Source organism: Psittacula echo, assembly GCF_963264785.1.
Source record: "Psittacula echo genome assembly, chromosome: 4".
NCBI classification, from domain to species: Eukaryota; Metazoa; Chordata; class Aves; order Psittaciformes; family Psittacidae; genus Psittacula; species Psittacula echo.
The window spans coordinates 3,415,648-3,486,963 of record NC_137738.1 but is presented as its reverse complement, the minus strand read 5'-3'; the positions used below and the strand labels follow the sequence as shown (position 1 = coordinate 3,486,963).

General features: G+C 43.8%; 2 protein-coding genes across 4 annotated transcripts; one reads left to right on the top strand and one right to left on the bottom strand.

Moving 5' to 3' along the window:
- Positions 1-25,250: 25,250 nt before the first annotated feature.
- Positions 25,251-41,730, bottom strand: SLC4A1AP (solute carrier family 4 member 1 adaptor protein). Its single transcript, XM_080616988.1, has 14 exons — positions 41,070-41,730; positions 40,139-40,322; positions 39,036-39,158; positions 38,152-38,212; positions 36,535-36,674; positions 36,239-36,399; positions 35,421-35,490; positions 32,833-33,022; positions 31,962-32,073; positions 31,149-31,389; positions 30,054-30,128; positions 28,933-29,003; positions 26,787-26,862; positions 25,251-25,589 (listed from the first exon to the last, which is right to left on the bottom strand). Exons 1-14 carry the CDS (start codon positions 41,598-41,600, stop codon positions 25,540-25,542), a joined length of 2,085 nt encoding a protein of 694 aa, XP_080473114.1. The 5' UTR covers positions 41,601-41,730; the 3' UTR covers positions 25,251-25,539.
- Positions 41,731-41,741: 11 nt separating this feature from the next.
- SUPT7L (SPT7 like, STAGA complex subunit gamma) lies at positions 41,742-55,311 on the top strand. Of its 3 annotated transcripts, none has more exons than XM_080616989.1 (5): positions 41,742-41,883; positions 42,117-42,751; positions 45,034-45,358; positions 47,003-47,240; positions 50,663-55,311. In XM_080616989.1, exons 2-5 carry the CDS (start codon positions 42,339-42,341, stop codon positions 50,923-50,925), a joined length of 1,239 nt encoding a protein of 412 aa, XP_080473115.1. In that variant the 5' UTR covers positions 41,742-41,883; positions 42,117-42,338; the 3' UTR covers positions 50,926-55,311. The 3 variants fall into 3 exon arrangements, with proteins under 3 accessions (XP_080473115.1, XP_080473117.1, XP_080473116.1); XM_080616991.1 differs by lacking the exon at positions 41,742-41,883 and adding an exon at positions 41,897-42,011; XM_080616990.1 differs by lacking the exon at positions 41,742-41,883 and having other exon boundaries at positions 42,019-42,751.
- The last annotated feature ends 16,005 nt before the right edge of the window (positions 55,312-71,316 follow it).

Here is a 71,316-nt window from a genome sequence, read left to right as displayed (position 1 = left end):
ACCTATCCTTCTGTGCTCATGGCTCTCCTGTTTGTCCACCTGGGCCTACTCCTCTTTCCCCCTGGCCTCCATGAATGCCTTTACTGTACCTAACCATGTATTTTTCCAGGCCTCCCATTTCTTCACCTCCTCTTCTGGTTTCAGGTTCCTCTAAGACCCTCAGCGAGCCAGCCCAGAGGCTTTGGCGCTGGGGTCTCGGTGCAATTTGTTTTCACTCACAAATCTTGTCACACTCATTTCCTTCCTTGGCAATCTTGTTTCAGCCTTTCGTCCCAGCAGCAATAAAGTGTTAATGTAGACAAAACTACATTGCCACTCCTGGAAATGTTTGAAGCATCTTTGCCAGATTTTCCCAAAAGGGGTAACCAGAGTGTTCCACCTTGGACGATTTCACTGCCAATGGGTAACATTTGGCAAGACGTTGGCGAAGGTCTTGCCTAAGGGAAGGCTGCTCAGCAAACCTGGCCTTGGCAGTGCAACCAAGCCAAATACATAGGGCAAACCCTCAACCATATACGGCTGGTTTGAACCTTGAAAGCCTTTGTCAAATCTTCAATGCAGAGCCTGCTCAGGCCCTGTTTTGAAGAGAGATGTTTTGTCCTCTCCTAGCTTTAAACAGTTCCCCAAAATAAACCCTCTGCTATTTACCGGCACTGTTTTCTTCTTGTGTTGAATGCTGATAAATAATCAGACCCATTATACTATATTCCTGTCTGCTCTGATAGCAAATAATTACAACAATTACTACCAAATCAGAATGCTTCTGTTTCTCCTGGTGTCATTAGCATGTCCCAAACATTTTGTTCTTGTGGTTTAAAGTGCAGTAATAACAGAGTCCAAGTGCAGCACCCGGTTGAGCAGAGCTTCCCAGCACAGCAAGCTTCCCGGCCATGATTGCCTCTGAGGTGCTGCTGATTTTCAATCAGTGTCAGATCCTCTCCTACCGCAGGGAGAGCAACTGCTTAGCCTGTGATTTACCCAATTTATTCCAGTAATAACCGGGCTGGCTGTGTAGCCATCTGTCTGCTTTACATGCTCCTCCTGTCCTCCACCACCACACAGAGCTGTGTCTCTCCTCATGAGAGCAGAGAGAGAAGGCATCGCTTTGCCCCGGCTATGAAGCAGGTCACCATGTGCTCAGACAAGGGTACAAATGTTCCCCCCCTGCTCTGCCCAGAAGCAGCAAGCGATGCTGCCCCTCTCTGCTGACCTCTGGATGCTAGGGCTGATGGCAGTCGTGGCTGCTGCAGATCTTTCCACCAGTCAGGGTAGGAAAGATCTCTTTTTAATAGGGCACAGTGTGGTATTAAGGTCTTGACTGCACGCTGGCCCAAGCACAGGAGCTACAGCCAGTTTGTGAGGAGGAAACTGAGGCAGGGAGCAGCTAAGGCAAGGAATTGACACAAAGCTAGTGGAAAGATACACATTAGCCTAAAATTAAGACATCATGGTCACATGGCTGTGTCTGTGAAGAAAAGCACTGTATTGACTGGATCATTATAAAGCCTTTAATTGAAGAGTCAAGTCCTCTCTGCCCTGTCTAACGTTATTCAAACAGACCTGCACACAACTCTGTCAAAGGAGATGTTAGCCAGGGTACAGCCCTAGATCAACAGTCATTCAGGATCAGCACTGCTTGAAACTACTGGGTAAAATCAAACATAAGTAGAGCAGAGAGCATTTGAAGCAATTAGGGTCTCGGGGAAGATTCATTCTCTGCAATGAAGCCAAGAAAAGGGGAGATAATGCATCATTTCTGTAATGCAGCGAGGACATGCAGAAGCTGGATTACTCAGAAACCCCTGAGCAGCACGTATGGTTCATATTAAACCACCTCCCCTTTCTATCTCCAGTGGTTTTTCTGGGGCTTTCTTTACTGTGGTGCTCTACAAACTGTAGCCTTGCGATTGCCTCTGGGAGATTCAAGGTAAATAGGATTTTACTTCTTGCGCACACCAAAATACTGAGTTTTCCTGCTATTTCTGAATAGGAAAACTCTGCACAGAGGAAAGATCCTCCCTTTGGAGCTGCAACTCAGAGCGGAGAAAGCAAATCCTTTCAGTCCTTAGAGAAACTCTTGGCTGCATGAAGACTTTGCCCTGCATCTCCAGAGTCCGTCTTGATGGTCTCAGTGCAAGGAACATCGTCTCTCCAAGGTGCAGGGTGTGCTTCCCTAACTCCCAAGGTTGTTAGTCCATAAACAGCGTGTTTGCTACAAGTTTCCCAATCTGTGGATGAGCTCGGTGCTGGGACAGGAAGGCTCTGACCAGTCAGGCTTGGCCACGGAACACTTCTGGCGCAGCAGTGCCAGCCAACCTCTGTCTAGCGCTGTGCATGGGTTTTACCCAGAGCCTCAGCTTCTTCTCACCTTTCCCTATCATCTCCTGCTGGTCACTAAGCCAGTCTTTTGCCTAGGAAAAGCATACAGCTTTAATAAGACAAAAGGGAAGAATGAGCTGCATCTGCAGCTCAGAGGCAGGTGGCCAAGCAGCTCCTGCAGCTGAAAGCAGGGCTGGCAGTGCCGGGAGGGAGGAAGAGGAGACACTTTTCCCGCAGGGTTTATAAACTCTTGGCTCGCAAAGCAGGAGGGCAAAGTGCATCGCCAAAACAGCACCGTGCTCGATGTCTGGGTCAGAGAAGCTCCAGCTGGGCCTGGGCAGCCCCTTCCACCTCCCCACCCCTTGAGAGCTGGCCAGCAGCCGGGGGCCAAACTGGCACTTCCCACTGATGAGAAGGTGAAGGGATCGTGGGAAATCCCAGCTCTTGCTGGCTGCTGTCAGCTCGGCAGCAGTTGCAGTGCACAAAATACTTCATCCCCCCACTCCCTGCCCTCCCCATGCCTGACATGCTCGGCCTGAGTGCTATGAAGGCAGCAATAACTGACTGCCCTGATGGAGCGGGACTGATGGATGAGCCAGCTACCCCGAGTGCCTGCTGGCTGGACATGGGGACTGACTACAGAGCAGATGATGGGAATTGCAGCTGGGTAAACTCAATGCCATGTTAACCCCGTGGGGTCATGGCCATGTGGGCATGCAAAGCACCAGCTCTGCTCTGTCCTGCCCAAAGTTGGTGCCTGGCACTGCCAGGACTGACCCTGTTGCACCGATAATGCAGTATTGATAATGCAAAGCCTTCCCTCACCTTCTCCCTGGCTCTTCTGAGGCACCGGGCACCTTGCCATAGAAGTGGTCTTTCCCCATGTGCCCATGTATGTTGTCATTTGTTACATTACAAGGGGAAAAGATGGGCCTGCCACTCTCAGGGATTTTGGGGTGTGCTGCTGGGCAGTCACTGGCATGGGCTCAGAGGGAGACAGGACTAAGGAGACTGGAAATTGCTCACAGTACAGTGCCCTACATGCAATAAAAACCCAACAGCCCATTTTGGTCAAAGGAAACAGAGCCTTTTGGGAAAGCCTGCCCTAAGAGGAGGTGCTGGTCACAGAGCATCCGGGTAATAACGCTGTGATCAGTGTCAGTGCACACAGTTAACTGCTGCAGTACTGTCAGCCCTGGAGATTTCAAAATCCCAAGTAAGGCCTCACATCTCACAGCACTGGCTTAAAAACTGTGCAGTTTGAAGTCTGATTACTTATCCTCTATTTGGGTTTTTAAAACCTTTGGATACAGCTGGGCCACATTTTCAGCTTCCCTTTGCATTGCAATTGCGAAGGCACCATAATTACTGCAGAGAAGGGAGTTACAGGGCTGTTTACTTTTTGAAGGAAGAGGAGATTCTCATACATTTACGTTTACAGGGAGGAGGCTCTGACAGTGCTAAATATTGCAAGAGCCATTGATACGATAACAGATTAACCTCAGATCAGTTCATGTGTGTGGTTACTGATCCCCTGCTTTAAATGAGTTCATTGCAAGGAGGGGACTTGCCTTTTCAAGGAACTTGGCACGTTTGCAGATGTGCTAACCAAGCCTCATTTCCACTGGAAGTGTTGGCAAGGAGGGAAGAAGTGAACTGAATCTCATTGCCCAGGAAGGCATAAAGGCAGACTAATAAATAATCAGGGGGTGAACCAGCTAATTGGCAGTAAGCTGCAGTGTGATGAAGGCCAGTAAGAATATATGATGTCAGGCATGGCTTTGCTTTGCCAAAGTGTGCTACTCCCTGCAGAAAATAGCAAAGAACTGGAAAAACAAACTACTTTCATGCTTCAGCTGGAGACTGGGGCAATAAGCTGCTCATTGTAGTAGCAAGAGAGGTTTTGGTTGGACATCCCAGTTCCTCTCTCAAGGAAGACTCTACCGTGCATTGGCTGGGCCTCTTAACCTGCTCCAGCCTCTGAGCTGCTGTGGGGCTGGAGTGAACCTATAAGGAGACCCTGAGGGTGGACCTGTTATGGTCCTGTCCTCCCTTTCTCCTCTCCCAGCTCCCCCATATCAGAGTGTAGAGTGAGCCATTGGCAGAGGCTCAGCACAATATCTTTGAAGGAAGTCAACAGATGAATTTTGATGAATATTTATGGGCCCTGGACACTGCTCTGGATTTGAATGGAGAGGAAGGGGCAGGAAGAAGTTAGAAAAAAAAAAAAGAAGGAATATTTTGGCTGGAATATTTAGATTCTGCGTGTCACTTTGGTGCTAGCTGAAGGCAATGATCGATACCCTGTGTTGGCACCTCTAAACACCACCAGCCAGGGAGATCCAGCTGTCATTCAGCTAGGGGACTCCAGCTGAACTAGTCCCTATGTCCTCTGGGCTGGCATCTCTCTACACATATCCAAGTGTTTGCTGAGAGCTTCAGAGGAAGCCTTTGGGTTTTTTTCCCCTTTAAACTCACAATGCATTCCCTTAACCACAACCATAGGAGGAGGCAGCTGCTCTTGGCAAACGGAGATACACACTAAGTGCAGTTGCTGGAAGTGTTTTGACTTGGTTTCTGAACACAACCCTAGGCACCAATGGTGTTTCTTGCTGGGCATCCTCAAAACCAAAGCCCCTCAAATTGCCAGCCTCTGGAGTGCTTCCACTTGTCCCTAGCAGAGCTGAGCTCCCCATGGGAGCTGATGGGCTCCACCCTCGAGACAGCCACCCTTGCCAGGGGAGATGGAGTCATGTCTCGTCAACACTTTGGGATGAATTGTAGAAATATAGCGATTCCTTTGCTTCCCAAAGTTCCTGACTGATCCAGTCCAACTTCACATCCCCCCTTCGCTACTTCTGCCTGGCAATCAGCACCATGCTGCTGGTGTTGGGGTGGCAGGGCTGACCCACCTCCCTCCCTCCAGCTTAAAAAAGGAAAATCAGACCCTCTAGGAAGGAAAAACATCCCCCAAAAAGAAGAAAAACAATGCATCCAGTAGCCCATGTTTGAGATGTTCTGAATTGCTTCTGAAAGCACTCCTGTGCCCGCACAGGGGCAGAGGGACCTTCCTCTAACAAAGCTGCAGGAAAGAACTCACCGACCCCCATGTTTGGGGTGCTCTGGAGGGCAGCCATGCTGAAATGGTGATGAAGTGTTTTGGGCCATGCCTTTCACTGCAGCCTGCCAGATAAATATTTACAGCTGACCACGGAGAAGAGGAGCGGGGGGGGAAGGAGAGGAGAGGCATCTGTGAATTCTTTGGAGCCTTGCTGCGTTTTAGTTCTAATTTAGTTCTTTTTGTTGCTTTTCCATCCACGCATCATTGTCTCTTCTTCTCCACTCACAGAGAGCTAAAGAAGAGGTTTTTCGAGAGAAAGAGGTTATTTATCAAACCTCAGGGAACAGATCCTGGTTTCAGTGGCTGTGGTATGAAATCTGGAGCTGTAATAAACCAAAGCTGTGGGAAGCAGACTGCAACCTTTGGTTTACTAACCAGCATAAATCTGATGTAATGTTATTGATCTCTGTGGATTTACTCTGAGTCTCGTTGCCTCCTCCCTTGTTTTCCTCACAGTTGTCCTTATCCGTGCGAAGTCAGTGCCGATGTGGCTGTAATATGCCAGTAAATCACAGCGTTACACCCTCTTCTCAATGGTGCAAATGACTCCCTCCGTCTGGCCTCTGTTCTCAGAAAGAAGCAACACTCCATGCCCGGTGGGAGAGCTGGTTATCAGCAGCCAAGAGCATCTCCCACCAACCCCAGCCCACCAAGGTGCCCTCCAAAGAGGGGGCAACCAAGAAGGACTCATTTATATGATGGCCCTCAACCCTGAGGTCTCTCTGCATCTTTATGTGTGAGTATATACGTCTTGCTTGGAAACATATGCAGGAATCTGTAGCTATAAAAGCCACTGCACCGCCCTGTAATCCAGCCGAGATGTGCCTCTCCTTTCATGGTGCACCCATGGGAGTCCTCTGAGCTGAGTCAGGCAGGGATGGAAAGCATCATTCAGATTTACTTACCCCAATGAAAAGACACCCACAGCAGACTGCTTGAAGAGGTCCAAAGCAAGAGAGCTGGTAGGAAGGAATGACTTTGGGAGGGGGATCGGAGCATTAGGCACCTGATGCTGGACTGTGCTGTCATCAGATTGTTTCTGAGGCCATCAGCATGAGCCAGGAGCATGGCAAGCTCTGGAACTCTCTGACAGACAGGCGTTAATGCACGCTGTGTGAACCCTGGCCTTGCTTGAGCTCCCAAAGCTTGGTGCAAAGATCTGTGAGCCTCTGGTGTTAACACAGTGGGACTACTCACCTCCTTCAAGGCTTTAAACTCGGGAAACAGAGGCCAAGTAATGAGCCTCTGGGGTGGACTTTCATGCTGATCCGTTCGGGAGAACAGGGGAAAGACTTTATGGTTTGTTGTAGGTCATATTTGAAGCAAGCTATCAAGATCTCCTCCTCCCCATGTGTAGTAGCTGGGGCCTGAGATTTATCCACGCTCTTATGGGTGACCTTCTAAGTAGCCAAAAAGTAGCATTTCAACAAACTTGGGCTTGGGCTGCAAAGTCATCTGGGAAGTTACTCTTTCTGTTAGTGTCGTAAAGCTGCAAAGCTCTAAATAGAAAGCGCAGAGGCAAAGGTCTCATCCCCAGGGCTTTGCAGTCTCAGCTCAAAGAGTGCGGTTATAAAGCAAGTCATGGAGTCCAGGGAGGAAATTTATAGCTGGGAAGATGGATAAATAATACGCCAAGATCAACAGTAGTGGTAATGTCCAAGTGTAGCGAGTGGAGTTGTGCTGCTATTACAGGGCTGCACTCACTTGGAGCTGAAACAAGCCAATTGCAAGAGAGCTGCTGTGGTGTCAAGGCCCTGGAGTTGGCACCACCACCGTCAACCTGAAGAGGCTACTTTAACGGGAGGGAGCGGTGCCACATGCCAGTGACTGTATTCCCAACATGATCTTACTCCTGGCTTGCGACAAAGACTCGGGTTTTACAGTCACACTCTCACGCATCACCTCCTGGTGGTGATGTGAGCTCATGGGGTGCTGACATGGCTCTGACTCTTCATTTGTAGACCATCTGGAAGCCTCTTGGGCCTCCAGATGGGATGAGAGGAGGATTGGGCTTTGTGCAGCTCTTGGAGGTTTGAAGGGGACACAAATCAAAATCTTTGCAGACTTTTTGCTGCTCCTCTCAGCTTTCCCATCCTTCTTCTGTTTAACTTTCTCCCCTTCTCTCAGCCTGGAGAGCAGTCACTGCAGTGTTTACGGCTTGCCTCCCCAAGCTGTTAAGCGTATGCTAGGTCATCTTTGCTAATGGATCACATAAAAGAGTGGTGGAAATCCATTAGTGGAGGTGTCTCAAAGAAGAAGTTGGACAAACACATGTCAGGAGCAGCGTAGGGATAGCCCACACTGTCTTGCAAACTCCCGAGGCCTTTCCCAGCCCTAATTTCTGAGCTCCTCTGATCCTGAGCAGAAAGAATGAAAGCCAGGACCTGGGAATGGCCTTAGCTGTGTCTAGTGTTATAAGCCCACCCATACTTTGACATCTGCTTTGTGCTTATGGGCATTGTACCCTTGCTGTGAGACATCCAGTCACTGCTGTGCAATGGCTTGGTGTGCTGGGGTGGCATCTGGGGAGCAAACTGTGATCAGGGAGAGCCAGAAGTGACATGCAAAATTCAGTGCTTGGACCCTGGAGACTGACACATCTCTGGGCCCTGAAAGCAAGATGGAAAAGCGTGAAATGTATTTCTTTAAGCATTTGCTCTTTATAGCTCCTCTTCAAAGGATCAGAGGGCAATCCAGGGCCTGAATCACTGTTTGCTAATGCTCTGTCAAACCACAGTGTCCTCGTGATGTCTGCTCTGTTACTACAGGAGGACTCATCCTAGAGTGATGAGGACCTGAGAAGCAGCTGGAGAGCAAGTCCTTTTGAGACGGCTAAAAGGAGCCTGGAGAATTATTATGGATGGACCCACACTAGGCAGCAGGGGATGCAGTGCTGTGCTCAGCCTTTCTGCCTATGACACAGGCCTGCATCTGTCCAAACACCAGCGCTTCCCTCTGCTTGCCAGCTTGAACCACCGAAGGGGCAGCACGGTTCGCATCCACCTCCTGCGGGGATGGAGAGCTTTCAGCATCCCTCTGTGTCAGGCTTGCCTCCCGCAGCTTGCTCTGGGTCAGATTTCAGGGCTTGGGCGCTGCGGGTGAGCACTCGCGTGTGCTTTTTAACTCGCTCTGCCGTCTCCAGGAAACTAATGTGTGTCAGGCAGATCCGTTTTGTCTTTGCGTTTTGGAGGGCAGGGGTTGGAGGATGCTGTTGATTCAGAAGGCTGCAGCTATTGCCCTACTCCTCTGTCCCCTTGGCTCTATGTGCCTGGTGCATCTCTTCCCTAGGCAGCAAGTGTGGGGAGAACGAGGAGTCTGAGCATCATTCCCTCTCTCTCCTTCCTGGCCCCCTTCACTCCCTTGGCTGGGTCCATGTTTTGACGCACTACCAGATTGATGCCTCGTCAAACCGTATCTCCATTAAAAATCACAGGGAAGAAACTGAAGATCTTATTACAGAGCAAAGGGCAATTAAGCAAGCAATAGAACAAGAGGCAATATGGCAGCAGGAAAAGTGTAGGAGATTATTTAAGACCTGGCGTGGACATCTAAGCTGGATATTGCTGATAAAATGCTAGCAAGTCAAACAGTGATACTTAAATCAGTTGTTGTCCCAGAATTAGAAACTTAATGTGGAAAAAAGCTTTTCCACCTCTCCAAGCTGTTGTTTCAAGCTCTCTTCAGGCTCAAGAAGACAACGTTGCTTTAATTAACCTCCTCTCACACTTTGAGGGAGCTTTTCCATAGACACTTCTACCTTCAGTAGGAGTTGATATTCTGGAGTTTGAATCGTTGCTTGCAGAATGGTAGGATAACAAGAGGCTGGATTATCAAGAAAATGAGTGAGAATAAGAGGCATCAACCTTCTGTCTGTTCCCCGGGATTTAACACCTTGCTTCGATCTCCACAATGCACATCACACAGCAAGTGCTGTAGCTGACCTATTTGCGGCTTAGATGGACCTCCTCGCTCCTCCTGTGATCCTGTCAGCTCATGTAAGTCAAAGAGGTTCGATCCAGGTCAGCTCTTGGTTGACATTCCTCAGAGGAAGGATAAGGATGTCACCAGACATGACAACCTCTTTTCTGGCTCAGTGGGATCAATCACCCTATCCTACTGCTACGGGGTGCTGGAGGATGATCTGTTGAAAAGAGGACCATGACCAGGAAATAGAACATGGGCCACGCATTCCTCTTACTCCAGATTTCATTCTCTTTCTTTGAGCTGTGCCCCAAATTGCTGTGCTTAGAGATCATGCTTGCTTGCTAATCTACAGCCATACTGCTGGCCCAGGGGAGCTCTATTTGGGAAGCAGGTGAGTGATGGACTGGTGAGTAACGTGCAGTTCATAAATGCTTTGCATCCCTTCAGCTGAATGGCTGTAAGAGGCACATGGACTGAGATGCACATCAGTGATCAGTGCCTTGTTGTTTTTTCTCTGTCAACAATTGTCAGTGAAACCCACAGGCAAAGCATCCAGAGCAGGCTCACACAAAGGATGATAAATAGCTGTTGCCCTCACTTAGTCTGCTAGTTCAGGGGCTGAAGTCTGCATAGTAGATCTCATGGACGTGACCCCGCTGATAGTCCCTGGGGGTGCCAAGAAAGATGTCATGCAATGAAGTTTCTTTCCTTTTCTCTCACTGTGCTTTAAAAACAAACAAACTCTAACATTCCCTACAACCACTTCCTGCCCCTACCATGGAACAATTAATTCTTCCTCTGTGACCTCAAACTCTGCTGTTTACTGGCTTTGGAGTGATCACATCTTTTACGGTGTTCTTTTACCACGAAGCCTTTGCTCACTTGTGCATCTCTGCGAGGGTGTATATTGCATATTACGTCCAGCTATGACCTCTCTTATGTCCATTGCCAGTGGCAGAGGAACAATAGAGCGTGGTGGGTTCAGCAGGATGTGTGCGTGCGTTGGTGTGCGCATACGTATGCAGTGGGGGTACCATGCTGCAGATCAAAAGGAAAATGAGTTTCTAAAATGTTTAGTTTATAATGTGTATTGTTGTTTCACTGCCGCCCAAGGTCTTCAAAGAGGCCCAGATTTATTGTCTCAGCAAAGTTCAGAGATACTTATTGTAGATTAAAAATGGAAGAAATAAGAAGAGAGCCAGGCAGTTAAATTACTGAGTAAAAATAGGAGCTCTTACATTTGTTTGCTCTGTGAATTTGGGTTTCATTGTTTTCTTTTCCCTTGCTAGTGCTGTTTCCTCCTCCCCTTTACTAAGAGCCAGGGGGTCATGTCTGTGTTTCCATGTGTGGCCACATGGAGTATGTCAGCTCTGCTATCTCTTAGGTAGAAACTGAGATTATCCAGGCATGGCTCTCAGAAAGGAAAACTCACTACAGGCAAATCTGCTTCGCTTTTATTACTGGAGGTACCCTTTCATCTCAGCCTCTGACTGTTTCCCTCCCCACAGCTCCTCTGCTTGGAGGAAAGTCATCAACTCAACATGTGACAAAGAAATGAACTCTCCTTTGTGGTCACAGATATTAAAGGGAGGAGCAGCCATTTGGATCCTGCTCAGCTGATCATGCAGTGCAGCCCAGAGAGCCTGAGCAGTGGTGTCCAGGTGATGGGCACAGAGAGGTTGATGTGTCCCTGGCAGGACAGGGTTATCCACATTCAGAACTAAGGGAAAACATAAGATCTCAAGGCACTTCTCCTCACCAGCTCTTACTGATTATCTCCTGGCTGCATCCTTGCTGGTGGCTGTGACTCGCTAGGCAAAATCTCTGGGTCAAGCATCTGGAATCAACAGAGCTTCTTTCTCCTAAAGCTCACAGTACAGGTGGAGAAGGTAACCATGAGGTGGGAGACACAAATCCAGAGAGGGAAAGTGAGGTACTGAAGGCTTTTGAACCAGGAACGGTACTGAACCACTTGTGCTTGATTTATGGCAGTAGATGCTGAATCACTGTGTCTTTGTCAGGCCTCTGAAGTTTTCTCTGGTCCTCCTAAAAGCTTTACTCCACAAGGGAAATTTCCCAGTGCAACCCTTTTTGGGGCCCATAGGCAATTTTAAAGGACTAAGGTTCAGGATCCTACATCCTGTCATTTGGGGGGAGCATTATCTTTATCCTAAATATGAGCCCTAGCTGTACGAAGCTTACAAGCAGCTATGAGTTTAAATACTTCATCCATGCTGTGACCCTGTTGCGTGACAACGCATCCCAAACTGGTCTCCTGCCAGTGCTTATCTGTCAGGGATTTCAGCTAGCCTTCTAGTAGCTTGCAGCTGAAGACGTGAAAGCTGTGCCTTTGTTGTCAGGGACCCCACTCAGCTGTGTTTGTGGTGTTGGTTAATCTTAGGGGCACTCACATCACATCCATCTTGTCACCTTTTACCTCTGCATCCTGCTGCCAGTTGCAAAGCCCAACACACATTAAAAGATTGCTGTCTCCACTGAGGTTTGTGTATAGATTTTAATATCGTAATTACAGCATGTAAACAAAATACCACTTGATTATTGGAACCATATTCACTGAAGCCAAGCTCCCATGCGAGAGATACATATGAGTTTAATTGCTGTTAAACCTCTCCAAATGTACTCTCAGTAAAGCGCTGGTATTATTTAACACACAGATCAAAGCAACTACTGAAATCTAGAGCTGATGTTGAAGGCTGATCAATGTGGCTTTGGCCAATTCACTGTACAACATCTTGTCAGCGGGACGCTTCCTGCATTTTGGCATCTGTCAGGACTGTGCCATGGCCATGGCGCCCAGCTCCAGCCACTGGTCAGACCTACCCAGTGGTTTCACTTGAGCTGTTCTCCTCATGGGAGATCAGATGAGACACAGCTCCTCTTAACAACTGGGACACCAACAGAGTCCGTGCTGGGGAGAGAGCGAGGGTGATGCTGCCCTAGTGCAGGATGCCCACCCCTCCTGGTCAGCATGCTCATGACAGCCCCACCACGTCTGCAGCTGCTCTGTCACCCACAGCGTGGCTGATGCTGACATCTCTGATGCTGACATCTGGAGAGAAAGCATGTACAAAACACTATACAAAGCAAAAACACACACAGAAGAATGAGATTAAGTTCTTTTGAGCCTCTTCCAGGCCCAGCCTCCCCCAGAGGTCTTTGCTGTGTTTTGCTTTGTATGCTGGGAGGTGAAGAACTTGGTTAGAGAAAAAAGGACATTTTACAGATTAATGAAGCCTAGATCTGGTCCAGGTGTTGCTTCCCAGGTCTCTTAAAACTCTGGTGACACCAGAAGACATTTTGCAGAGCCCAGAGGGTGGTGGGGAAAGCCTGGGGCAGTTTACAGATGAGCTTTCCAGCCTGACAACCCAGGGATGGCTTTGTCTTCAGATAACTGAGGCAGGACTACCCAACTAGGAAGCCTTGAGGCTTACGGACATCGACAGGAAGTCCTCTGTATGGCAGGGCAGCAGTGGCATGGTGGCATTGAGCTCCTGGTAAAGAAAAGGCAATGCCCCTAAGGCATAACCTACCTGTGCTGCCAGTGCTGCCCACCTCACCAGGTGGAGTTTCTGTGTCCTCACAAAACCTCTGTGTAAACCTGAGGTGCCGTTATCCTTGTTTTACAGAAAGATCCTCGGAAGCATTTAGACGCCAAACTCCAAGTTAAATCCAGGAGGACTCCCTACTTCAGTGACTGCCCGGGTCTAAGTCATTCGCTGGTAATACACTGTAAATGAAATTTTGACCTTCCGAAATATATATTCCAAATAATAATATTCCATTATAATTAATATTATATTATTATATATTATATATAATCATGTATATTATAATTATAATATATTATAATAATAATAATATTCAGAAAATAGCTGGTAGCCTATCCCTGGGTACAGGTCTGTGCTCCCACACCAGGCAGGCAAATAGCTTGTGAAGCTTGGTGGGGCTCACCTCTGCCTCCAGCCTGGTTGATGCTCTGCTGTGGTACCTGGGGGGCCTGGGAGGCTGGTGGAGGGGAAGCCATGGGGAAGGGCTGTGCTCAGAGGAGATGGGACATCAAAGTTCTGGCCACGCACAGCAGGAGATGATAGTCTATAGCCTTTTTTTCCCTCTTCACAGCAATGGGGTGCCACCCTTGTTGTTTTTGGAAGCTCCCAGTGGGAATAATTACATTGTGCATGCCTTAAATTCCCCCTTTTGCAATGACAACTGGTGCAATCTCCTTAGGAGTCTCACAAATGAAGCTCTCACATTGTTGGAAGCCATTCAATGAGTGCTGCAATGTGTTCAGAGGTGGCTGCTTCTCAGCAGGACCCCAAGTGGTTCCTAGAAACCTTTCCATAGCCTGTCATATCCCACTCAGTGGTATACATGGGATACCCTGGGCAGGGTCTTACAGCTAAATGCAAGCTTGTTGTTTCTACACTGCAGCAAATCGAGGTAGGCTGGTTGAAGGCACACACTCAGGTAAGACAGAGTGTGAAACCAGACCTGAAGGTTCAGATTTCATACGTTGTTGGGATGGGGCTCAGGAAATGCCAAACAAGAGCTGAAACCTGCGCTTGAGGTTTGATTCTGGTTCATGCTTAACATAAACATTACTCTTGCTAACCAAACATTCCCTGGAATACCACCACAGAGTAAAGGAAAGGTCTCTTCAGAGGATTTTATGACCTAGTTGCCTGTGATAGCAAAGGACTAGATACAGCCCATCAGGTCCCTTTCACGCTTGTTGTCCTGTGATTAAAGAGCAAGACTCACTGGAGCAGGCTGCTCAGGAAATCCTCTACACAGCAGCAAACTGCTTCAACAGCTGTTGTTGTGGGGAAATGATTTGTGAGACCACATGCATAGGCATTAAGATGGTCTGTTTTCAGGAAGGGGCAATGGTTCTTTTGACCTGGAAACATGGAGTCAAATGTAAGTATATCCCCCAGCAAAAGGCTGGAGGATATGGAGGAAAATGCCCTCCAGCAATGGACAGTACCACCTCCCTCCTGCCTGCACACAGCGCTGTGCTTATGATGGCCAGCGTTTGGGGCTACTCATGCTCCTGTTGACTTTGAAGACCTTCATGCCAACACCCCACCAAAGCCCCTGAGCACTGAAGGACAGTTCTTCCAGCATGGGATGCTCATGAAAGAGCCTAATAACGAAAGGGACGTAATGGAGCCCAGCTCCTGCCAACTGCAGTCGAGTGATCTGTGCAGTGTACAGTGAGAGAGGAGAGCACGGAGGATGAGGAGAAAAGAACGCCACTAGGACTTGAAAAGCAAGGTCCAGGGGAGGTAGATGATAGATAAAGGAGGCAGAGGAGGAACAATGGGATGAAAGAAAGAAGCAGCATGTTTATGTCATCTGTAACTTGTGAGGGGGGCCTTGCGGAGATATTTTATTCCTGGTGCCTGACCTTTTGCTATCTGGGGAATACAGGAATTAACTCAGATATTAACTAAATACTTTGGTCTAGCCAGAGAGCAGAGTGCACTTCTTTGGAGCAAGTGAGGCGGGAGGAGCAGAACCCCCCTTTCCCTGCTGCTGCAGCAGGAGGTGGGCTGGTCCCATTAGTACTTTTTGCCGGTTCTCTTAACCCACCAGGCTCAGGGACATCGCTGTCTGGACCCTTTGAATCTCCAGAGGCACTGCAGAGGGTGGTGGGGAGCAGAGCAGGGACCTCCCAGGCCTTGGTCAAACACCACCTTGGGGAGACTTTGCAAATGGGTCTGGATGAAGAGAAACCATCTCAGTCCTCAAGACTGGCTGGGAAGGAGCTGTGCATGGAGGGGCAGGCATGGTCCAACCACCAAGCAGTGTGGTGGGCTGCTGCCTTGAGAGGGTCAATGCTCCCACAGTGTTGGATAAGCAGAGCCGCCCTTCCAACAGCTGGGCACAGGAGAGTTCTTGTCACTGTTTTTCTTATGGCAGGGCAGTCATCTCTCCTCTCATGCAGCACTGTACTTGACAGCCTGGGGTCCTGATGGTTCTCTCACAGCATCCGAAGGTGCTCAGTCACTAATGCAGAATGCAGTACAAACCATAACCTTCCTGCATTCACAATCCCATGCATGTAGTCAAGACAGGGGGAATGCAAGGGGATAAAGACACTTTTTACTTGGACCTAAGTACAAATCACTGTGCTGATTGTGTCGTGTGATGCCCTCAGTTTATTCAGAAAAGCCTTGGCAGGCCTTAAAGTAGAACATATACGGAGATGGCCCTCTAATGCATGCAAGGCAGAAACTGGGAGAGCAAAGTGGCAGCATGATAAGCATGTAGACCTGAGGTGGTTCAGGTGCTCAGAGCCAAACCCTGCCCTGCCATGTAAGACTCTGCAGGACCTAAGGGCTGTTATTGGCATTTGAAGGGGCCAACAGGCCTCTGCAACGAGGCTGTACCATGTTTCTGTGGGTGCTGCAAGATGGTGTTTTGCACAGCATTGCAGGCTGGTGCCCTGGGACACTTGTGGGTAAGGATTTATGGAGCACTGGGGACAAGGGAAGAATGTCTCAACCTCAATAGATCCAGTATAAAACCACCCATCTTTCTGTATACAGGGTGGGAAATGAAAAGTGCTGACCACACTCAAACCCAAGAACAGCTATGATATGATGGCTGGATATGATGGCTTTCCAATCCCTGCCCTAAGCTCTGTCTCATTTGATCAGTTGCTGTGGAAAGAGAGAATTGTCCCCAAAGACGAAGCCAGCGGGATTCTGTCAGATTCTTTCCTGTATCCCTCAGTGATTCTTTATCCTTGGGGAGCATCACTACCCCTCTAGCCCCCCAGCTATCAGCGCATCAGGTGCTTATAGCCAAAGTCCTGGCCTGAGACCACCACTGCCACAAATGGAAGAGTTCACTTTGCTGTGGCCTTCTTGGGTGTTGGCAATATTTGGAGGTCCAGCCCCATGCTGATGGTGCCTGTGTGGTCTAATTACTCTTTGTTGCTACTCTTGCCTGCCTCCTTACTTGCATCTTAGTTTATTTGTCCTGAGATGCGCTTGCGCATCTGTTCCGTATTTCCTGTGTATGGATTTGTTTTCTTGCTAAATGCTGAAAGGGAAGGAGATGAAATGCATTGAAGAGCTTGATTTATAGCTCCAGCCTTTCCCTAAATCTGTTAAGAACTGTGTTCTCATCTCCCCCTCCTCTCTAATGTCTGTGATGGCAGTAAAAGCATAGCAAACTGTAACAGGGAGAGCAAAACAGAGAGAGATACTTGCACTCCACTGACCACAACAGATAATGGGCATTATCTGCCCTGTGCCAGACCCTGGGTATATTTGTTGTGATATCTTGTCCCTTAGCACAACATTATACACTCACCATTTGGTTCTTCCACCAACTCTTCTATGTCATTTTGGAGCTGATGACAGCCCTGGTGGTAACGCACAGTGGCCAGCCCAGGATGCAACTTGTCTAAGGCAAGGAAGAGAAAATTGAAGCAGGAAGGAGTAGCCGTCTTGTTTGGTTTACTCATCCCAGTCGTTATCACAAGGAAAAGGGGGGATCAATAGCTGCTGGTTGATCCAGAAGACTAGTATGTTGGTGGTTGGTGAGGAAAAGCTCTATCAGCTTCCAACTGCAAAGGGATTTCTGGTGGTGGGTAATGTCCTTCCCAGTTCCCTGACACCAAATCCTTGTCAATCCATGCTGCCCTTTGGCTTAGGAGTGCTGCTATGATGAGAAGAGTTTGAATCAGCTGGGAAACAGCACCTCCATGAGAGGTCACTGAGATAGATCATCCCTTCCCACTGCTGCTGAACACCTGTATGATGAGTAGCAGGCTTTCCGTAGCAGGAATTATGCCACTCTGGAGCTTACTGAACCATTTCTCCTGTGCTTATCCCAGGCTTTTCCACTCAATGACACTAAAACTGCCTCAGTCATGGGACCAGTGCTTCTCAGCTTTTGGAATGATCTTTGCTTAGGTTTATGAAGCATCTTGTTTGAACAGTCTGTACCTAATCACTCACCTCACTTACCACCTGTCTGGGCTTGGACTTGGAGAGCTCAAACAGAGACTAACTTGTGCCCTCCAACAACGCTTGGCTGCTTTGGGACATCCTGCCACTGTATGGGTCAAACTTGTGTGCTGGGACCTCCGGGGACCAGTGGAGGCAGCAGGACCGACATCCCTGGCCAGGATAATTCCTGTTGGAGGAATGAAGAGCAAACACCCTTTACCTTTAGTTTCACTGGCAGAGGAAGGTGACAGACACCTTGGAGAAGCTGCCTCCTCACCTGGGGCACATGGAAATAGCTTACTAGGCTGGCAACCACAGTTGGGATGGAGGAGGGACCTCATGCATCCCTAGTGTCCCTCTTGACAAAGCTGTTTGTGGCAGGGCAGGAGCTGAGGACCTTCTCAAGGCACTCTGGAGACGGTGCCATCTGAACCCAGCCATAGGAAACCCCATGGAACTAAGCGAAATATTGTTTCCCAGCTTAACAGATGGATTTGTTGTGTATACAGTGAATTACCGGCTCTTTCACTGCAATAACTGTTCACACATTGTTTCTCTGCCTCTTTCACTGTCTTTTATAATTCATGCTGTTTGCTTGCTCAGTTGACATTTCCAAAATGAGGTTTTTAAGCCCCAGCCTTTCCCCTCTCCTCTCTCCCCTTTTTGTTTGCCTGGTTTATGGGCCTTAGAAAAGTGTTTCCAATCACGATAATATCTTCATGTTTTGTTGACAAAAGGTCAACCTAGGAATAAGCCAAACTGGTTTTAGGGAAAATATTTGCTTATTTAGTAAGGGGAAGTGTGTTGGAGATCAAATTTATGAGGGTGAAATTGAGTCTGGTTATTTAAAGGATTCTGAAATAAGAGCTTCCCACCCACTCACAAGGGGAAGAACAAGACCTATAAATTGCTTTAGGCTGAAGGGATTGTAGAAATAAACTAAGTTTCTATGCAAAAGGTAATAGGATCCAAGCAAGAACTAAAATCAGAGTTTGAAAGAGACAACGGCCCGTTCACTCCCTCGCACACAGCACTCGTTTCACATTGTCATTCCTTGCAGAAGAAAGGCCATAATTTTCCCCAATATCTGAACTTCCAGTTCGAAAACAACCATCCTCATCCTTTGGCCAAACATCAGACTTAAAACAAGGCAGATCTGGCAGCTGCTCGTGTAAATCTGTTTTGTAGCATGCTTGCTCTAGCTTGAGTTTGGAGATTTTGAAACTCATTTCATGAGAATGGCCCATGCCAGGAGCCCTACTCAATTCAGAAGGAATGACTTCTGCATTGAAAGCTGCATGAGTAACACCACGGAACAAGTGTGTCTGGAGGATGATGTCCAAAAGGTCTCTCTTCTCACTGAAAAGACTAGCCAACGGTGCAACAGGTTAAGTAAGTGGCCCTTTTCCACACGGAATGTGAAGAGGGAGTGTTTCACATACATACGTATGTGTCTTCATATATTTAAAAAAATGTATATGTCTATGTCTATGTATATACAATATGTATAATCATATATATGTATATTCATATATATGAATTAATTCAGGCTGGAAAACACCTCTGGAGGTGATCATGTTTAATTCCCTGAAAGCCAGCCCAGCCTAGGTCAGATTGCTCAGGCCCTTGTCCAGTTGAGAGCTGAGTCCTTCCAGGCCTGAAGAATGTTTCCTAATACTTAATTGGAATAATCCTTCCTGCAGCTTGTCACTGTTGCCTCTGCCCTACCACTGTGCACCTCTGAGGACAGTCTGACAGATATATATATGTGTGGTTATACACATACACACATATATATGCACGTAGGCATACACACACACTGTTTCTTGTGCTTCTTTCCCTGTGAATCCAAGAGATAACAAGCTAAGCAGAGCCTTTGTCTGGCCCAGTGCATCTATTCCTATTTCTACTAAACTCTGAGTGGCTGTGGAGAGGATCTGGTGTTTTCTTCCTTCTCCTGCTGTTGCACAGCTCCAGTTTCTTTGTATTATTTAGACACATGCCCCCCTCATGGCTTGGAACATGCCCTTTCTTTCCTCTTTAAACATGACTATTACAAAACACAAATTGGAGCAAGAATTGTAGTTTACAAACCTCCTTCTAATGAAGTCCCATTGACACTCGATGCTTGTTAGAAAAACCAACAGAACATTAAGTCTTTGCAGCTAGTAGAGACAAAGACAAGCCATTATTGAAAGAGTTTTACTAGTTTGAGTTAACCCTATGGTCATGACACATTTCAGCAAATTCCAAATAGAGGGAAGGCAGGATTGACAATGAAATCTGGTTTGCTGTAGTTTTTATGTCATTTTACACACAATAATAATATTGCTTGTAGTTACTCTGCATTTCTCTCTGTATATAGCCACCACAGATCATCTCTATGAGACTGGAGAAGAGCGACCATAAACTGTCGCTGGATACAGGACTTCCTTGAGCACAGCTGCATATATCTTGGGCTTATAGCCATAAGAAGAATGAAGCCCAATTATCTCCCAGCACATAGAGGCAAAAATGAGGAAGCTGCTTGATTATGAAGCCGTGGTCTTGCTGGGGAAGCCAGTCCAGATTTCACAGTCATTCTGCCCCTGACCAGAACATAACTGGTATGATCTAGCGTGTGGAAGGATGATTAGAGAGAAATATATGGCCAGTGTTCACAGGCACGAAAGCCATTTCTGGTACAGTATAAAAGAGATTAAACTATCTGTACCTGTGGATTACCCAGCCAGTGCTCTCGCTAATGGATCTTAAAGGGTTTTTCTCCTTCTCATTTTATGCGATGAAAGCAATCATACTGTAACCTCTAACCATTACTCTGTACTCTGAAAAGAGCACATCTTTACATTTGTCTTTGGGGAACAGCCTGGGGCTAATCTGAAACAGGATTTTAATTACCCAGGTGCCACAAGAGCTAACCAGAGTAATTTTTTTGGCATAATAGAATTGTATCTCCTGCCCATTTCCTATCTCTCACTGGCCCATTCAAGCATCTAGAAAGCTTTTCTGTAGTCATTTCAAGCGTATCTTGAATTCTGCCTTTTCCTATACATGACAGACCCTGTCATCCTCCCCTCTCTGCCACCCCAAACAGCACCGCATCTTCGGGGGGAGGAGATGCTTGATGGCACCTTTCAATCCTGGCTAACAAAGCCCTTTACAAAGGTCCTAGATGTAGTGCGAGCATCTTTCAAGGAGTTCGAGGTTTCTCTCATTGAGTACAACTTCATTTCTGTGAAATTAGCCACATTTTACTGCTGGATGAATTGGGCAGCAAGAGGTAAATGCCATTGGAAAGTCAGAGGTTGGGAGGGAGTCAGGATGCAGTCTCAGTTGATTCTCCTTAGGCCTGAGCCTATACTGTTTAGTTCTTGTCTATATGCTTTGAGCAGCAGAAGAGAAACTAAACAGAGCATCAGCGCTTGATGGCATGTCTCCTTGTCTGACTGCTCTGCAAGAGCAGACAACAGCTCTCAGGCAAATCTACTAATTTGGAGAGAGAAAATGGTTTCATCTGTTTTGCGGTAAGACACCTGAGAGGCCAAGAGAGCTGTGTCAGGAGGAAGCACAGAGAAGGTCTGTGTGCTTACAGCTGTGCTTTCAACACTGGAAAATAAATCATCTTTCCACCACAGACCCCATCATAACTACCCTAGCATGTAAGAGCAATTAGAATGGTGCTGCCTTGCTGTTATGGAGCAGTCTGGATTGCTGTTTCTTGAAGAGGTGTAATGGGAGTGGGGTGCTTATTTATGGCTGGGGGACAAGGAGATGAATGAGTAAGGTATGAGATTTGACATCAGTGTTCCTCTGGCTTTTTGCAGAGAAATATTATCCCACCCTATCGTGAGCTGACAGCTCTGCCATTGCCCCCCCGAAGGTATCTATAAGGGCAAGTCTCAGGTGCAAACAAAAGAATACTTGGTTCAGGTTCCACTCAAAACATTGAAATACAGATTCAGGTTCAGTTTCTGCTTGGGTAAGGGAGAAAATCATTGTTCAGGCTTGCACAACTCAGGAGCAGGATAAAAGTATGAAGGGGATGTTTTTGGGCTACAGGTAAGGCAAAGGTGAGCTTGAGAATGAAGATGAACAAAGGAAGAAGATCAGCACAACGTAGTTCTGCCCCACGGGGAACCATGAAGCTTGAACAGGGTTCAGCATCCATGAGAAGCAATGGCAGAACAGCCACACAACAGACCCAACTAAGTCTGGTGGGAGAAAAGATGCAAGATCAATTTAGATCAGCCAAACCTATTGTCAAGGGGTGGCTTCAGAAGGTGGCTGCTAGTCCCTGGCTTCTGCATGAAAAGAAAATAATCACTTCTCAAACAGAAAAAAGTGTAAGAAGCCATTGGGTAAATCTCTCCTGTTATGATGAATATCCATCTTTGTCAGAGTCCATGTGGTACATTTAAAACAAAGTACTGCACACACTGCATACTGACCATACGGACAAAGCACTGCACACACTGCATACTGACCATACAGACAAAGTACTGCACACGCTGCTTACTGACCATATGGTCAAGACTTCAGCAAGTAGATCTTTATATACAGGGGTAAGAACACAGTCCCTACAAAAAGGGAGGCTCAATGCCTTTTGCCTCTAGCCTGGGGGAGCTGATGACCATGAGCCTAATCTCAGTCAGACATCCCTTCAGCAGTCACCTGCAGGTGGGTTTGTATCATATGTTATTCTTAGCCTGTATATCTCGTATCTAGGTGCTACAAGAAACTGGATTTGAAAAAGGTACTTAGCATATGCCCAAGACTGCAGTTTCAGCAGACTGAGTCCAGCAAAAGCACAAACTTGAGTTTCAAGTTATTTAACAGGTCAAAGCAGAGAAACAAAGCAATATATTCATGGTTGAAAGTGCGCATACACCTGCATATACATCCATACAGCTGCGCGACCAACAAAACACTTCCCCAGTTTGAAAGCATAATTAAGCAAATCGAGATCATCTGTAGACCTTTCCTTAGGGAACGTTTCTCACATCTTACCTCACATTCACTTTAATAATGAAACTGAGAACTCTTAAGACAGCATTTCATTCTCAGAACGTAAAAACTAAACCTAATCCCCCATCTACTAAACCTCATCTACAGCCATGCTGAGTGTGTATGTATAGTCCTGTGGCCCAGAACAGCAGAATGTGTTGCTACGCAGGTATCAAAATAGATATTGCTTTATGCATAGAACTGCAAAAGAAAATATCTTGCCGCCAGCTGCCCAAATATTAGGTGCTCACAGGCCTTTGGGCATTGATGCTCCATAAATTTAAGAGTATTTATTAGGTGAATACAGAAGTGGAAGTTTCATAGCATATCATAGAGTATGATAATGAGGCAAACACATATTGCAAAGAAAATACCGACTAATCGTGGGTGCTGTGACAGGAAATAGCAGCTTTAAACAATCCCTTCTTGATTGCCAGATGAATGGTCTGTGGGCTGGCTATAGGACACTCGACTTACTAATGACATCTTCCTGTGTTCTGTGGCTTTTTACAGTGCTGTGAACCCAATCTGACAAGTAGGTAACCAAATAGGTGTTATGCTCTTTTGAATGCTTTGAAAGACGTTGTGAATGATCCTTTCCATTCCTGAAAGCAGAGTGTCACAGGTAGCTTTGGTTTTCCTTGGATAAGCAAGAGGAAGCATTCTTCAGGGGATCATATCCACAGACAGAGCTGAGCTTTCTTTCTGTCAGAGGAGACCTAAGGTACGGTGATGTCTGTGCATCAGGAGCTCCATCTGGAGGTTGTTTGCTCTGATCTTTGGTTTTGAATGAAGTGGAGATGCAACAGTGCTGGGTCGAAAGCATCATCCAGGGGCATCTGGAAAACAAACAGCACCCAGAGCAGTGGGAATGGCCATTCCAGAGGCTCAGGGCTAGGCAGTATGTGGAAAAGTGGAGGTTCGTTAGTTTGGATGAGGTATTGAGGCAAGGAGCTCCCAAAGCGCTGTTTGGGGTGAGGGTCAATCTTCTGATGACTTATGCCAGGTGTTCGATCCTGGTGACTTTGCTCAGCTCAACCCCAAGGCTGTCTGCATGCACAGCTCCAAGTAGAGTCTTCCACTGTTAATTGAAGCACTATGGATTCAGAAGCAAGTTTCAGACTGAGTCAGTACATTCAGGGAAAGCTGAGATGCGATCAGACGGTCCATCCAGCTCCTCTTACAGTACAATCTATTGAGAATAGGATACACAGGAGCCTGCAGTCTGTCTTTGTTCTAATGTTACACACAAAAAGTGGTGCTGTATGATCGAGCTAAACCTCACCGGTGATGGTTATCTCTGTTTTGCTGGAGGTCTCGCAGTGCTTACAGTGGCAAGGGGTCTGACCGGTGCAGAACTGTTGAGCAGAGCAAGAGAGCTCCATGAAAGAAGACGATCTGTGCACTGGAGGGTCCTGCTGAGCAGCATCCCCTTGTTTGATGACATGCTGTGTGTTAATATATTCATCATCCTCCTGAGTGGAAAAATAATGCTGGGAATTCTTAAGCCAAGCAACAGTCCTAGATATGCAGAGACCCATTTCATCCTCTGACACAGTGAACATCATTATGGCATTAGGGAGGTCAGGAAAGCTATTTGGGGCACGAAACCTTTGTGAGCTTTGCCATTCATGCTTTAATCACACTCAGAGCTGTCTCTGCTTGCTGCGTGACTAACACTGCCACAAGAAGGTGTCCCAGCTGCAGGCTGCTGTGCGGGTCTGGGGAACCCAGATTGTTTGGCTCTGATTTTGTGTGAAAATGCAAGATCTATGTGGAAAAGCATCTCAAACATCAAGCCTGGAGCAGGTCCCTAATGTCAGCGTGCAGCAGCGCTCCGTGTCCATGATCAGAACTCCATCTGCAGGGCAGGGATCTCTTCTCCATGAGATGGGACACATACAGGAAGCTGGGCGCACAGCTCAAATGATGGTTTTGCCATGGAGTTAGTGCCAGATGCCCTGTGGGATGAAGAAGTGGAGAGGAAAACTGAAGGAGAACGGGCACTTAAGGGCACATGTGGACTTCAGTCAGCTGCGTGATGACACAGAGTTTCAGGGCTACACTTCTGTAACGCCAAAGGCTATGATGGCTGCTCAGTTGTCAGCCAGCTTCTGAAGGAAAAACGTGTGTAATTAATCACCCAGGGTGCCAAAATGCCATGCAATTAGGTTTTGTTTCCATAGACTCTGCATTTTTTATCCATGAAATTAAGCAGTCTCCCCCAAGGGCTGCAAAAGTGATTCCCTCCATTTTTTTACTGCTGCTGAAAATCCCAGTTATGCCCTCCTCCACAATGGGATCATGACAGGATGTACATCATGGTGCTTAAGGAAAAGGGCCCCAACCCTTGACACATAAACTGACCCTCAGGAGAGCTTCGACTTGGCAGTGAGAACAGGGTTACTATTGCCAGCAAGATGTCAGAATTTTGAGGACTTGCACATCATGGAGAAATAAGGTTATGGTGATGGCCCAGTGGATGAGAGTGATGAAAAGGTGAAGGTTTGTCACTCTGTGTATCTCTTTCTGCCTAAAATGGCAGCCCCTGCCTGCACACACACACATGCTGGTTTCTGGCTATCAGTGAAAGAAAGATAATTGACAAATAACACATGTACCTGGCCAAAAAGTTATGAGTTATGTGGCTGTGAGCAACAGAAAACCATCTCTGGGATGGCTAAGGGATCCTCGATGGAATGATAACAATTTTCTTCCCAAAATACCTCTTTTTCCATAGGAAAAAACAAAAGCAAACCCAAAGCCTCAAGTTTTAGGTTGTGTCTACCATCACAACAGCAGCCAAAGCAGCATACCAGTAGTGTTTCTCATTTTAATTGCATAAAACCAACATGAATAAATTTGATCAAGCCTTTAAGTATACAGAGGTGTATTTTTTTTGCATATTTTTATTTACAAAAGGAAAACTGAGCCCACAATTTGAAGCCAAATAAAAAGGATGAGGCAGAAGAATGTGTGGGCTTTTACTTTTAAAAAAGCATTTAAAAGACAAAAAGAGGACACACCAGGAGAGCCAACAGCAGCCAGAGCGGCTGTTAATGCCCTTGAATCTGGAACAGCTTCTGAAAAGCCAAGTCTTTTATCCCTCACTTAACACATAGTGAAAGAGTCCAACACAGAGCCATCCTTCAAGCCTCAGCCGTACTTCAGGGTACTTGATGCTCAGTAGCCGTATTTTTCATTGAGATGAGTCTTGCCATCACCACTTTGACCTAATGGGCAAAGAGGAAAAGCTGAATTAATTTTCCCCCTCTTATCCAAGATAAATGCGTACCCAAGTATGAAACAGTCTCCAGGCAGCAGCAGTCAGATAACCACAAAGAGGATAAAAAGTCAGACTGGATGTTACAACTGAAATCGTCTTTTGATTTATACGCATCATTCCTCTTAATTTTACTAATCGTGTCAAGATTACATCATATATTCCTGTGGTGTTTTCGTTTTGTTTTTTTCCCGTATCCTCATTATTCCATCTTCGAAAACGGGTCTCATTATTAGCAGGCAGAGACAGAGAAATGAGATTCCTCTTATGGACACAGCTCGCCTGGCTATCCCAGATCAGACCTCCACATTACTGAATCGGGTGTTTTGTCCCAGTGGATTCATATGCCAGGGCAGAGCAGAGCAGTCTTTTCACTAAAGGATGATTCACCAGATTATAGTTTTCTTCAGTGAAACTGGTTCTCATTTTTCTTACTCCTTTTGGAGCCGATCTATATTATAAGCCTGCAACAGCCTCATAAAAATTATAGTCAGGAATCTACCAAATGAAGGCTGAGCTTTGAACATGCTGTGAAAACCCCAATGCATGAAAATGAACCTTCCATTTTGGAGAAACTGAAAAAAAAATACATATACTGCTTAAGAATAACCTCATTTGGCTCAAAACACTCTGGAACTAAAGTAAAAGAATTTGTTCAACTTTATAGTCAGTGCCTTCACCAAAGGGTTACCAAGAATTCTCGCCAAAACACATGGCCCAAAGTCTGTATTCCAATGATTTCTGAAAGCATGTGCAAAGAAGATTATCAGATTTCACAGACTTCTATGAAAACTGAGAATACTGACATAGCTGCAGACCATCTGTAGTGAAGGTCTGAGCTTCTCTTTCAACTAGACCATTGTATTACTCTGTGTGACTGGAGTTAGCTCTCTCGGGTGTTACAAAACTCAGAAACAAACCTCAGGTGTATCTGTCCATTGAGATGAAGCTACTACAGGTACTGTCTATATTTCACTGCAAGACTTGCATATACAGCAGATATGTGGCATAAAGTGCCAGAAAACATCAGGTTCTGGGTAAGTATTCCCGAGTTACCTCTTTCTCCAGAAGTTACAAGAACACCTGGACTACTTATTAGGTAGATTCTTGAGCTATAAGACTAAAAGGGTAAGGAAATGGTTGATACCTGCAGGAGGAACCCATATGCAGTAGTCTGGGTCATCATCTGGGTACTGGGAGGAAAAAAATGGTGGTTGTTTTACCTGCAAAAGCAAAAAAGATTTAAGGTGCTGCACCCGTACAGCAATGTGTCCCAGCCACTAAACCTGTCATTAATTCAGAGACAAATACTGAAAGGTGAGGGCTTTTTCTACTAGAGTCAGGGATGAAAGCTATAATACACAGGGAAGAAGAAACATCAAGCCCTAAACCAGATCCAGAGTCACAGAGTAATAGAAATACTGGTTAGCTGAGACCTCTGGAGGTCATTGTGTCCAATCTCCCCCTCAGAACAGAACCACTGCCAACTGTTCATTTTGGGACAGTTTAATCTTATCATCCTAATGTTTGGTAGTGTCATTCAACACGGAATTTCTTTAGGCAGGGGAAAAGACTTAGAACAGTACTTTCAAGAAGTGCTTTACTGACTTCAATGCACAACCCCACTGAAAACTTTGGGTTTAAGGTGACTTTGAAACTGGAGCATAAGAAAGTTCAGCTATTATATAAGGATAACTTAGTTTTTAATAAAAAGAAAACCCCCCTTTTTTTTTTCCTAGGTCTCACTGGCACCACCAAAATGTTTAAAACAAACCAAACCAGGTCATTTGCAATGCAAATGTTAACACAGCAATGTCTTTTTGTCCCTAGATTTTCAGGTTTTGCCAAATCAGCATCATTTTCTCAACAACTGCAGGCAGCTATCAAAACAATTCGTACAACTGTAGAGTGCAAGACTCAAGAGCTCAAAATGTAGCCAAGTTACTCAGCACTGATTTGTAGTAGTCTGTAGTATCATGACAAAGCCTGAAGTTATGCAACTGAAGCAATTTTTCATTACCTCAAAAACTCTCCTTCACCAAACTTACCTCTAAAACAGTTCTTTTGGAAGACTAATGTTTTCCAAAACATTAGACGCAGAGTTTTTAAACATGGCTTGGAAATAGTCATTTTAAGATTATTTTTCCAGTTTTACATGATTCAAAGAACCAGAGACAGCATGTGGAAACAGTGATTTGTGACGGGACATTTGGAGAATGCTCAGTGCTAGAGTGAACTCTCTGTTGATGAGAGGTGCTGACTTGACCACCTCAGCATGAGACATTGCCTTGTTCTTCCATAGTCATAGAAATGATATAACTTGGGCTTTAACAGTATACATTTACTCTTGCCTTCTTTATCGACATGCTTTATAGGCCAGCGAAAAAGGACAATTCCAAAGGCTGTGCCTACCCAATCCTTGGATCCTTTGCCAGGATTAACAAGGCAGCAGTTAGTACACACAGGCTGCAGGGACTTAAGTTTCTTTAAGTAAGTGGTGCAGGGCTAAAATTAGGTGCCCACCACAAACGAATTGTCGTAATTCATGGCCCACCAAGTACAGTAATCTTCTTTGATGGCAGTCAGCAGAAGGGTGGCATGCACTCTAAAGGGAATAACCTCACAATAATCATTAGGCTAAGAGCATGCTGTCAGAGAAGTTCCTTCCCAGCTCCAGGAAGGCAACAATTGCCTGTGTCCCAAAATGTGCAAGCCTCATACACTTTACATTTTAATACAAGTCTCATGCACAGGAGAAATGTTACCTGGTACATCCACTCAAATCTAGTAATAATTTGGCTGCAAAATTCAATAATCTTAGATTCATCTCTTCACATCTTACAGAAAAAAAGAGGTTTAATAATAGCAATATAGACTAGCTACAACTTTAGTACAGCATGGTCTGTGCCAGCCAAGACATGCTTCCCAAGCTACACTCCAAGGAAAGTTTTGCAATGCCATTCCAAAGGCCAGAGAGCACCTGTGTTATACAATACTTGTGATACAGGAGAAGCAGCAATCAACAGAAGCTAACTGCCAAGTGAAAAGGTGAAAATACATAAATCTGTGACTGAATTGACAGCCTCTATCATGTTAAAAATACCATGCTTTACCTTCTCCAAAATCTGTGCCCAGTGGCACTGTGTGGTTCTACATTTGGGTTTTCATCAGCAGAAAAGCACTATTGCCACTAAGTTATACTCAATCAAACTGCTACTATTTCACTATAAAAGAGCCTACTAAATGATTTCCTGAAACTCCTAAACTGCAGGAGTCATGGTGTTGTAACTCACCTTGCTTGAGCTGTTGGTTTTCTTAACTTTCTCAGATGCCTCTTCAGGTTCCTTACGTACTGCCTCAGATGCTGGGAAGAAAGATTTGGTTTACAACACATCATAAATGACAAACAGTATCAGAAATAAGCTTGTAGGAAGCTTACATAAAAATTGGTACAAAAGGAAATCCAAGACAGCTCACTGCAAGAAAATGCTTCAGACTGCTGAACATCCTTTCGGTTTTTACAGGTTTATTAATATATGCTTAATACACTGTCAGTCACCTATCTGAATGCAGTTTAATAAGGTCCTCTATTTGGTATTCTATAACACACTTTAGTTAATGGCAGATGTTTCCTTTCTAAAGGTACTCTCTGTGTGTAATCACTGCAGGGACTGATTTAGAAGAAAACAGTACAAAATGCACAGGATCAACATACATTTTTAAAAATATCAACCAACCAAAAAATAACCCCAAAACTTGTGAGTGGAATACAGAAGACATAGAAGCACGCCTTGTTCTTCTGCCACTTGAGCTGTGAAATACTGAGACTCTTGTGGCGTAAAGTCTATGGATGAGACGATGAGGACAGGATAACATTCTGAAGAGTGTGAGTTATGAAAAAATAGAATATTCATATAGATCTCCTCTATGTTCAGTACACCAGTTTTCGTTTTGGGGATCTTTCTTGTGTGCGTGTACATACAGACTGGTCACCTAGGTCATTAACAGATCATTAGCTAACGTTATGGAAGATTTGTCACTTTATAAAAGTTAGTTCTGTCCTTCCTAGTGTTTAGAGCTACTGCAACAGAGTAGGGCAGGGGGTGGGGAGCATTATGTTTAAGGTCCTAAATTAATTTTTCTTCTCATACTTCTATTTTTCTTTTAAACAAAGGATCTCAAATGAGTTAATGACTAGGAAAAGCACAGAGAACTGAAACACGGTTGAAATGACCTGTCTTCACCATACACTTACCACTTCACAAGCAAAACACAATCCTTTGTTTTAGTTCTAGATTTTTCAGGCTCTAGATTAAGCTTAGTTTCCTTCTACTGACAGAAGACAGTTAGGTCCTTTAGACAGTTTCTAAACTAACACGCTGCTGTACAACAGAGCCTAAACTCTATTACTCACCTTGAGATTTCTCTTCTGAGGGTCCCATCTGAGATTCTTTCCTTAGTACCTTTGGCTCAGGCTGAAAAGGAACCCCTGTAAAAGAAAAAAGAAAGAGCCAGATGAGCACTCTGCAGTAACTCTGCTGAGCAGAGCACTAACATCCCTGAGACAAAGTACAAAAGGGAACTCTTGGCTGCATTTGTCACAGGAATAACTGCTCTTGAAAGTTCTCCAAATTACTTCTTGTACAAAGTCCATGGTACATCAGCAGGACTCACTGTCGTGGTGTAAGCCCAGCCAGTAACCCAGCAACATGCAGCCACTCACTCTCCCCTTTTCTCTCCTCTACAGGCACGATGGGGAGGAGAATCAAAAAGAGTGTAAACCCCACGGGTTGAGATAAGAACAGGCCAATAACTGAAGTATAATACAGAACTACTACTACTAATAATGATAAGGGAAATAACAAGGGGAGAGAATACAATTGCTCACCACTCACCAACCAATACCCAGCCCGACCTGGGCAGTGATCTGCCCTTCTAGGTAACTCCCCCCAGTTATATACTGGGAGGACACATATACTGGGCATGACATGCTGTGGTATGGAACACCCCTTTGGCTAGTTTGAGTCAGCTGTCCTGTCTCTGCTCCTTCCCAGCTTCTTGTGCCCATCCTCACTGGCAGAGGATTGGAAACTGAAAAGTCTTTGATCAGAGTTAAGTGCTACTTAGCAACAACTAAAACATTGGTGTGTTATCAGCATTGTTCTCAGACCAAAGCCGAAACTCAGCACTGCACCAGCTACCAAGACGGAGAAAAGTAACTGTTACAGCTGAACCCAGGACATTGATCAAACTTTTGACTTTTGAGTGCAGGAGATTTCTTTTATTTCACCAAAAGCATGGAGAGCTGACTGCCACGGGGAGTTTCAACTGGAACCATGTTAAACTCAGCTGTTGACACACAGACTCTGGACTCATAGGAAAAATCTATGGAAAAGAAATCTGCTGGAGAACCTGTGACTCAGACACTAGGAGATTTACAGAGCTCTGAAAAATTCAGCAGCAACAGTCTCAGCTTCATTACTGGAAAAGAACAAAACCAATGATTTACCATCCTGAAGGGATTCTAGATCCTTGTTATTGCAAGAAGCACCATCAGGAGCATTAGTTTCTTTTCCTGTTTCTTCTGCTGCTGTAATTTTCATTTCCACGTTTGATGCTCTGCTGTTTATTGTATCTATTTCTTGCTTCTCCTCCATTTCTTCCTCTTCCTCCTCTTCCTCCTCCTCTGGTCCATCATCTTTTGTTTTTAACAAGCTTTCCGGGACTTCTGGACGCCTAACAGGCAATTTCTGTGGGAGAAAGAGCTGTGCTTCAGTGCTCCGATAAATGGAGGTAGATGCCACAGACAGTCATTACAGGAGAAAGCACACACATTACTGTCAGAGACAGCAGGTAAGGAAACACTCTCAGGATGAAGAACAGTTAGGTTTTAAAGAACAGTTATTAGTAGAGATGGAAGATGAAAAAATATGTCCAGTTCATAGACAAGGAGTGCAATCTTTTCATAAGAGGGCACTGGAAACAGAATCAATCTTGCAAATGCTCTTTGCCATAAGACCAAGAAAAACTGCTGAGGTATAGCAGTGGTTCAGCCTGATGTCCCCAGGCTGCCTCTACTCAATTCAGTGCATTTCGACCACAGCTGTGCCTAGGAGACTGGCTGTACAAGGACAAAGAATGGCAACTGCTGGCAGTTAACATCCAACAGCCACTGCTTGCTGCCCTGTGCACCTTCCACTGCCACAGGCCTGCACCTCCATGCTGTTCCTTGCATGTGAGAAGACACAGTTGCCACCTACAGTCTCCATAGCCTGAGAACCAGAGAAACAGCCTCTGACTTGCTCTTATGAGTCAAACTTACCCCTAGGCTTCCAGTTTTCAGCTTGAATTTGCTCCCCCCTTTCATTGCACCAAAGAGAGGCAAGGTAATCTTTTTAGGCTTGTTCTCTGCTTCCAGGCTGTAACTCCCACTCCTAACAAAAAACAGATACAGAGGAAAAGAGTGCACATAGTATCAACCCAGTCTTACATTTACAAATGCAAAACAATCTGCAAATTAGAAGTAGATATATAAAAACCCCTTTATTTCTCTCTCACTTACAGCATCCAAGGAACAGGAAGCAAAAATTAAATAAGGAGAAAAAAACCTGTATCAGACTCCCTCAAATTCAACTGCACACACCTACATATGTATATAATATACATGCATATATAAAAACACACTTGGGAGGATAAACCTCAATTTAAGCAAACTAATTAAGCCTGTAATTAAGCTGCCACTAGCAAATAATGAACCCAGCACACACCTTCTTGAATTGCAGCAGTTCCATGAGGCAGTACTTGTGAAGAGCCACTACACTTGACTTCCAGGTACCTTTCATGGAATTAAAGTGGTTTTCAACTTGTACATAATACCTGTAAAATTCCTCTGCTCCTTTTAGATGCAGGTTGGGAAAAAAACCATGAAAGCTGACACCACGATTTCAATCCCCTCCTATTCTCATCCTCCCGGTGTGGGCTTAGCTTACTCCAGTGTTGTGGTGCATCTGCCTCAATCACAGATGCTGCAACTCCCAAAAGGCACAGCGTCTCTTTGAAGAGGTAGGTTGACCAGGTAGGTTGGAAGGCTGTCCTGCCTTTGTGTTTGGAAAGCTATTTACTGGGTTTACACAACTGCACATGGATAACAACAATGGTAAAAGCAATTGTTTTACACTTTAGCCAAGACTTACTGGGGCTTCAGCTCAGGCAGTTCTGCAGGCTTGACAAGCTTTATTAGCCCTTTCAGCCTCTGTTGCTCTTTCTTCAGTTCAAAGGACCTCAAGTGAAGCTTCTTTCGTGCCACACTGTCTAAGGTAGATCCTGATTTTATTTCGGTCATGAATTCATCCAAGGAATCTTGAGGTGCTCGCTGGGACTGGACTAGGCAAGATAAAGGGCAGATATGCATTGTTAGGAGTGGGGAGACAACAGCTGTACTCAAGTCCTACCTTTAGAGAATACCGTATATAGGAAAAACTATCCTCTCTGCAAGTTTCTGTTGAATGGTGAAATAATAGAGGTTATTAGCCCTGGGAAGATGAAAGCATTTCTCCTAACAAAAGCCTCACGGTAAACTTTCATCCACTTACATTACAAAGCCTCTCTTAAAATTGAATGTTTCTCTATGAGTGTCTTTATTCTAAGTTATTAATCTCACTGCAAGATCTGCTGTCCTTAAGAAAGTGGCTTATGGGTTCTTTTTGTAGTCACAGACTAAAATAAACACAGCTACAAAGAATGCCACACCACTGCATGGGGAATCCCACTTTCCTGGAATGTTTATGTAATAACATTTGCAAAGCTGAGAATGAATCAACACATGATGCTGCCTCCCAACCCTGCACGACAGAGCGCATACAAGAATAGTTTCATATGTTAGGCCAATCACACAGGATTTACCTCTGTTTTGACTGGATTTTCTAATAAGAAAACACTGCTTTGTACTTGGAAAAGAATAGTGACAGTCTTTCTACTCCACTTGATTTCAAATACTAACATTTCTGTCCATATTTGTGCAGTTAAAACTCAAGAGAAAAAACTAAAGCTCTAATGATGAAGAAAAATGATTGCAGAATTCTAACACATGGATTTCAAATAACCAAACAAAATACCCACAGAAAAACTCCTTCCTTGGGCTTGAACAAGTATTTATACAGTGTTCAAATACAACTTGAATGGAAACTACGACAACTGTTGCTGCTAGAATTTGAATGAGCCTTTTGACAGGCAGCCTCTTTCTGCCCTTTAATGTTATATGAAAAGTGGCAAATCTGATATTTGCTGCATTACAAGCATTTATGTATATATACACAAACATAATTTTGCAAACAATAAGTTATTTTCAGTTCAGCTTGAGCTAATTAAGTAGCACTTTGTATTTAAACCAGCACATGTTAAATTTCAATAAAATAGCATGGTTTTGTTAAAAGTACACATTCAAGCAATTTTACATGACAAATATTTACAGAAAAGTCTAATAAGACTTATGTTTACAAATGGACTCAATTGGAATTCTGATCTAGAACAAAACACAGTTTATAATTTGCAAGTATATTAAAGCCATAACAGCAACTGTTTAAATATATATAGAATTAAGAGGCTTCAAAAAACAAGGAACTGTTACAGCATCCACCTCCACACAATTCTAAATGACAAAACTCGGCATAAAGGAAACTCAGAAATACTCTTCCTTGCAACTATTTATATGAACCAAGACAAAAAACATCAATGAAAACTTACTGTTAACAGCCTGAAGCTCCTAGCAGGCAGGAGTTGAGCAGAATGATCATTTAATTTAAACACCAAGTTTCAAAGATATGGCTTAGTGTCTAGTCAGGTAATTCAGAACAACTGAAGGTGCAGTTTGCTTCTTTATCTGCAGAGCCATGTAAGTGCTTCAATCAGGGAGTGATCTTCAGCGAGTCAGATCACCCCTTCTTGCAAATACAATTCTCTGCTTGATTCCACCAACAGTGCCTAAGATCACGTAATTCAACTTAGATGTTTACTGTTAGCATTCAGGGTCTGTTGCAGCTGTTTTCTACACTATTGAAGTAAAATTTGATGTTGCTGGGAGGTGAATCAACCATGGTTATTATACTTTATATTTCAGTGAATAAAGTCATAGGGCTATTTACTGCACCATCAACTTATTGATAATTTTCTTCCGAATGGGTAACCAAAGATGAGACTGAAGAGTTCTATGTATCTGATTTTCATTCAGCTGCATCAGTGAATGAGAGATACAAAGTCAGTCCATCAGTAATTAGTTCTGAAAAACTCTGTTTTGACTCCACATTTTTCTTCTCTCACCTTTCCTTTTTAAGATGCATTTACAATGACAGAAGTGAAATAAAATACACTGACTTTTCTGCCAGTTGCTTAGTCTTCCCTTATAAACAGTTTTGGAAGTCACGAGAAAAAGTGTTCCTCAAATTGGGTCAGTTTCACTAACATGGGCAGATAACCAGTAATAATGTTTGCCCTCTTAAGCTCCATGAACTTGTACACTCACTTCAACTTAACTTAGATGTTGCTTGCTTTGGAAAAGGCTGCATTTATTAGCGTGTGACTATATACACAGAGTACATAAACTATTGGCTGGAGAGTATTAAATATCCTTATTAAGCTAACTCAGTGACCTGCAAATCTCCCTACCCCTTTGTGAAAAGTGGACATTAAAAAAAAGGCCCTTAAGACATAAATCCATAAAATACATTTTTATCTCCTTATTGCTCTTTATGAAAAGCACTATGATCAAATAAACTTCATGCCTTACCTCTCCCTGAAGCCTTCAGTTTCTCTGTTATCTCAGAAAGCTCATTTTCAACTTCATTTAGCTTTTTAACCTAGAAAAGAAGATGCATAGAAGATCTTCATATCTTCTTAAAATCCCCTTTTAAGAGTTGTTCAAATATCCTACCAAATTACCTCCATTTAATCTACTTCTGATCTTCAACCAGAGTTTCTGGGCTGAAAAAATTATAGTTTAGATTGTTCCTGAATAACTATCAATCTCTTCACATACTGTTCAAATAATTTTCTGTCTGAAACACAAAAATATGGTAATGCTTCTGCAGCAATGTTACAGCACCAATGTGATCCTCCAATCCTTCCTATCCCTGCTCCCCCACACCCTATTGGCTGTGTATGGCTTTTAGTTGTCATATGCCTGTCAGTCCAGGATGCTTATTCTTTGAAGCAGAATGAGATTCTTCTTTACGATGTGCCCTGTGTGCCTGAAAGGTTGCAATTATTTTCTGATGCTTTAAAACTATTATAAAAATATCCTGCTCTTGTATTTCATTCACCCACTGCCATGATTCATCAAGAAGTCCATACTACACAGGCAAAAGCAAAGTAGTATGCTACCTCTTCAATAAAGCAAATCAGTACTTTAAGATATCCATAGATATTGTCCACAAGTAAAAAAAAAACCCACTATTTTATAGCAACTTGGCCAAATGAGAGTGAAAGGTCTGAAATGCTATAAGAGTTCAAGTTTTGAAAGAAAGATCAGGAAATAGGTTTGATTTTCCTTCTTAGTAATAGTATGTGCATGAGAGAATAAGCTTGGCATATCATAACAATTCTTACCAGGGAGTCATAAGTCTCTGGTTTTTCTTCTATTTTACCAGCTTTTTTCATTCTGTTCAGCCGTTTCTTTTCCACAGCACCAGTTCGATCAAGGAAGGTGTCATCATCACTGTCATAAAAATCCTCATCTTCCCAGTTCTTTGATTTCCTTTTTCGGGATACTGGGAAAGGTAAGGGAGAAGGCAAGAAGCCAATGATTCGCATTCCACTGAGCAATAAAACAAATTCAAGATAGCAGTCACAAATCCCTAATTTATGGCTTTTAGAACAATCACAGCATTTGACTCATTACTCACCTGCTTCTTGCCTTAGTACTCCCCGAGCATCGAGTAGCCTGCAAGCTTCCAGGGCACACTGTATCATTGCTTCCTTCTTCTTTCCTGAATGGAGAATCTCTGCCACCAGCTGCTTCCCTGATGCATCATCCACAGGCAACCTGTTCAGTTTGAGAGATCAGAGAACAGCTCAGATACAAACATATGTTATTTCTCATATTGACATTGCTCTTTCCATTTTAATCTGGTCTTTTTTGGTGGGCTAAGTACTTTTCACTTTTTACTTCCTTTAGTACCAATCAAAACACAAAACACCTTAAAGCATACAAATACATTTTTATTTCACTAGTCCAAACAATAATTCTTCCTATATTCATTCCACCGGGAATATAAGAAGTTAAAAAGTTAAATGTCAATCTCTGAATCATTTTAAGCACCAGTACCTTGCATCCATGCAACACCATTAACAAATATTTTCCAGTCACTGTAACGTTGTTCCTATCCATTTTGAGACCTACCTTGTTGACTTAATTTTCATCTCACCTTCTTCTGATAACAAAGTTACATTAGTGGCCTCTCACAGGAACCCGTCAAAAACTGCCTTACAGAATCATAGAATAGATAGGGTTGGAAAGGACCTTAAGATCATCCAGTTCTAACCTCCCTGCCATGGGCAGGGATGCCTCACACTAGAGCATGTCGCCCAAGGCTCTGTCTAACCTGGCCTTGAGCACCGCCAAGGATGGAGCATTCACAACTTCCCTGGGCAACCCATTCCAGTGCCTCACCACCCTAACACTAAAGAATTTCCTCCTTATATCTAACCTGAACTTTCCAAGTTTAAGTTTGAACCCGTTACCCCTTGTTCTACCACTACAGTCCCTAATGAAGAGTCCTTCCCCAGCATCCTTACAGGCCTCCTTCAGATGGGGAGGTTGCTATGAGGTCTCCACGCAGCCTTCTCTTCTCCAGGCTGAACAGCCCCAACTTTCTCAGCCTGTCTTCATACAGGAGGTACTCCAGGCCCCTGATCATCCTCATGGCCCTCCTCTGGACTTGTTCCATGTCCTTTTTATGTTGAGGACACCAGAACTGCACACAATGCTCCAAGTGAGGTCTCACGAGAGCAGAGCAGAGGGGCAGGATCACCTCCTTCGACCTGCTGGTCACACTCCTTTTAATGCAGCCCAGGATACTGCTGGCCTTCTGGGCTGCAAGCGCACACGGCTGGCTCATGTTCAGTTTCTCATCAACCATAAAGTAACTGAAATTGGGTACACAGTAGAATGAAAGATTTTTTTTTCTCTCTCTCTCTCCTCCATTATGAATTGAAAGATAATTGTTTCCTAGTTTCTTCTTTAATATTTCAATTTCACATATTTCTAAAAACAAGGGGAACTGAAAGCACCTGGACTCTTGCTTTCCCAGTGTTCATCTCTAAGGAAAACCAAATGCTGCCAGACCAGAAAGGAGCGCAGACACTAAAACTAGGCACTGATCCTTGAACTTCTGTCTCAGTATCTAATTCCAGCTGACTTCTTCGCCAAGTGTGACAAGACAAATAATTCCTTCAGGTTTTGTTTGTGAATTCAATGAAGTGAGCTTCTATGCAGAGAAAGTGAATGGAGGTGTACATACTTGATCCTGCACAGCCAGCTATTGTGCCCACGATCATCATATTCATATTCTAATTCTTCTCCTAGAGAGAAAAAGAAAGTTGATGTAGTAACCAAAATCGAAATAAACAAGAATAATCATTACAGCAGAGAAGAATGTCATGGTTAAAAAAAACCAGATAAGCTGCCCTTGTTATAAGATTGAATTTGCCATGGGATCTTCTGTTGGTACTATGCTCATTTGGTTGTTTTTCACAGTGTAGTTCAAAGAAAAACAATCTTGTCTCTATATGTATTAAAGTAAATGACATTGAAGTAATGACATTTTTCAGTCTGAATTCACAGATACTTTGAAGATTAATTTTTCACTTTAGCAAATAAGTGAGTCATCTGTAAGTTTCACTAGCAACCATCAGTAGTTCAGAGCAATTCATTATTGCCTTTTGTCTTGTTAGACTTTCCAAGTCTATCTCGCAATCATAGCCATTGCCAAAAAGAACAGACAAGAATTTGATGGGTATGATTTTTTCAGCATAGCTTCAAAGCATGGTTGTGGTTTGAGCGTTGCTCCAAAGGAATACAACTCTCACTACAATTCCCAGTTTAGGAATTAGTAACTAAGTAAGTCTCAGATATACAATGGTGATCTAAGTTTTAATTAATTAAACTAATTAAATTACATTAACCAAATCAAACAAAATAACAAAAAAATACCCCAAACCACCAACCAAAACACAAAACCACACAAAACCCCCAAATCACCACCAACCCCCACTCAAAATTTGATCACAAGATAACAGAAAAGTTTAGCTTCTACACCTTACTTCCCAAAGGCAAACATGAGCACAAACGTCACACTTTGGTAAATAGGAAATTTACTTCAAACTTAGAAAAATAGTACAGTACCTTCTCTGTCAAAAAAGCCCTGTAAGGCCTTCCTAGGATCTTTCATGTAAAAGGCATCTTGCACATCCTGAAAATCAATAGCAATAGGGTTTTCTTCAACCTCATCCTCCTCAGCATCCTCCCCTACAAGACATACAAAGTGCAAAAATATGGTGAAACGTTAGAAAGAGATCTCCAATATATTTCAACTTTTCTTAGTTTGAAAGAAGTAGCAGCTATGTAATTCTAAGATTATTTCCCTTAACTTGAATATCATTTCTGCATCCAATCAAAAATACCACCCTTCTTCATTTTTACTATTACTTATTCTATCATAAGATGCAGTTTTGCAGATGAACATCACTGCAGTGTCAGCACATTAAAGGATTATGTGCTTATATATTTCCATTCAAAAAACCAAATCCTTATGGCATGAACAGCTCATTAATTACAATTTATCTAGCTTTTAAGATGTGGACTTCTTTAAATTTAAAGACACCTATACTGCATAGAAGCCTCAAGCAATTAAATTTCACCTCTTGGGCAGAAGTGTGGACACCATCACAGGCACAAACCTAGACTCTCGCCTTCATGGTCTTTTATAGAATTCATAGAACAGTTAGGGTTGGAAAGGACTTTAAGATCATCCAGTTCCAACCCCCTGCCATGGGCAGGGATGCCTCACACTAGAGCATGTCGCCCAAGGCTCTGTCCAACTTGGCCTTGAGCACCACCAAGGATGGAGCATTCACAACTTCCCTGGGCAACCCATTCCAGTGCCTCACCACCTTTACAGTAAAGAACTTTTTCCTTATATCCCATCTAAACTTCCCCTGTTTAAGTTTTAACCTGTTACCTCTTGTCCTGTCCCTACAGTCCCTATAGGCATAGGCAAATTCCTCCCCACATTTAAAAGAGCTCTGGCATACTTCTCACCAAATATAAGCTTGCCTTGTCACAGCACTCTTCTTTTTAAAAGGATTTAAAAGGATTACTGTGTACCCAAGAACTTCCACTGAATTTGGACACTTGGCAAAAAGCTGGAATTTCAACTCTGGTATTCCCTGAAAACTGGCTTAAAGACCTTCCAAGATGTATCAGCTGATTTACACATCATCACTCACCCATTCCCCATGAGCAGCTCATATCACTGTTCTGACTCCTCTCATTTTTCTCCTCTTTTTCATCTTCTTCATCAGAGTCCTCTCCCAACATTGTCTTTTCTAACTTTGCTTGCTGCTGCTTGCGAAGTGCCTTCAGTTGAGTCACAGTTAGTTCTGACTCAGACTCCTGGTCCTCCTTGGGTCCCTAAGGCACAAACAGTAACTTAGCAGAAATGTTTTTTAAAAGAAAAATAAAGAAGTATTTTCAACACAGATGCAATTTCCATACAATAACATAAATAAATCACCATAGTGCTCTTCAAAAAGTGGAATTATTAGACCACTTGTTACAGCTTGCATTACCAAACATATCAGTCTTAATGTCTTTTCCAAAATGGAGAAAAAAAGAAATGAGTGTTATTGGGTACCTGCTGTCAGACCAATCTCACATATAACTGTATTCTAAGGACAGAAGGTAAAAATGTCCCTCAATACCACATGGAAGAATGTGAGTACCGAGCAGTCTTTGATGTACGTGGAGGGCACACCAAGTGCCATCTGAATTTCTTGTTCACACAGAAATCTCAGTGTTTCATTTTCCTAACGCATTATCCTGTCGGAGAGAAATGCCTTCTGCACTCACTGCAAGCCAGCAGAAGCTGCCAGCCCTGTTCTCATGCGGAGCCGCCCAGAGTGATGCTGCAATGCCCTGCTCTGTCCTTCAGCCCCAAACCTCACAGCAGAGCTCGGAGCAGATACAGCTGACTACTTTTCCCAGTACCAGCACCATAGCAGCGTTCGGCTGTTTTCAAAGCACCCAAACCGCCTCACACCGCAGAAGTGGCTTTCCCACCCAAGGAGATGAAGATGGAACCAAGTAAACCCCTGAGCTCGATCCGGGGAAGCTTCTACCTCCCGAGTCACCCGACACACGCCCCGGGCCCCGACTCACCTGCAGGAAGAAGAGGCGGGAGCTGCCGCCGAAGCGCAGCCCGTGGCCCACCCGCACCCGGCAGTAGGTGCGGGGCGGCACCCGCGTCTTGTTGAGGAAGGTGCCGTGGGTGCTGCCCAGGTCGTACACATAGAACCCAGCGGCATCGTCGGCGTTGGGGTCATCGGGGGCGCAGCCAGCGCCGCGGTACTGCAGCACGGCGTGGTGCCGCGACACCGAAGGGTGCTCCAGCGCCAGGGCGCAGCCGGGCAGCCGCCCCACCAGGAACCAGCTGCCGCCCTCCAGCCGCACCGAGCCCAGCACCACGCCGCCCTTCAGCACCTCCAACCCGTAGCCGGCTCCGTCCGGCGGGCGGCTGCCCCATGGCGGCTCCTCGTAGCGCGGCGCGGCGGCAGGGCGGGGGGGCAGCGGGCTAGGCCCCGGGTCCCCACCCTCCGCGGCGCGGGGTGCGGCGGGCAGCGGGCAGCTCGGCCGCTTGAACGAGGTGGGCTCGCCGGCCGTCTCCGGCTCCAGCTCCATGGCCTCCGCCATCTTCCCGGGTCCGTTCCTAAATAGAGTCGCCCGGAAACGAGCACCGCTGCGGTTGCAGTGCCGGGGGTAGTGAGTGGCTCCAGGGTATCGCACCACTGCCCCAGCTGCGGCTCAGGGTAGCGTGAAAGAGTGAGACAAGGAGAGAGGCAGCGGCCGGGGCGGCGGGAGCGACCGCGGCGGCGATTTTTTCCCTTCTGCTAGCGCGAAGGAGCGCTGGTGGTGGGGGAACGGCTTCTGGTGGAGGACCGGGGCCCACTTCCGGCTGGGAGGCCAAGGGGAGCGGGTAGGCCGGGAGTAGCGGGCCGGGGCGCGGGGCAGGCGGGGTCCCGGAGCTGGGCCGCGGTGGGGACGAAGGAGGGAGGCACAGAGGGAGGGAGAACCGAGTGCGGCCTCCGGAGTTCCTTTGCTCAAGTGAGGGCCCGCCGGGGGTAGACCCACAGCGGCCCGTGTTAGAAACATAAGTAGTTTGTCACTTATAAACGCCTCACGGGTGCGTTTCTTTTTCTTCCCCCTCAGGAGAAGCAGCAATGTAACCTGCTAAGGGCCAGCGCTGCGTCCTGGTGCGTCGTGAGGCACTGAGCGACAGCTTTCTTGGCAGTTGTAGTTGGCTTCATTCAGGAGTGTCACCCCAGCGCCCGTTGCTGTCCAAAGCTTAGCACTTTCCCCTGCGACAAGGCTCCTCTGTACCACAGTGTTCGGTAACCTTCTGCTGAGTGCTGATAAGTGACCTGTGCAAAGATGCTGCGATATTGGGGCGAGATTCCAGTTTCATCTAACCAGGCCAACCGCAGCTCCTTTGACCTCCTTCAACGTGAGTTCCGTACAGTGGAAGTCCAGGATCCTCCACTGCACCAACCCTCTGCGAACAAACCCCGTCCCACCACCATGCTGGACATCCCCTCGGAGCCCTGCAGCCTCACCATTCACACCATCCAGCTCATCCAGCACAACAGGCGGCTGCGCAGCCTCATCGCCATGGCTCAGGCTCAGAACCAGCAGCAAGCGGAGGGTATAAAGGCTGAAGACAACGAACCTCTGCCATCTTGTCCGGCCTCTCCGCCTCTCCCTGATGACCTGCTTCCTCTGGATAGCAAAACCCCCAAAATGCCATTTCAGCTGAGGCACAGTGACCCGGAGAGTGATTTCTACAGGTGTGTTGGTATTTCTTTGGGTTAGTTCTTGACTGAAGGAAAGCTGAGTGTTTTTAAACATATATATATAGTTACATCAATTCCATTAGGCTGAAGGGTCAAACACTTGTATTTAAAGTGTGAAACAGGCTTTAGAAAGGAAAGGTTTAGTTTTCTGCTGTGTGGATAACATGCACATTATTTTAAATAAATGCTTTTGTAAGATTTCAGTGGCTAAGGACCTGAGGTGCAGTAACGATCACATTTTACCCCATTTCTTGGTGTTATGCTGGTCAGAGGTGGTGATGAGCCATGGGTGAAGGGAATTCTTGTTTCTGATACTGACTCCACTAGCCAAGGGCTGGACAAAACGTAAAGGAAGGTTGCATTGCTTCTACCTCAGCAGCCAATCTTTGACTAAATAGTGATGGCACCACCTCCCTGTCTACCCTTCTGACAAGCACTAAATTCACAAGGACATGTTGCATCTCTTGCAGGGTCTTGTGATACTTTGTAGTTTATGTGCATTTAAATTCAGGGATAAATCCTCACTACTTTACCTTCCCGTTCTTAGATTGAAGGCTGTGCACCAATGGACATGATGTATGAGAGGATAATATGTTTTAGTTTTTAAAATGGGGAGACTGTGCACCAGTGAAATAGAACTTACAGTTAAATGCCACAGAGATCTTTTAATGGCCTGAGGTTGTATAAAATGCATTTTATTGCAAGAGGATGCTTTTGGTAACATGGTGTCTCTGGACACTAGGGTGATTCTTTAGTGCTGTTTGTGGAGGAACACCATTATCTTTGGAAGAAATAAAGTAACTAGTCAGGAGGGGTGAAGGGAAATACAATTGTGTGAGAATGAAGTCTGAGCCCTGTAATTCCTGCTCTTTCTGGCCCTGTAGTTTGTAGACCCAAGCAGTGCTCTGCTCTGTCTTCCCTGGTGCCTTCAGCTTTAAGTTCGGTTTTCTGTGGCTCTGTCCATGTTTCGGGAGGCTGTTATGTTTTTTGTTGTCCCTTGTGAGTTTCTGGAGTCCAAGTGAAGAAATGCTATTTAGCAGTCAGCCACATGGGGGAGTTTAAAGACCGGATTGTAATAAGTGGATAGGCAGTTTTGAAGTGAGATGTTTTGTGGCTGACAATGGATTTCTAATGAGCTGCAGCGTAGAGCAGAATTTCGTTTTGTGCTTGCTAAACCAAACACATTTATGCTTTTCCTGGAAGAAAGTTTTGCATTTGTTGTTGCGTGTTTGTTCTTAACTGGTTTAAGACACTTACATGCATTAAGAACAGCAGGTGCTGTTACAGCAGTAAAAATAGTGATATGGTTTGCTAATGCTTGCTCTTAGTGTGTAAAAACAAATTAAAGGCCATTCTTGCCCTTGATAAAACATGGAGGTGCTTATTTTTATTCTGCCTTCTGAAGTGCCATTGTCAGAGTTACAGTATTTGACTGAATACATATTTTAATTCCATTTTCTTTGGCAGTAACCTGGGTTTGAGAAGAAGCAATGCATACACCTATTTAAACATAGGAAGTAAGAAAGATAAGAGTGGCAAACCTGAATATGACCACAAGTTTCTTTAATATAGACATATCCTTTTCTGTTGCCTTGTTATTCATTGTCATCCTTTGACGTTGCACCCTTGTCTTTTATTTTGCTATCCCCCAGATTCATTCTGTGTGTGTCCTGCGTCCTCTCCCCTCATTCCCGTAGCCCCTACCACCTTGTCCCTTTTGAGGTGAGGAAGAGGCAGAACCTAATTCATGGCTATTTTCCAGTTGTTTTGATTTTTTCCAATCACCACAAATCTGTACCACCATCAGTTTTAATAACAATGCAGTTCCTTTCCTCCATTTTCATAAATATGCTGAAACAAACCTTGATTCTGGCACAGATGCACGGGGGAAGACCTGGACTCCACAGTGGAGATCTTTCACATACTTGCTTTTTGATGGACTTGTAGGACTCTAGTAGGTTTACAAAGCAGGCTTCCCGACGACTTTCTTGTTTGCGTTAGTGTGCTGTGCTCTTTGATGCACTCTGACTGGTATAGTCTTATTTTTCCAATGTTCTTCTTTATTCTACTGTTTTGGGAAAATGGCTCTGAAGTGACCCTGTTGCACCTCATTTGGTAGAAGTTCAACTCCAGCTCGCCAGATGGAGAAGCTGTGGACAGCCCCAGACAACTGGCTTTCCCTTTGTACATCGCTTTATCATTGACAGTATGTCTTCAACTGATACATTGCTTTCGGTTTCTGGAGGTGTGCTATTTTTGTCTGTTCTGTTTTTCAGAGGAAAAGGGGAGCCAGTGACTGAGCTGAGTTGGTCCTCCTGCCGACAGCTTCTCTACCAGTCCATGGCCACCATCCTGGCTCACACAGGCTTTGAATGTGCCAATGAGAGTGTTCTGGAGACCTTGACAGACATTGCCCACGAGTACTGCTTGAAGTTCACCAAACTGCTGCGCTTTGCAGTGGATCGAGAAGCCCGCCTTGGGCACACCCCATTCCCTGATGTCATGGAGCAGGTCTTCCATGAAGTGGGCATTGGCAGTGTGCTCTCACTGCAGAAGTTCTGGCAACACCGCATTAAGGATTATCACAGCTACATGCTTCAGGTGAGAAGAGCGGTAGTCACCTGACAGCACCAAGAAATGTACCCCCAGTACAATTGCTTATTCCTATAGCAAGTCCAGGGTCTTACTGAGGTAAAATCCAATTAGGAAACCTCTTGGATGTGGAGGGGAGTCATCAAAGGTTTTTTTGAGTGGAAGACAGAGCCCTTTATTTGTGTCCCTTCTGAGGCTTAGAATGCTCTGCTGGTTGTTTGTCTAGGTTTAAGAGGAGGCCCACAGCTCTTGAATGACCCAGAGAATGGCATCAAGTAGAGGTAAAATCTGTACTGACTGATTAACTGAATTTTCTGCTTTAATGGGATATTTGGCTACTTACTCAGAAAACAAGCAGACAAACAAAAATTACTAGGATGTACAGTGGCTTGTGTTTGCTGCAGCAAGGGGTGACTTGCTTAAGCTTTAGGAGTAGTATTGTGCTGATCTGAGCTGTCACAGAGGTGCTAGTTTCAACTCTAGAGAGGACTGTGCTTCTGTGGAGGAGGAAAATGAGTTGTTAAATTCCTTGGAATAAGAGGTATCACATAAACTTAAGTTGTAAGAATAACGATATAGTTTTTCTTGGTCCATGTATTCTATGAAATTAAAGCATACACATTTCATTTGAATGATGTAAGACTGCCTGTTGTGGGCTTAGAGAAATGCAAGGATTTGAAGTAGGAGTTTTACTCCTATTCATCAAAATCCAAGACTTGAATCAAGTAGGTAGCCTGTGACCAGAGGTAAAACCTATCATCCCTTCTTCCTTGTCTGAGAAGATGAGCACCAATTGACTCATCTTGGAGCAGTTACCCTGTGCTCATTCTTTTCCTGGGGTGGGCACCTTGTGGTTTACAGAGACAATATAAATCAGACACACCTGTAAGTGTGTATATTGTGATGGACTATGAAGTCTGTCTACAGTAGTCTCTGTATTTGGAAGTATATTTAGATTGGGGAAATAGGCTTTGCTGTTCTTTTTCCTTCTTGCTTCTGCTGTTAGAAAGCCTCGGGATTTTCCTGAGCACAGTTTGCTGACTGTTGGGATTCAGTGGTATAAACAAGTATTTGTTAGATGCAGGTGAAATCTGAAATTTTTAATTAATTGCTTACAGTTGTTAAATTTCTAGAAGTACAGGCTTGTGCAAACTCTTATTCCTGTATTTGTTTCACATCTGTCATTGGAGAAGACTTCTGAGTTTTGTGCTTTGAATCTGACAGCAGATACCCAGGCTTTGCCTCAGATGAATATCTGAGCTGCTTATTTTTTAATGCTCGGGTAAATTTGTTCCTGGATGGGGATGGGGACAGTACTACAGGTAAAACCAAAGAGTAAGACTGAGACACTTTGCTTTTGTTTCATCCTCTGTTTAAATTTCTGGGCCTCATCATCTGTGTCTGAAATAAAGGTGCTCATATTTGTTTGCAGATGTATTAATGGGTTAAACCTCCTTGTTACAGAACAGAAAGTGTTGTTAAAGAGGAAAAAACAAAGTCTTTTCTGTGTAGCTGATAACCCGTTTACTTGTTCATTCAGGTCAGGTGTTAATAATGTGGGAACAGAGCGCACTGCAGTGTAATTGCCATCAGAGTCTCTGAAGTCACTCTGACCTTTCTGGCTTCTTTTTCACCCCCACTGATCTTTGACAGGTTAGCAAGCAGCTGTCTGAAGAATATGAGAAGATTGTCAACCCTGAAAAGGCAGCAGAAGACACAAAGCCTGTGAAGATTAAGGAAGAACCTGTCAGTGATATTACTTTCCCCATAAGTGAAGAGCTGGAAGGAGATCTAGCTTCTGGTGACCAGTCTTTGCCTGTTGGAGTCCTTGGAGCTCAAAGCGAGCGCTTCTCTGCCAACTTAGAAGTAGAAGCTTCCCCACAGACTTCAGGTAGGGGTTTCTTGCTGCTCCTGGAAACAGTCCATCAGCAGTTCCATGTGATCTTGTTTACATTTTTAATAGCAGAAGAGGGAGAGGAAGAAGAAATTGTGAGTTTTTACTACAACATTTGGGTGGGAGGGAAACTCTTACTTGCTTCCTAAATACAAACCCAAAGAATCAAAGGTATCGGTTGCTGGGATTTATTGAATATTTACTCCATTCATGGACCTTGTAGAACACAAAATGCTTTTCATGGTGTTGCTTTTTAGGGGATGATCAAAGTTCTTGGCTTTGTTGCTGGTGTGAGGCAGATTGTTTTTCCACAGTGATGGCCCAAGGGCTTTATTGTTGTTTTTTGAAGTAGGGTATTTGCTGCAGATATCAGTACTGGATGGCTTTTTTTTCCGGTCTAATGTAACAAAGACAATAATAACTTCTGCTTTTGTATGTTGTAGTTTAAGAGGCTGGAGTTTATCCTTATTTCTAGTAAGGAGATTATTTGATTTTTTTTTTTCCTTTTTGTTTGGTTTCTTTTTTCTTGGGTAGTTTTGGATTCTTGTCCAGAGATTCGTGTTACTGAAAAGTTGAAGGCCATTTTCCTTGTAACTGAAGTAAATTCAAGACCCTGTATAGTTTAGGCACTGAACGAATTATGGAAATACTAGTGATACTTGATGCAGTCCTCCATATTCAGAAGTCACCCTGGTAGTGACACTCATTGTTTTACGAAAGCTCAGAAGGGACTTACAAGGAATGGGCTCATGGGAGTCTCTCCTATTCAAGTATCTTTACCCCGAAGCTTGCTGTAGTTAGCTAAGGCCAGGGAAAGTGAAATGGTGAATGAAGGAGTGGGGTTATGGAGACTGCACTCTTCCTTAAAGTGTCATCCCTTGATGTTGGCACTGAAGCACGTTGTCAGCATGGGAGAATCTGCTATGCTGTGCCTTTTCGATGTCCATATACAAGTTTTACTCTGTGCACCGTTTAGTAGTGCTAAATTTTATGAAAGATGAAGAAGACATTCTTGTCCCAAAGACAGCCACTTTTAAGTTTTGTGTAGAACCTTCTGAACTCTGGAAATCCCTCTGGTAATAGCTGTTTCACTTAAAAATCTAATTAAAAAACAGTCAAGCCTGTCTTACTCACTCTAAACTAAGTAGCATATATAGTGAGGTTAGAGTATACCCCTGAGTCCAATAGTTGTTGGGGTTTTTTCCAAATAGCACATTCTGCTGAGTTTTAAAAAGCTGATGTTTTCCTGGAAGCTCATGTTGTTTTCCATAGTACCTCTGAAATGAGAAGTGGTCGCATTTTTGTGGGAGAGGGAACAGCAAACTCCTATGGCCCATCTGGGGTTGTGAGTGATTAATCTGGAAAGCTTTGTATTAGCATCAGCCACTTGAGACCCAGAGGTTAGCATGCTAGCTGTATATTAAATGCCTCTTGCCTCTTTGATACTGAATTCTAATTAAGAATACAAGTGCTCTGTTCCTCCCTGAAAATCCCCCTTCACAAGGGCCTTTGGAAATCTCATCACTGTGAGAATCCCAGTCTAGAGCTGGGTAGGCTGGAGAGCCTAATATCATAAGGAGCAAAAAAAAACCTGCTGCAATTAGGACACCACCATCTCAAAAATACAAGTGTGAGGCCCACAGAGAGGGTAGCAAGGCTTCAGTGTCTGAGGGCAAAACTCTTGTTACAACGTTCATGTTCTGCTTGTGTTTCTGCTTGTAGCTGATGTTGCAGCTGTGGGCTAGCTGTTTAATTTCATTGCACTTAGGGAAATGGAGGCAAACCTGGGGAACTTTTTCCTCCACCCAGTAGGATAACATGAGGATTATCTCATTTGTAAAGTACGTTGAAGTTAAAGTGCTTTGAAGGTGAAATAACCTGTGTTGATACTCAAGTACTTTTAGTCATTAGTGGCACTCTCAATGACAGGTGATAGAGCTGGAAGGAATAAGGCTGAGCAATGAAGAGCAATTGATGAAAGAAAGACACAGGTTTTGTGAGCATCTTTGATTATTCTGTAGAGTGGAGCTGCAACTCTGTGGAACTTATAGTGTTTTAGTGATGTTTCCATTACTGTTATGAGGAATACATTTACTTATAATTAACATAAAAAGGGCTTTTCATTAAGGCAGCTGGACACCAGTGAGTACTTTCATTCTGGCTTGCTCTCTAACTGCTGAGCTGATGTAGGCTGTGTTATCTCAAAGGTCTTCTAAACCCTGGTTTGGGCTAAGCTGCTATGGAAAAGATTCCTGATGCCTTCATAAGGGAGAATTCTCAGTACAAACACCGGTGGTACACCAGGACAACACTGAGTACAAATCACTGGTGGTAGATTTGTTCTCTGTGTAATTGCTATTAATGAGGAGTAGTAAATTGATAATAGGGAACAGTAGTAGATTGGGCTCAGTGCAAGAGGTTTGGTTGTGCTTTCAAACTGCAGTGAAGCTTGAGACACAAGGTTTGGAAAACTTTTTAAAACTGCTTTCCAAGGTTTGTTTATTTTCCATGTGAATTCAACCCCACACAAGAGGGACCAGATTTTAAAGTGAAAAGATTTCCAGCTTTGCTCAGTTCTGGGTTGTTTATGTCCATCTCAGCAAGGAACCCAATTAGTCTATTTTTAATAGGATTTTTTGTCTCTCTTAAAACTGTAAATAAGCAGAAATAATGCAATCTATAATTACTGCTCTTGGGGAGAAAAACATTTGCTGTTATCAAGAAATATGATTTCATAGTCTTGTACAGAAAATCCTCAGTCTGCTCAGATTGCACACTGGTCCAAAACAGCCCAGAGGAGCTACTTCTCAGCAGGGGGGGTCTGCAAGGTTTAGCCAGGAAGATTTCTTTCTGTTCTGCTGAAGGATGGGTGTTGAGTACAAGGAGGCAGGCAGTCGAGTGGCAGACTGCAGCTCTTATGTCCCTGCATTTCAGAGCTGGAATCTACCTACTCCTCTGCCCTCACTTCACTTCCGCTGCAGAAGTCCAGTATGTCTGACAGGTTAAAGGAGATTGCAGACATTGCAAGGATCTCATCATCATGAATGACTTCTGGACTGCCTCAAAGTCCCGTTTGTGTGCAGGGTGTAGTCCATGTGCTGTTGGTGTACTCATTGCTGCTGAGACACCCCTGGAGTGTAATGTGGGGTCTTTAAGTTGTTTTTTCTTATGCAGAAAGCCATGTGGAGAATTGCTATGAAAGGATAACAACAATCACTGGGTTATAAAAAAACCAAAAGCAACATATTTTTTATTTATTGTTTCACTTGTTCCTTGGTGTGTTTTGTTTGTTTTCCTCCCAGCTTAGTTCGCCTGTAGCTTTGTTTTTGCTCCTTCTTTATCTGTGCTGCTGTCTTGCATCTGCTGTTTGTGATCTGTCCTTTTACTCAGTTACTACTGTGTGCTTTTTCTTTCTGCAGGGGCTGAGGTGAATGCTTCTCCACTCTGGAACTTGGCACAGGTGAAAATGGAGCCGCAGGAAAATGAGGAGGCTAATGTACATGGCCATGGGGTCCTAGGCAGCGATGTCTTTGAGGAACCAATGTCAGGTATGAGTGAAGCTGGGATGCCACAGAGCCCAAATGGCTCTGAGAGCAGCTACGGTTCTCATTCTGCTGACAGTCTGATGGGATCTTCGCCTGTCTTCAACCAGCGCTGCAAGAAAAAGATGAAGAAGATGTGAAACAGACAGTCTTTTTGTTTAGTCTTGATGATATGTAATAGACTTGAAACAAACTGAGAGAGTACTGTGATGGTTGTGATTCATAAACAGGGCTGGCCCTGATGTATGAGGGACCTTACATAAAATTATTATGAGAGGTTTGACATGTGGTGCTTTTCAGCTCCCCTCTTTGCTGGCTTCTCCATCTTGACTCATAAGATTGAAGATCACCCTGTACATTTGATGGTGGCAAGGCTTGCTTTGACAGATTAATCCTGAAGTTACCAGTGGAAAGTAGCTGTGAGGAGATGTGCTAAGTCATAGAATCATTGAATACTTTGGGTTGAAGAGACCTCTTGACATTTCTAGTCCAGTCCCCTGCTTGAAACACAGCTAATTAGAGCAGGGTATTTCACTAGTTGGAGAATATTGCTGATGATTATAATGGCCTAGCAAAGATGCTGTAGTCTCACAGTGCCGTCAGCCAGCTCCTTTAGTGCCTTCAGGTGTCTTGTTCCATGGATTTAGGTATGTCCAATTGGCTTAAGTTCTTGTTAACTTGACCTTCCTCTATTGTAGCTAATACTTTACACACACATACTCTGCTAGAAGACCCAGGGACCTGGCAGGCATGAAGGCAGACCAAATCAGTCAAAACAGGCAGAAAAAGGTATTGAGTACATCAGCCTCAAAGTATAAAGAGCATCCTTTGTCACCAGATTGCCTGCACTGTTGTAAACCCTTGTTGTTGTTGCAAACCTTTTTCTTTAACTCTTCTTTTTCTTCCAGTGAACTTAAAAAAGCCCTTCTGCATATTTCATACCAGTTTCAACTCTAGCTGAGCTTTGGCCCTTCTAACTGTGCCTGCACACTTAGGCTGTGTCTCTGTATCCCTGCTGGCCAGCCCATCCTCACTTCCACTTCTGTGTACTTTTTCCTCTGTGTTTGAGCTCAGTCAGGAGTTCCTTGGTCACCTGTGGTGGCCTTCTATCATGCCTGCTTTAATTTCTGCTCATCAGAAAGGACTGTTCTACTTTGAGAAAGCTGTCTTTCAAGATAAGGCAGCATGCTTGGGCCCCTTTGGAAGGCCAGGGCAGTCTCTCCTGAGATCCTGCCAAGACGTTCCTTGAATAAACCAAAATATGTTGTCCTAAAGGTCCAGGACTCTCTCTTGTACTTGTTACTGAAGATTTTAAATGTCACAATTCCATGTCTGCTGCAGCCAAGACCTTCACATTCTCCACTAATTTTTCCTTGTTACAAAGAAGGCCATCGGAGCTTCTTCCCTGATTGATTTATTGATCGTCTGGTCAGGGAAGTTGATGTGGTTTTCTGGAGAGAATGAAGCAGCTTTTACTATTGGTGTGAGGCAATACTGGCAATGTAAACTTTTCCTTTGCTCTCTTTGAATTGAGTGCAGCAACTTCAGGCTGGTTGAGGTTTTGTATTCAAAGTTGTTATCTTGACAGCTTAGTCTGAAACAGAATCTGTTTTGCTCCTTTTATGGCTTAGCTGACTGATGGCATTCTTTTTGTTCTGCACAATCCTCACTTGATCAGCTTGGTCTTTAACTTGATTCAACGTGTGTATCTCTCAAAAAAGCCAGAATGAACATGAATCAAGAATGAACAGCCATTTAAACTGGCTTTATACCTGTAACCCCTTGGGATGTTTGAGGGAGATTTACCAAACCTCCCATTTGTCCTTACAATTGCAAGTTTATCTTTTGAAAGAACAAGCTCCAGGCTTAGTATTTTTCTTTGTGTATAACATGCCTAGCTTTAATCTTATTTCCTAACTGTATTTCTCTTCCACTTCATTGAAGTGGAAGCCAAACATGAAATTCCTCAATGTCTTATAAGAATGTGTGACCACAGGCTTTTATGGACATTGGAGTTAAAATTGCCCATCACAGTTTTAAAGGTTTCTGCTTGGAGGTGAATTCCAGCTATCTGAAGCCTAGTCAGTAGTAGAAGAGCATATGACTGTATCAGGAAATCTTCATTTTGATTCCCTTTGAGTCACCATTAGGCAATCTTCAGTTTCCCTGTTTTCTCAGCCAGTAGTATTTGCCTCTTAGAAGAGTGTTTGAGATTTAGTCACGATTCAGAAAAGGCACTGTGATCATTCAGGGTTTTGTGAGAGTTGTGAGCTTTGCTTCCATTTTGGCAGGGCTGTTGCTGGCTGGAGTATGCTTAGATGGACACTGAAACGTTACTGACCTGTACGGTACTGGTTTTAAGCAAAATTTCTTGTCATGAAGAAGAACAGCACAACTGTGCTATTCAACTGCCCAGGTACAAGGAAGACATTTGGGGTGATATTTTCTCGCTTAGTTTTACATGCCTGCATCTAAATTTGTTCCTCTGGGTCCCATTTGCAGCTGAAGAGAAATAGTCATTCTTAGGTTGCAGTTCATCTGCCTTGAAGTAGAAGTATAAAGCAGGTCAGATAACTGGCATTTTTAGAAACATGTTTTCCCTTTGTGTGCCCATAAAGTGACTTCAACTTGACTACCTCAGCTGGAGACATCCATGCCATCAGTATCTCAGCTAAGTGACCTGACTTTAGCCTTTTTTGTCTGGGAATCAGAGGAGACTTCCTCCTGCTGGGCTGGTGCTTTTTCTTTTCTACACATTTAGCAGAGCTTGCTGTTCAAATGGTAGTACAGGGCTAAAAGCAGACGGCCCATCTATCTAAACCAGCAGATCCAGCCTTCTCCACAACACACAGAATGTGCAAGGCTGGGGCCTCAAGGTTTAGACCAATTTGGCCCTTGTGTCTCATACTGAGGGAAAGCACCTATCATTGGCAAAGCATCTGCAGAGAAAGGCCCAAACTGTTTTATTCAAGTATTCTTGAGGCTGGGGCACCTATGCAAAGTCCCTTGCACTATTCTCAGTAGCTAGAGGACAAAGTGACTGCTTCCTCATTTGCAAGACTTCAGGTGAGCTAAAAGTATAAATCTAATGTTCTTCAGGGGCTTTGTTTGCACCTCCTGAGTGTCAATCTTCAGTACTGCCTTTATACTGCTCACTTGCAGATGTTCTGTCTTACTTTTAGTTGCGTTATTTTACATCATTTTCTCACACCCATTTCACACTAACACGCACTCTGCAACAAGCCAAGAGTGCTTCAAGTATATTTAAACACCCTCCTTTGATTCAGCTGTGTTGCAGTGTAAGAGAGAAGTGTTTGGGGGTGCATGTTTAGGCAGAGATGTGAAATGCATTGGCATTGCTTGTTCGTTAAAAAATGAGGACAGAGTAAAACCTGTACCTCCTGTTCTGCCGTTATGCTATTGTTTCTGAGATTTGTGTGCTTGATGTTTCTTCCTATACCTGTGGAAGCGTTGCCTTCTGGGTGAGCCCTTCCTCTCTGAACATTTACAGTGCTTGGATTTACAGTGGTGTTCATCATGTGTGAAACAGTGAAATTTCACACCTGGCTCGCAAAGTCAGATACAGACAGTATGCTCTTTTGATGAATCAAATCAGATTTTGCTACGTGGTAATGCAGCCTTGGGCAACTAGTGAGTTCATTGACCATGTAATGCCCAAATTTTAAGCCACAATGAGATTATGCAGTGGGTTGGAATGTAGCTGTGCTCTGGCAGTTGTGGTTTTCTACTGGTTGCTGGTAAAGCGCCCTGCTGACCCACCTGCCTCAGGAGGCTGCAGTTTTGTTGGTTCTTTCGTTTCTTTCCCTTCTCTTTCCCAAGGCGGGATGATGGCACATTGGAATATTGCGTATTGGCCATGCCTAGACCCAGTAGCATTGATGTCTTCAGTGAATTATTTTGCCATGATTGAAATTGGTGAGAACTTTGATATCAATTTGGAGAGCGAGATCTGTGAATTACTTGGCTTTTGAAGTGTTTTGCATGGGAATCATACAGGGTTGTAGTTGAGAGAGCGCTGTGTGTCATACTCCTTTGTCCCTCTAGCAATACCTTTTTGTTCCTTTTGAAGAGTTCTGCCTGGTACCCAACGAAGTCCACTGTACAAACAACTTTAGTATACAGCTGTGCTGCAGCCTGTGCTACCCAGAGATTTAATTCTAAGACCATCCATGCTAATTTGAGTATGCATAATGCTGTGCAGAAAAAAAGAGCTGTTTCTTGCATAGAAATTTACAACCTAAAAAGAAAACAGGAAAATAAGATTAGGTAGGGTAGGTGAGGCCAATCTGATTATGTGCTTGATTCTGAGACTAATGGACATGTTATGTGTGAAGGATGTTTTACTTAAGATGTTTTTGTACATGCATGTGAATGAAATACGTAACTTTGCTTGTGTTTATATGGAACAGAATTGCTTGGAAATAGTCCAGGGTTGGTTTTTTATTCGTTGCTCTCCTGGAGAGAGTTTCTTTGTAATTTCTAATAAAGTAAAATAAAACAAATATTCAGAAATCAAAGTACTGAAGGTGTTATCTGGGGTTTTGTGCTTGTTCTGAAGAATGGTGTGGTGAATGCAGAGGCCAGTCCTGGCCTTCTGAGCACACTTAGGAGGGATCTGGAGTACACCTTTTGCAGGCCTGAATGAGGTGCTGAGATGGTATCAGTGTTAATGTTACAGATGAGGTGCCGTGTTCCCAGGGCATGGGGTACCTTGCACCCAAGGATACCACCTTTCCTTTCAGGTCTTGCTAAGAAGTTCTCAATCCAGACCATTGGCTTTTCCCACTGCTCCTCCATGGTACTAAGTTTTCTATACTGATGGCATCACCGCTTCCTCTAGAAGCCTCCTTTAGGTGGTCTTGCTGAGGTATGTTCACTTTGTCTGCTGAATTGACACTATAGTGGCAGCCTACAGCTACTTGAAGGGTGGTTTCTGAGATGATGGAGGTTTTCTTGCTAATGGGAAGAGAAGGAAACCTCTACAAAGTGCAGCTTGGAAGGTTCAGACTGGATGTGGGAAAAGAGAAATGTCTCTCAAAAGGCGGACTTGTGGAGCAAGAAGTCACTCAGAGTCTGGCTCAGCCCATGGCCTTGTGTTTCAAGGAACAGACAGCGATGGGTGCAGAGATGTGACTGAAGGTATAGAAATGCCAGGTGAGAGCTAGGTGGGAAAGCAAGATGGGTGTCAACAGCCTGAAGGGAAAGAGGTGCAGGCATGGGCCAGTGTAGGACAGCCTGCAGCAGAGATGACTGAGGATTCTGGCAACGCTGAAAGGCCCAAAAGAACTAAAGGTCTCTGTCCCCTGGGCTATGGCAGCTGCCTTTTTCATCAAGGTCTATGCGGAAAACCTTCATTCTCAGGATTTCAGGCTCTTCCCCAGGGGCTGTGCTCAGGGTTTGGCCTTTCTGCTTCATCAGACAGACCAAGGGGTTTCTCACCATCAAACATGAACATTTTACCTTTGTCCACCTGTAATCACAGCCTCCAGTTACTTGCTTTAACGAGTCCCTGGGGAAGCTTTGCCAGTAACAGCCATCAGTGGAGCCCATTAGTGCTGAAGGGACTTGGAGCTTTGTTTCTGACTTGGACTTCTTGACAGGTTTCTGCAATCTCCTCTCAGTAGCTGAGGTTCATGGACTCAGCCCAAATATAGCAATGGAGCTCATTAAAAACCTTTGGTTGTCAAGTCTTTCAGATTGCACAGCACATTGGAGTTCTCCGAGTGCAGGAAGATTAAAACCAGCATCTGATAAACATTATTTTGAAGTGTTTATTTTATTAATGTTCAGTTTAGAAATATCTGTGCCTTCTGGAATGCCCGGCACAGAGATCACTAGAACCTGCCAGGGCCCTGCCACCTCCTGCCTCTCCCCCATTGCGCACCACATGATTGTGGGGCACCCGGCGCTAAGCTATTCATAGATGCCCTGTCTCTGGGTCAGGGTTTCCTACATAGCACAGCAGCTCCCTCACTGCACTCCATTGAGAACCAGCCCTCGGCACAACTGGGAGCAGTGGGGAGAGGGGGGGTTATGGCACTCGCTTCCCCCACCCACTGCCTCCAGGCCCAGTGCTCAGGGGTAGACCTGGTAGCTCAGGTGCAGAAGTGGCCTTCTTCTCTACACCCCTTAGTGCCTTCCGGTAGCCCAGGCATCCCCCAGCTCTCTATGGGGTTGAGGTGGGGGTTAGGGGGGTCAGTGAAGGTGCCTGGCCTTCACTTTTTTTTTCCCCAGGACTTACCTCCTCCAGCGCATTCAGGTCCACCCAATCCATTCGTTAACGAGTTGGTGAATTATTCATGCATTTGTGAATTCATCCTTTTATTCCTTCATCCGTTTCTTTCTTTTTACTGAATCAGGGTTGGGTTTTTTTAATTTTATGATAAAATTTTCATTAATTCATTTTTTATCTATCTATCTATCTATCTATCTATCTATCATCTCTATCATCTGCCTATCATCTATCTATCATCGCTATCATCTATCACCTATCATCCATCTATCATCATCTCTATCATCTATCTATCTACCTATCCATCTATCTATCTCTCATCTATCATCTCTCTATCATCTCTCTCTCTCCCTCTCTGTCTCTATCTATCATCTCTCGCACTCCCTCCACAGCAACTTCCCGCCGGCCCCACACCGTCCCCGTTCCCTCCCCTCTCCCTTCCAGGTGGGAAGGTTTCTGTGTAAAGAAACACGCACTCACCCCGTTTCTTTCTGTATCCTTCCCTTTCTCTCTCGGGTTCTGTTCTCGGTCTCCCCGCCCTTCCCTCCCGCTCTCCCTTACCGTACGCCTTCATTTCATCCAGTTTCTCGCCGTCCAGAGCCCTCCTTTCTCTCCGTCCGGCAATATTCCGGCTCTGCTGCTGGGGATGGGATGCGTGTGCGTGCGCACACCGGGAGGTGGGTGCGGGCTGCGGCATCTGCAGAACCCCGGTCGCGCCGGCTGCTGCTTCCCGGCGTCAACCAAAAGCAGCCTCAATGACAGGGAACGAGGGCGAGGGATGTGGCGACGCGGGGGAACAGCCTGGACCCCCAAAGCACACGCCCCGCTGTGAGCACACAGTCCAGCCCCGTCCTGCCCTCGTAACCCAAAAACCCCCCCAAACCACGCAACCCTGGAGCAGACAAAGAGCAATCCAATGGAACTGTCCAGCCGGTACCCTTTCATCACAGTGCTGGGATTTGTCCTCGCAACTGCTTCCCAGTAATAGAGTGTCAGTACATAGCTTATATTTTCTTACTAAATACATATACATATACGAGAGCTAGCTAGCATGTCCCCCACCTTCCAAGAACAGGGTAGAGAGACCTGAAGTTCATTATTTCACGGTCTCTGCTGCCATCTAGTGACCTATTGTTGGAACTTCAGTCCTTCTGATGGTCTTCCTCACTTGTCCTTTAGTTACCTTTTAGCTTGAGCACGCGCAGTTTCTGCTCTGATCAGACAGGCTCTTTGGACAAGCTTCAACATTTGATGCAGTTGTTTCATACGGACAAAGTCTATTTTACAGCTCCCAAATCAAAGGCTGTGCCTGATGTAGCCGAGGCCCTACCCACGACCACTCTCACAAAGCACCAGCTGGAATAAAAGCTGTCAGATGAGGAACAGCCTCGCTTTTTTCCTATCTAGCTCAGCCTCACACTCAGAAATGACATTCAGACACATGCAGAAGCACTGTCACTCATTCTCACTCTCACACAGGCTCATTATAACACAGAATGGCTCAGACTCTCACTCAAATCTCACATTCAGACCCACACAGGCTCGCTGTCACTCAGACTGACTGACAGAGACCTATGTGCAGAATCCTACAAAAGACCTGTGGTTCTGTGAAAAAGACACTGTAAATAACGTGGTCACTTGTTCAACCCTGCAGAACTTGCTTAGGCTCATGGGGAACTGTCACTTATGAAGCATAGAATGGATCTGAGGCAAGGGAGAAAGGAGGAAGGACTTTGCAGGCAGGGAAGGTATCAAATAGATGGATACTGACTGTAAATGGAGAGCCCTGAACCAGGTGTGTCTGGTGGAGATCTCCCTTTATTCGGACAAAGCTTTAAACCTCACCCTGCTTCATGAGCTGTTATCGAAACCAGGTTTTCCTGACAAAGCTGAGTAAAAAGTGATTAAAAGTGAATAGAAGTGAACAAAAACTTGAGTAAAAGCTAATAAATGCAAACAGAAGTGATTAAAAGTCGGAAAAATAAAAACGAAAACCTGAAAAATGTGACTAAAAAGTGAGTATAAAGTGAATGAAAAGAGACAAAAGTTAATAAAGTGACTACAAGTCAATATAAAATGAATAAAACTCAACAGAAAAGCTGAATAAGGGAATAAAAGTGAACAAAAGTGATAAAATCTCGACTAAAACTCAAATAAATTTATATAGTCATAAATAAGCGTAAAGTCAAATTTAATTAAATGCACTGATGAGCCTTGAGCCCCCTCCTGCCACCTCCACTGCAGGAAAGTGTTAGAGGAGGAGCTGGGAGGGAATATACCCAAGAGAATACGCTACTTGCAAACCCTCACTGATGCTGAAAAGTGGATCAAGTAACTTGCCTGCTAAGTTGTCCCTAGGCAACGACTTACAGTGAATGAAAAATGAAATTCACCCTTCCTATGCCTCCTCTTTCTTCCACCTTCTTTCATAGCATTCAAGAAAGGCATTATGTGAACTGAAGTCTTAAGTTCTGGCCAAGTGGTTTCAGAAAGCCAAAACACGACCTCATATCAATCCTCATAAAAACAAACAGAATATTTGCAAAATAATAACAAAAGATTTGTAGCATTTCCAGATCAGAAGTCAAAAGGGTTTCTGGATGAGCTTCAGAAACACAATTCCATGTTTCTACATCACAGCACTTCTTCCTTTAATCCTCTTTAAGCAGAAGCAGTGCTATTAGGGTAAACTGCTCCACAGGGTGGTCCCAATCTTGTGTGTTTAAATCACCATCTCCTTCTTCAGAAGGTACACCCATCCTACAGGACCAAATTCACAGTTATAGATAAGCATCAAGGCATTCAAATGGTCTGGATGCAGTGAAAAACGCTTAATGAATTAAAATGTAACTCGGAGCAGTTACACACTTACCGAGACTTTGAAACACGGAAAACTGCAAATTTGATCTCTTGTTTTTGTTGGCTTGTTTGGGGTTTTTTAATTAAAAAAACTCAATCATTACGTAGTGGACCTGAAAGAAGTTATTTATGTTGGGTTTTTCCTGATTTACAACAGGCGTACAAACCATTCTGGTCATTAAAAAGAAGTTCATCTTACTCTATTACATGTTGATTGTTAAAATTTATGTCAAAACGTTCTATCTTTGAAACACACGCTAGATTTACTGATTTGAACCAATACACGTGCCTGTAAATCCATTGACTGCAAAGAAGTGTAGAACTTGGCTTTGAACATTCCCTCAGTATTGATTACAGTATTCCTTGCTTTATTTTTTCCATTTGTTTTACTTGTTAGTATTTGCTTATTGCTGCAGATGTTGATTTCAAAGTCACAGAGATTGAAATTATTTGGTTATTGCAGACTTCCTTCTGCCTGCTATTGTAATACTGTGTGTTAACTTTTACTGATTAGTGAGATGCTAGTGACTTGAGACACTACTAGAATATGGCAATTCCCAAGTGCTGCAGATCTCCTGTTGTTTTCACTCAGCCTGTGATCTATTTCATTAAATCTGAAGAGATCCGTGTATCACTCCAACTCATATTAGTAACCCACTGACAATTAGAGAAAAGCAAACCCCAACAAGATAATAAAACAACCAATACAAAGGACTGAATCTGTAAAGGAACCTGGGCCACCAGTTGACCTTGGTTATTATGAACGCTCTCACCTTGGTCTTCCTCCCACCCAGCTTCTCATGGCTTATTTAACTTCAGGTCCTTGAGCTACGTTGTAGGTGCACCCATACCTGGCCTTGTCCTTTGCTGTCCTGACTTACTGAGCAGTTTTCCTGGATGAACTTCAGCCCTACATTGTAGTCATGCCACCAGCCCCATCTCCTGCTGCTCCTCCCTGGCATCCCTGTGTGGACACTGGTTTTAAGTTGTTACTTTACCGTGTCCAGGCTTGTCAGTAGACCCTAAGAGCAACCCCCAACTGTGTCCTGGTGGCCTTACCCCCTCTCTCAGAGCAACCCTCTTCTTGCTTAGATTGAGTGTCTTTCCTCAATCTAATCCTCAAAGATTGAGTGCCTTTTCAGCTAGCAAAATCTTGAGCTTAGACCTAGGAGCTGAGCATTCAAGGACAGCACTTACATGAAAGCAGCATAGGTTAGAAGCCATCCCATACAGACCATAGGGAAAGACTAATTAAAAATATACAAGAAAAAAATGATGAGACTTCCTGTAGTTCAGAATTAGCTCTATTAGAGCTTAATGCCACAGGAAGAGGCATACTAGAACAGAGCAGAGGTTTATCCAAACCTAACATTTTGTCTTTCGCAACAGGTCATAGATGTCAGAAAAGCAGTCAAGAAATGGCAAATATCAGAAGATTCTTCCTTGCATACAATTTGGGAAGTATGTAGCTATAGGGACCTCTGAGACAAGGTGACATCAAGTTGCTGTGTTTAATAGCCCCGTGTGGACATTCTCTCTGTGATCTTTTGAATCCATTTGAATAGACCTCTACAGTATCGCACGGTAATGTGCTCCACTATGAAGTTATCTGTAGTGTGAAAAAGCACATCTTTTAATCGCGAGCCTGCTTGCTTGCTTTCTACTTCTTGCAACAGCCGATCAGGAAACAAATCTCAAGCAAAAAAGAACACAAGAAAACCCAAGACAAAGAAGATCAAGAGGAAAGTGGAGCGACAAGCACGGGTACCAATTCCCAAGCTGTAAAGTAGACAAACAGCTTTACACTTGTCCTCCTGCGTGTTTCATGATTGATATAACCAGGCTACGCGTTCCAGAAAACACACTGCATGCAGCTCAAGAGCATAAATAAGCCAAAGCTCAGAGGAAGAGGGGGCCAAAGGGACTTGTTTTTGTCTTTCTAGCAGAATGCAAGTGACAGAGTTCAAATCTGGATGCCTTTTCTTGTGTGCGAGGTAAACACAGAAGCCAGTAAGGGTTCCTGGGTGAAGTCAGCATAAATGCGAGGCATGCCTTCCCACGGAGCACTCGTTTCTGTGAGAGCAGTAAAACAACAAACAGAGTTGAAAGAAATAACAAGAAATAAAATACTTGCTGTTCTAATCTAGCGTGAATGTTTATTTAGTAAATATATCGTTCAAGTGCCTGAGCTGTCCAGATTTATTTGGTTTTTAAAAGAAATCTTCTGTGCATACCATGGAAGTGATCCTGCCCATCTACTCTGCACTTGTGAGACCCCACTTGCAGCACTGTGTGTGCTTCTGGTGTCCTCAACATAAGAAGGACATGGAGCTGCTGGAGCAAGTCCAGAGGAGTCCATGAGGATTACCAGGGGCTGTAGCATATGGAGACAGGCTGAGAACATTGGGGCTGTTCAGCCTGGAGAAGAGAAGCTGCGTGGAGACCTCAGAGCAGCTTCCAGTGTCTGAAGGGGGCTACAAGGATGCTGGAGAGGGACTCTTCATCAGGGACTGCAGCGATAGGACAAGGGGTGATGGGTTCAAACTGAAACAGGGCAAGTTCAGGTCAGATCTAAGGAAGGAATTCTCTGCTTTGAGGGTGGTGAGGCACAGGGTGCCCAGAGAAGCTGTGGCTGCCCCATCCCTGGCAGTGTTCAAGGTCAGGTTGCACAGGGCTTGGAGCAACCTGGTCAAGTGTGAGGTATCTCTCCTCATGGCAGGGGTTGGAACTGGATGAGCTTTAAGATCCCTTCCAACTCAAACCTTTTTATGATTTGTTCCTTTCTATGAACCCTTTGTATGATTCTGTGTTCCAGGGAAGGCAGGTTTTATTATACTACATGACGTATCACTGCCTTGGCTGTCCAGGAGAGCTTTTAAATGGCATTTTGAAGGCCTTGTTTGACTGGGAGAAATAGCCCGCTTTCATTGCCCGAGCAGCAGAACTCACCTCATGAAACGAACAGGAGCTCCTGTCCTTCATGCAAAGCTGTATTTCTTTGAATATCTAGTCACTAAGGTTACTGAAAAACATTAACTCTGTTGAAATAAGTTCCTTGTTCAGCCATTTTCACTTCAGTTCACAATCAGCATGTGACAGACTCTTATGTCTTTAAACAGCAGCCAGGGCATTTCAGCAATCACTGGCTGTCAGTCTATGTTTACCTATTGGCACTTGGTTGCATTTTTCCTTAGAAGCTAGACAGATGGATTCAAATGACTACTAATCAAATCAAACATTCAGAGCTATTTTAGTAATGCAGTAGTCATCCCAAGGGTGCAAACGATATCTTATAAACTTTTTTAATCTAAACCATGCAGTTTTTCCCTCTAGTCTGAACAACAGCCTCACTGATACTAAAGTCATCTAACCCATGAGGAATGGAAGTTGTCAGCTCATATTCCAGGTTTAACTATTTTCCTGTGAGTTTGACAGTGTACCTTTATACATGACCTAGTTAGCTGGAAGAATTGAAAAGTACAGACAATCACCAAACAATTCAGTTTAGTATAAATGATTATGAAAGTATTTGAAGACATGCTGTCCCCAGGGCCAGTGGCACTAACACTGCTTTCCTGCACTTGCAGGCTTTCAGCAAGTTTATTTCAGCACCAAGAACCCTCTGAGTATGCACAATAAAACAACTTTCTGCTTTCTGCTGCTTTTCTTAGCCTTACTTTGCATCTATACAATGTGCACGTCACAGCTGTTAAAAAGCAGGCGCTGTACTGGGCAAAAATGGAACAAAAAATATTTCCTGTGCCTCACATAATTTGTAATTTAAGCCTGTAGGGCAGATGATGCTGAATATCCTCCTGGCCAAACTGATGAACAACTGCACAAATATTCACTTCCAAGCCTTTGATCATTCCACACTTAAGGAAAACACTCCTATTGCTATCAGTGAGAACCCTTAACCAAAGGAGTTAATCTACCTTCTCTCAAATCCCACACAGCATGTGAACAAAATCAAGGCCATTTGTCTTACCTGTACCTGATGTCTGCCTGTTTTTCAAGGCTGTGTACCACTTTGGCTCTGCCTGTCTGAGGGAACGTTTCTTAAGCACCAGGAACTAGTTTAACTAATTTACACTGAAGATAAACTGTTTATGTACACCAAATCATAACCAAAACTGGATACGTAACGAGTTGCAAGGTAAAAAAACTCTTTGACAGACTAGAAAATAACTCTGAATTGGTGTGAGTGATGGCAGAGAAAGAACCCTTTATGAAATACGTAAAAAGAAGAGATAAAATGAGGTCAAAGAGAAGTCACGACTTGCCAGAAAACAATGACGTAAATAAGCCTTTGTGCAACTTGTAAAGGAAAAATAAACAGCTGTAGAGCAGGGGTGCTAACGAAACAGGGTTTCCTATTGATCCGTCTCCTGCTCACTTGTCTTAGATACAAGTTCTGACTAAAGCTTTTGCCACCAAGGAGGTATTTTAAAGCCTCTCTTGCCTGGACTCTTACGAAGCATGAGCTCCAGCTGCCTGGGCAATAAAGGAAACACAGTTCTGCACCTTCATCTGCCCACCTCAGAGCTTATTACATTGCCTTGAAAGTAATTGATAGATACAAAAAGCTTCCAGTAAAGTGCTTCTGCTCCTGGTTGCACTGAGACTTCACTGCATGATTCCTAAAACCAAGGACCATATGATAATTTACATCTGACAGTAATACGTGCTATCAAGCGAAAGCATTTGCTCTTTAGATTATTGGAACTAAACTTCTCAACACGGATAAGTATTTTGTGTTCTTTAAAAGACAGAATGGTAAACCAACAAATGCAAAGTGTTATTACATTAAACCAGCAGAAGGCATATGTAGACTGCTGTTTGAACATTAGAAAGTTTAAAATGTCATATATTGGACATTATTAAAAAGACCTACATGCAAAGAAGAGTCCTGCTGTTAATATGCTGATATATATGCCTCATAAACAGCACTTAGCACCGTTCAGAAGCAGATGCCACCACAGATCCCATTCTGCTGTCTGCCTGCCTGCTGATACAGTGCTTGATCTAACCATAGTTTAAATTCTGTGCAAATATAGCAATCAGAAACTCACACAACCCCCCCTGCTATTTCTCCTTTATCCCAAGGTACTCTTCCTTAGCAGTTTCTCCTTTTCAATCACAGAAATCTGACTCCTTGCGCTGCTTGTTCTAGGAAGGATATTCTAGATCTTCTGAGCTCCAAGAGGAGGCAGGAGCAAACTAGCTGCCAAAAACCTCCAGAGCTGAAAATGCTTATCTTGACATTGCGATGGTGTTCAGATACTGTGATGAGCTAAAGCCCGCAATTTCTGCACCTTAAATGATGAAGGACAGGCAACAGCTGGGAGTTACCCACAAGATCTCCCATCACAAGCCTGAAAGTGGTGCGCTGCGAGAATATGGCACACATACTGCCAATATGCAGTTAACAGCCACCTCTCCAAAAGTTAACTAAAATCAGAAACATCACGACAAAATATTTCATGAGTCAAGCTAATTGAGTTCAAATAACTCATGGGGTTGGCTTTGGTTTATTTTCTTTTATTGCCTTTTTCCTTTCTTAAATGTCTCTGATCTAACACCTCGACCTCTTTCGATGGCAAGTACCTCAAAAGTACTGCTGTCCCCTCTTTTCCCAATGACAGTAGAACAGGGGCAGGGAACAGAAGGAGCTGTTTGCTGAGGAATCAATTTCTTCTCTGGTTGCTTATGAGTTATTATTGAGACATGTTTCCAGTAGAATAAGCAGGCAGGCATTCCGGGAAATATAAAATCAGGCCTGCAAGTAGGTCCAGTCATTCAGAAGACTGCTTTTTCAGATTAAATTTAATTGCAATTCAATATGTAACAAAAATCTGTGCCTTACTGCCCAAGATTTCCCATCAAAATACCTGTGAGTTGTGTTTGGATATAAGGATAAGAATTTAGACGTTCTGTTGATAGCTCAGGAGGGTTGGCTTTGAACTGACTCCAAGCACTAAGCAACAGATCTGTGTCTGCTTGCAGGGTTCTGGGTTGATCTTGGCTTCAGTATCCATCCACTCCTCTGGACCATGCTTACGTGCCTTTGTGAGAAGATATTCAAGCATCAAACTGTGTAAACTCATTCCTACAAGGAGCTGCCTCATCACCTCCTTTACTCTTGGTTGCAAGCAAGCTGGAAGCACAAAGCACGTAGATTATTTTAAGTTCCATTCTCTGACCTCTGACTCCTTTCCCAAGTCACATTATCAGTCACAATATTGTATATAAGCTTACAGCCTTTTCAATTCAATTTATGCAAGATCAGAAAAAGGAGAAGAAGACTTTGTTTTTCAATTAAGAAAGTGCTGCATGACAGACAGCCCACTTACACTGTTGTCCATTGGCAAATTGTTATTTCATTAGCTAGAAAAAAAAAAGGTCTTTTTGGCAGCTGTTCATTAGTGGTAACTACATTATAAACAAAATAATCAGGTTTAGAACTTCTTTTATCCTTGCAGGAATTAAAGAACAGAAATAGCACTAAATGAATCAAAATATGGATAACTAATTAGTAATCATCGAAGCACAACAGACGTTTTTGTCAGATAAGCTGCAGTAACCAATAGTGTGGGCTCTCCTGCTGGTGAACATCTTCACAGCTCACATCTAGTCAGCAAAGTAGCTTCACCACCTCACCTATTTACGATCCTTTCCTCATCCCTGCACCTAGAAATGGTGCGGAGGAAGCATGAAGTTCCTTGCAGGACCTAACAGAACCAGAGAGGTGCTAGGTGTCTGGACTTAACAGAAGGAACAAGAGCTCCCAGCTCTTCCCTCTAGATTTCAGCTATATCAACTGTGGAAACTGCCTTCTGCTGCCTCGGGGTGCTTGTGCCCTAGGCAGACACCGAAGTACATCCAATGTCCTATCCTGACCTTCTGTGTGTGCCATACCCAGCCCCTCAGGAGGCCCTGGGCTACAGCTGTGGTCAGTAAAGAGTGCTGCCAGCCGTGTAAACAGGCTCCTCAATGCTGTTCTTCCACCATACTGCTCAAATGTAGTTTAGGATACACTCGTTCAGGTTTTACCTGTTGAAGAAATACAGTGACCAAAGGAAACCCCACATTGCCGAAAAAACTGGCCAAAAATCCCTCCTCTCTCTATTTCATAGAGGCCTCTTGCTTCTGTCCTTGCTTCATAAACTTACAGAACAAGGGCTGGATTTTCCATTTAGCATTTCCCATGGGTGTCTCAGGACCTCTCTTAGGTTCTATACACTTTCTATCAATCAACTGTGCTCTGTAATCGGCTGAGAGAGACTTCTTTGTTAGGTTTTTTCCTGGACTAAATTCTTGTTGTCATTTTTTCTTGTTTAGGGCTGTTTCCCTTGAGTGCCAGTTTCAGTTATGCTGTGTTTAAATATCCCCCCAAGACCTCTTGCACTTGTTTGGGCAAAGGAAAAGATAACCCACCATGATTTTCAGTTTCTAGACTAGCACGACCTGTATGTAATCACTTTGAACTTCTCTCTGCTAACTCCATGGCCCAAGTTGGCATGAAATAGGAGTAAATTTTACTATGGAGAAGGCATTTTACTATAGAGGAGGCACCCTTATATTAGACAGAGTTGCAGAGACAAATAGAGTCTATGTGTAAATTGTATGATGAATTTGTACCTACAGGATGATAGATAGCTAAAAATATCATTTTGGCATACCATTGCTAAATTTAGGACCTCTAGAAAGTTGCATTATTAATGGCATCTTTTGTGGTTCATTATTTCTGTGAGGAAAAAAAAAAGGCTTAATAATTTAAAGATGAGAAGATTCTGCACATATGAGGAACAGAGGCAGTGTGCTTAAAATTCTAAATCTTGCATACCAACTAACTTAGGAGCACAGTTGCAATGGATGAAGAGCCTTGTGTAACTCTGTTCCTACCATAAAGTTATATATTTCCCAACATGTGTATATAGAGCATGTTCTTCTTGCAAGATGCTATATGCTAAATCATGGGATAGGGTCTAAGGGGCCTCTGTAGATCTGATCCAACTCTTCTTCAAACCAGTGTTAACTCCAGACTTTTATCAGGTTTCCTTGGCCATGCAAGTTCTGAACATCTCCAGGTTCTGAAAATCATCCTACCCGGCTCCCCAGCTTGTTGACATCTGTGAGCTTACAAAAGTTGACTGTCCCATCATCCAGGAACAAAGATATTGCTGCCACCTCTGCTAAAGCCTAAATAATATTGCTAAAAGGCAGACATCAGCTGGGTTTTTACTGTTGACAAATACTTTTCTAGGCCAAAAGTCCAGCAAGTTTGACACTCAGCTTGTAGTTCACCCATTCAAGTCTCTATTCTCCAGTCTGACTATAAAAGCACCATAGTAGACCATGCCAGAAGCTGTGTCAAAATGAAAGCATGCCCACTGCTTCCCCTCATCCACTGAAACAGTCAGCTCCTCATAGACAGCAACAAGGTTCAGCAAAAAAAATTTGTTCTTAGCAAATCTTCACAGGCTGTTCCCAGTCACCTTCTGTCTAGAAGAAATAACTTCTATGAGGTTTTGCTCTGTGATCTTCCCAGGAACTCACCAACTTGTAGTTCACCAGGTTCTCCTTCTCGCACTTTTGAACATGGCTGTGATGCTGCCATGTTCTGGTAATGGAGAACCTCCCCTCACTGCTACCACCCGTCTAGGACAATGGCAGTGACAGTGGCATTCCCAAGGCATCCCATGGATGCATTCTCTCTGTTCCCATGGCACCGAACACAGCCCTTTTGCCTTAGAGCTCACTAATTGACCTTCCCCTGCTACATCATTCACACAATGCTGCCCTAGGCAAAAGGGCTGGAAAGAACATGATACACAAAAAAACCAAGTGAGGCAACATTTTTGTCCCCAACACTCTCATGAGATTCAGCAACAGGCTGGCACATACACAACAGAATATGACCAGTCTTAATTTGAGCACATCATCTGGTACACACTTGTGGTGTTGGGCATCCTCTAGTTGACATCTGCCAACTAGCTGTAGTAGACTATTTACTAAATCAGAGGATAGCATAAAACACAGGGTGCTGGATCTGTTTGCCAGTGCAGGATTAAGAACCCAAGCAGTTAAAATGAAATATGTGCTTAACATATCATTTGTCTACTTTACTTGGAGAGGAAGAAAAGTTGTTGTTTTCCATTTTGAGGCAATTTTTCCAATGAAACTATTAAAGTCTATGGGACTAAAAGAAAACTGCAATCAAGTTAAATTGAAGTCAAAGCATGAGCGATTGCGTTGCATCATTTTATCACTTATTTCCGAATACAAATACTACACTTTCAAAAGATTTTAGTCCTTTGTATGTTATAATATGTTTCTTGGAGACAGGAATTTAAAATTTAAAGAAGAAAATTATAAAAATCACCTGGACATCTAATCTAACAACTGTGGTCTTAAGCACCCAGTTTAAGCATATTTAGTAACATGAACAAATTATATGTAATGTTAGGTGTATTTTATAAATTCATGAAAGTTTACGTAGCATTAAATAGACAAAATAAGTATATAACTAAATCTTTATATAATTTGGATTTGACCTTAGAGAGGTGTAAAGGGGATCCAGTTGTAGTTATCTTCTGCTATACAGTCTTCTAATCAAGTCTTCTTGTTGGTACAAAGAGAAAGAATGAGAGGCAATTTCGAACACTGCAGCAGAAGGCATTCCAGATGGACATAAGAAAAAAGTGTCCATAGAGACTGAGAATGTCTATTCCTAGAGGTATTCAAAATTCAGCCAGGCAAAGAATGCATATATATATATATATATACACATAAACTATGCGTTTAAAGGTATTGCAGACTTTTGAGGCTTGATTCAGGGACAGTATTGTTCTCTCCTGTATACTTGCCTTCATCTCTGAGACACTGCATTTTTTGAACCTGCTCTTATATAACCTTCAGAGTTATATTTTATGTATTATACATTAATATTGTCTATAATTATATAATCATATATATCATATATTATATAATTATTATTATCTGTTACATAGTATATATAATATATTAATGTATCATAAGCATTAACTTTTTGCTCTGATGGAAAGCATTCTGACTATCTTAACAGACCACAGGCGTGGGATGCAATGCAAATGTATCACTGTTACACTGAAAAAGCTTTATTTTAAATGTTGACAGGAACAATTTTCATTTACACTTGGGTCCTGCTTTTATTCTACTTACAATCTAAAGATGACCAAGCATTAATAAGAGCTGGAATTGATAAATTTTATTACACACTGGTACAAGAGGTCAGAAATGGAAAAAATTATTTCCACTGATATATATCGTGGTACTTCTGCCAGGATTAACCAGTCAGGCTTTGGCCCTTGAAACTTGAAATAGCAGCTGGCCTAAGGCTCAGAAAATGGGATAATGCTTCTTTTATTGCTTCTTAAATTGTGCTTGGAATTGCACTGCTGACACTGGGTTGATATTTGAAAGCAGCATATATAAGTACACAGCTAAAGGTCCTGGATTTATCACATTAAAACTCTCATATACTTCATGTCCTCTTGTGCTGTTATTACTGCTGTTTTCAGGTTAGAGTTTTTTGGGTGGTATTTCAATTATGGTTATTCTCCATCTGTCTAAAGATCTTAGCTCTTTTTCATTTAAGCCTACATAAAGAAGTCTAATCAATCACTCTGAATAGAAAAGCTCTTTTCTTTCCCAGGAAAGGAGTGACATACACATTTCAACTTGTGCCTAAGCCTTGCCTGATACAGATTTCTCCCAGCCTCCCTGCTAAGATACTTGTTAAAACCTTTCAGTTCTCTTTGACAGGTACTTTTACTCACTAAAACCTGGTTTTATTATACTATTAACTTCTATATAGAAGTTAATTTATATTAACTTCTTTCTTATTTACCTGCCAGGTATGGGGTCCCAAAATCATTCTCAAATATACACCTGTAAATACAGATCAAGCATAATAAAGAGAACACTTTCTGCATACCATCTGAAATAAGGGTGGTATTAGACCCACTGATTTTTAATCAACGTACATATTTTAAGAGCAATAATCTAAAAATGCCACTAAATACATCAAAGTACAAATCCTATTACAGGTAAATGTGAACTCCATATAAGAAATCCCGTGTTATTACTACTAACATCCCATTTTTGCCCAGATCACTTTTAGTGTGACCGGTTTCCTTAGTTTTCTCTTAGAGTGTTCTGGATTTCATTGTAACGGCTACAAAGGCAGCATCATCTTATTTTAATCTCATTCAAATTCTAAAAAATTTATTAAGATGTTTTTATTCTCCTGCACGTTTAATGGAAGGAGGATGTTTCCTGAAGACAGGCATTTCAATCTGCCCACATTTCCCATTGGAATCGTCAGGGCTGTCTGGTGGCCATTTAAATATGGAACTGGGTTAAAATCATACTCCAA

Excerpts from the sequence above, each read along its gene's own strand:
- SLC4A1AP (XM_080616988.1), bottom strand. The coding sequence starts at position 41,600 with ATGGCGGAGGCCATGGAGCTGGAGCCGGAGACGGCCGGCGAGCCCACC. Across the intron at positions 33,023-35,420 it reads ACTGAAGGCTTCAGGGAGAG|TCCAGTCCCAGCGAGCACCT; the intron begins GTAAGGCATGAA and ends TATCTTGCCTAG. Across the intron at positions 32,074-32,832 it reads CTGCCTGAGCTGAAGCCCCA|GAGTGGGAGTTACAGCCTGG; the intron begins GTAAGTCTTGGC and ends GTTTTTTGTTAG.
- SUPT7L (XM_080616989.1), top strand. The coding sequence starts at position 42,339 with ATGCTGCGATATTGGGGCGAGATTCCAGTTTCATCTAACCAGGCCAAC. Across the intron at positions 45,359-47,002 it reads ATCACAGCTACATGCTTCAG|GTTAGCAAGCAGCTGTCTGA; the intron begins GTGAGAAGAGCG and ends GATCTTTGACAG. Across the intron at positions 47,241-50,662 it reads AGCTTCCCCACAGACTTCAG|GGGCTGAGGTGAATGCTTCT; the intron begins GTAGGGGTTTCT and ends TTCTTTCTGCAG.